Genomic DNA, 70,964 nt, shown 5'->3' with positions numbered 1-70,964 from the left:
AAAGCCGCTGCTGAGCTCCAGCTGGAAGTGTAAAAAGAACCGGGCTGGTTAAAAAAAAGAACCGGGCGACCCGGTAAAATTGCTTAGCCGGGGCTCTGGAAGCCTAACACGGCGTGATCTTGTCCAAAAAGCCGCTGCTGAGCTCCAGCTGGAAGTGTAAAAAGAACCGGGCTGGTTAAAAAAAAGAACCGGGCGGCCCGGTAAAATTGCTTAGCCGGGGCTCTGGAAGCCTAACCCGGCGTGATACTGTGCAAAAAGCCGCTGCTGAGCTCCAGCTGGAAGTGTAAAAAAAACCGGGCTGGTTAAAAAAAAGAACCGGGCGACCCTGTAAAATTGCTTAGCCGGGGCTCTGGAAGCCTAACACGGCGTGATCTTGTCCAAAAACCCGCTGCTGAGCTCCAGCTGGAAGTGTAAAAAGAACCGGGCTGGTTAAAAAAAAGAACCGGGCGGGCCGGTAAAATTGCTTAGCCGGGGCTCTGGAAGCCTAACACGGCGTGATCTTGTCCAAAAAGCCGCTCGTGAGCTCCAGCTGGAAGTGTAAAAAGAACCGGGCTGGTTCAAAAAAAGAACCGGGCGGCCCGGTAGAATTTCTTAGCCGAGGTCCTGGAAGCCTAACCCGGCGTGATCTTGCGCAAAAAGCCGCTGCTGAGCTCCAGCTGGAAGTGTAAAAAGAACCGGGCTGGTTCAAAAAAAGAACCGGGCGGCCCGGTAAAATTGCTTAGCCGGGGTCCTGGAAGCCTAACGCGGCGTGATCTTGCCCGAAAGTCGGCCTCTATACTTCCATATTAGGTACCAGGCGCTCAAAGCCAACTTGGCAAAAATGTTCTAAGTGCCCACGGCTCTGCGGGGATTGTGCGTCCGACCCGCGCCGGTTCTCCAGCCTGCCTAAAATAACGCAAAACCAGCCTCTCCCCCTGGAGCTCACAGCCAAAGGCGAAACTTTTCTAAGTGCCTACGGCTCTGCGGGCTTTTGAGTCCGCCCCGCGCCGGTTCGTCGGTCGGCCTCAAAAAGCGAAAAATCAGCCTCTCTCCCTGGAGCTCGACTCGAGTTGATCATTATACATGAAGAAATAACCAATTTCATCGTTTGGTTTATGTTTTACACGCGTTTTAAATTTTATTGCCGAAATCGCTTTTTCTCGCCGAGATAAGCACGTTTTCTGAAATGCCGCTCTCCCGTCACTCTGGTTAAAGTGTTATGAAAAAAAAGGCTGTTGGGGGCTAGGGAGTATCGAGTTGATCATTATACATGAAGAAATAACCAATTTCATCGTTTGGTTTATGTTTTACACGCGTTTTAAATTTTATTGCCGAAATCTCTTTTTCTCGCCGAGATAAGCACGTTTTCTGAAATGCCGCTCTCCCGTCACTCTGGTTAAAGTGTTATGAAAAAAAAGGCTGTTGGGGGCTAGGGAGTATCGAGTTGATCATTATACATGAAGAAATAACCAATTTCATCGTTTGATTTATGTTTTACACGCGTTTTAAATTTTATTGCCGAAATCGCTTTTTCTCGCCGAGATAAGCACGTTTTCTGAAATGCCGCTCTCCCGTCACTCTGGTTAAAGTGTTATGAAAAAAAAGTCTGTTGGGGGCTAGGGAGTATCGAGTTGATCATTATACATGAAGAAATAACCAATTTCATCGTTTGGTTTATGTTTTACACGATGCTGAGCTCCAGCTGGAAGTGTAAAAAGAACCGGGCTGGTTAAAAAAAGAACCGGGCGACCCGGTAAAATTGCTTAGCCGGGGCTCTGCTAGCCTAACACGGCGTGATCTTGTCCAAAAAGCCGCTGCTGAGCTCCAGCTGGAAGTGTAAAAAGAACCGGGCTGGTTAAAAAAAAGAACCGGGCGGCCCGGTAAAATTGCTTAGCCGGGGCTCTGGAAGCCTAACCCGGCGTGATACTGTGCAAAAAGCCGCTGCTGAGCTCCAGCTGGAAGTGTAAAAAAAACCGGGCTGGTTAAAAAAAAGAACCGGGCGACCCTGTAAAATTGCTTAGCCGGGGCTCTGGAAGCCTAACACGGCGTGATCTTGTCCAAAAACCCGCTGCTGAGCTCCAGCTGGAAGTGTAAAAAGAACCGGGCTGGTTAAAAAAAAGAACCGGGCGGGCCGGTAAAATTGCTTAGCCGGGGCTCTGGAAGCCTAACACGGCGTGATCTTGTCCAAAAATCCGCTCTTGAGCTCCAGCTGGAAGTGTAAAAAGAACCGGGCTGGTTCAAAAAAAGAACCGGGCGGCCCGGTAGAATTTCTTAGCCGAGGTCCTGGAAGCCTAACCCGGCGTGATCTTGCGCAAAAAGCCGCTGCTGAGCTCCAGCTGGAAGTGTAAAAAGAACCGGGCTGGTTCAAAAAAAGAACCGGGCGGCCCGGTAAAATTGCTTAGCCGGGGTCCTGGAAGCCTAACGCGGCGTGATCTTGCCCGAAAGTCGGCCTCTATACTTCCATATTAGGTACCAGGCGCTCAGAGCCAACTTGGCAAAAATTTTCTAAGTGCCCACGGCTCTGCGGGGATTGTGCGTCCGACCCGCGCCGGTTCTCCAGCCGGCCTAAAATAACGCAAAACCAGCCTCTCCCCCTGGAGCTCACAGCCAAAGGCGAAACTTTTCTAAGTGCCTACGGCTCTGCGGGCTTTTGAGTCCGCCCCGCGCCGGTTCGTCGGTCGGCCTCAAAAAGCGAAAAATCAGCCTCTCTCCCTGGAGCTCGACTCGAGTTGATCATTATACATGAAGAAATAACCAATTTCATCGTTTGGTTTATGTTTTACACGCGTTTTAAATTTTATTGCCGAAATCGCTTTTTCTCGCCGAGATAAGCACGTTTTCTGAAATGCCGCTCTCCCGTCACTCTGGTTAAAGTGTTATGAAAAAAAAGGCTGTTGGGGGCTAGGGAGTATCGAGTTGATCATTATACATGAAGAAATAACCAATTTCATCGTTTGGTTTATGTTTTACACGCGTTTTAAATTTTATTGCCGAAATCGCTTTTTCTCGCCGAGATAAGCACGTTTTCTGAAATGCCGCTCTCCCGTCACTCTGGTTAAAGTGTTATGAAAAAAAAGGCTGTTGGGGGCTAGGGAGTATCGAGTTGATCATTATACATGAAGAAATAACCAATTTCATCGTTTGGTTTATGTTTTACACGCGTTTTAAATTTTATTGCCGAAATCGCTTTTTCTCGCCGAGATAAGCACGTTTTCTGAAATGCCGCTCTCCCGTCACTCTGGTTAAAGTGTTATGAAAAAAAAGGCTGTTGGGGGCTAGGGAGTATCGAGTTGATCATTATACATGAAGAAATAACCAATTTCATCGTTTGGTTTATGTTTTACACGCGTTTTAAATTTTATTGCCGAAATCGCTTTTTCTCGCCGAGATAAGCACGTTTTCTGAAATGCCGCTCTCCCGTCACTCTGGTTAAAGTGTTATGAAAAAAAAGGCTGTTGGGGGCTAGGGAGTATCGAGTTGATCATTATACATGAAGAAATAAGCAATTTCATCGTTTGGTTTATGTTTTACACGCGTTTTAAATTTTATTGCCGAAATCGCTTTTTCTCGCCGAGATAAGCACGTTTTCTGAAATGCCGCTCTCCCGTCACTCTGGTTAAAGTGTTATGAAAAAAAAGGCTGTTGGGGGCTAGGGAGTATCGAGTTGATCATTATACATGAAGAAATAACCAATTTCATCGTTTGGTTTATGTTTTACACGCGTTTTAAATTTTATTGCCGAAATCGCTTTTTCTCGCCGAGATAAGCACGTTTTCTGAAATGCCGCTCTCCCGTCACTCTGGTTAAAGTGTTATGAAAAAAAAGGCTGTTGGGGGCTAGGGAGTATCGAGTTGATCATTATACATGAAGAAATAATCAATTTCATCGTTTGGTTTATGTTTTACACGCGTTTTAAATTTTATTGCCGAAATCGCTTTTTCTCGCCGAGATAAGCACGTTTTCTGAAATGCCGCTCTCCCGTCACTCTGGTTAAAGTGTTATGAAAAAAAAGGCTGTTGGGGGCTAGGGAGTATCGAGTTGATCATTATACATGAAGAAATAACCAATTTCATCGTTTGGTTTATGTTTTACACGCGTTTTAAATTTTATTGCCGAAATCGCTTTTTCTCGCCGAGATAAGCACGTTTTCTGAAATGCCGCTCTCCCGTCACTCTGGTTAAAGTGTTATGAAAAAAAAGGCTGTTGGGGGCTAGGGAGTATCGAGTTGATCATTATACATGAAGAAATAACCAATTTCATCGTTTGGTTTATGTTTTACACGCGTTTTAAATTTTATTGCCGAAATCGCTTTTTCTCGCCGAGATAAGCACGTTTTCTGAAATGCCGCTCTCCCGTCACTCTGGTTAAAGTGTTATGAAAAAAAAGGCTGTTGGGGGCTAGGGAGTATCGAGTTGATCATTATACATGAAGAAATAACCAATTTCCTCGTTTGGTTTATGTTTTACACGCGTTTTAAATTTTATTGCCGAAATCGCTTTTTCTCGCCGAGATAAGCACGTTTTCTGAAATGCCGCTCTCCCGTCACTCTGGTTAAAGTGTTATGAAAAAAAAGGCTGTTGGGGGCTAGGGAGTATCGAGTTGATCATTATACATGAAGAAATAACCAATTTCCTCGTTTGGTTTATGTTTTACACGCGTTTTAAATTTTATTGCCGAAATCGCTTTTTCTCGCCGAGATAAGCACGTTTTCTGAAATGCCGCTCTCCCGTCACTCTGGTTAAAGTGTTATGAAAAAAAAGGCTGTTGGGGGCTAGGGAGTATCGAGTTGATCATTATACATGAAGAAATAACCAATTTCATCGTTTGGTTTATGTTTTACACGATGCTGAGCTCCAGCTGGAAGTGTAAAAAGAACCGGGCTGGTTAAAAAAAGAACCGGGAGACCCGGTAAAATTGCTTAGCCGGGGCTCTGGAAGCCTAACACGGCGTGATCTTGTCCAAAAAGCCGCTGCTGAGCTCCAGCTGGAAGTGTAAAAAGAACCGGGCTGGTTAAAAAAAAGAACCGGGCGACCCGGTAAAATTGCTTAGCCGGGGCTCTGGAAGCCTAACACGGCGTGATCTTGTCCAAAAAGCCGCTGCTGAGCTCCAGCTGGAAGTGTAAAAAGAACCGGGCTGGTTAAAAAAAAGAACCGGGCGGCCCGGTAAAATTGCTTAGCCGGGGCTCTGGAAGCCTAACCCGGCGTGATACTGTGCAAAAAGCCGCTGCTGAGCTCCAGCTGGAAGTGTAAAAAAAACCGGGCTGGTTAAAAAAAAGAACCGGGCGACCCTGTAAAATTGCTTAGCCGGGGCTCTGGAAGCCTAACACGGCGTGATCTTGTCCAAAAACCCGCTGCTGAGCTCCAGCTGGAAGTGTAAAAAGAACCGGGCTGGTTAAAAAAAAGAACCGGGCGGGCCGGTAAAATTGCTTAGCCGGGGCTCTGGAAGCCTAACACGGCGTGATCTTGTCCAAAAAGCCGCTCGTGAGCTCCAGCTGGAAGTGTAAAAAGAACCGGGCTGGTTCAAAAAAAGAACCGGGCGGCCCGGTAGAATTTCTTAGCCGAGGTCCTGGAAGCCTAACCCGGCGTGATCTTGCGCAAAAAGCCGCTGCTGAGCTCCAGCTGGAAGTGTAAAAAGAACCGGGCTGGTTCAAAAAAAGAACCGGGCGGCCCGGTAAAATTGCTTAGCCGGGGTCCTGGAAGCCTAACGCGGCGTGATCTTGCCCGAAAGTCGGCCTCTATACTTCCATATTAGGTACCAGGCGCTCAAAGCCAACTTGGCAAAAATTTTCTAAGTGCCCACGGCTCTGCGGGGATTGTGCGTCCGACCCGCGCCGGTTCTCCAGCCGGCCTAAAATAACGCAAAACCAGCCTCTCCCCCTGGAGCTCACAGCCAAAGGCGAAACTTTTCTAAGTGCCTACGGCTCTGCGGGCTTTTGAGTCCGCCCCGCGCCGGTTCGTCGGTCGGCCTCAAAAAGCGAAAAATCAGCCTCTCTCCCTGGAGCTCGACTCGAGTTGATCATTATACATGAAGAAATAACCAATTTCATCGTTTGGTTTATGTTTTACACGCGTTTTAAATTTTATTGCCGAAATCGCTTTTTCTCGCCGAGATAAGCACGTTTTCTGAAATGCCGCTCTCCCGTCACTCTGGTTAAAGTGTTATGAAAAAAAAGGCTGTTGGGGGCTAGGGAGTATCGAGTTGATCATTATACATGAAGAAATAACCAATTTCATCGTTTGGTTTATGTTTTACACGCGTTTTAAATTTTATTGCCGAAATCTCTTTTTCTCGCCGAGATAAGCACGTTTTCTGAAATGCCGCTCTCCCGTCACTCTGGTTAAAGTGTTATGAAAAAAAAGGCTGTTGGGGGCTAGGGAGTATCGAGTTGATCATTATACATGAAGAAATAACCAATTTCATCGTTTGATTTATGTTTTACACGCGTTTTAAATTTTATTGCCGAAATCGCTTTTTCTCGCCGAGATAAGCACGTTTTCTGAAATGCCGCTCTCCCGTCACTCTGGTTAAAGTGTTATGAAAAAAAAGTCTGTTGGGGGCTAGGGAGTATCGAGTTGATCATTATACATGAAGAAATAACCAATTTCATCGTTTGGTTTATGTTTTACACGATGCTGAGCTCCAGCTGGAAGTGTAAAAAGAACCGGGCTGGTTAAAAAAAGAACCGGGCGACCCGGTAAAATTGCTTAGCCGGGGCTCTGCTAGCCTAACACGGCGTGATCTTGTCCAAAAAGCCGCTGCTGAGCTCCAGCTGGAAGTGTAAAAAGAACCGGGCTGGTTAAAAAAAAGAACCGGGCGGCCCGGTAAAATTGCTTAGCCGGGGCTCTGGAAGCCTAACCCGGCGTGATACTGTGCAAAAAGCCGCTGCTGAGCTCCAGCTGGAAGTGTAAAAAAAACCGGGCTGGTTAAAAAAAAGAACCGGGCGACCCTGTAAAATTGCTTAGCCGGGGCTCTGGAAGCCTAACACGGCGTGATCTTGTCCAAAAACCCGCTGCTGAGCTCCAGCTGGAAGTGTAAAAAGAACCGGGCTGGTTAAAAAAAAGAACCGGGCGGGCCGGTAAAATTGCTTAGCCGGGGCTCTGGAAGCCTAACACGGCGTGATCTTGTCCAAAAATCCGCTCTTGAGCTCCAGCTGGAAGTGTAAAAAGAACCGGGCTGGTTCAAAAAAAGAACCGGGCGGCCCGGTAGAATTTCTTAGCCGAGGTCCTGGAAGCCTAACCCGGCGTGATCTTGCGCAAAAAGCCGCTGCTGAGCTCCAGCTGGAAGTGTAAAAAGAACCGGGCTGGTTCAAAAAAAGAACCGGGCGGCCCGGTAAAATTGCTTAGCCGGGGTCCTGGAAGCCTAACGCGGCGTGATCTTGCCCGAAAGTCGGCCTCTATACTTCCATATTAGGTACCAGGCGCTCAGAGCCAACTTGGCAAAAATTTTCTAAGTGCCCACGGCTCTGCGGGGATTGTGCGTCCGACCCGCGCCGGTTCTCCAGCCGGCCTAAAATAACGCAAAACCAGCCTCTCCCCCTGGAGCTCACAGCCAAAGGCGAAACTTTTCTAAGTGCCTACGGCTCTGCGGGCTTTTGAGTCCGCCCCGCGCCGGTTCGTCGGTCGGCCTCAAAAAGCGAAAAATCAGCCTCTCTCCCTGGAGCTCGACTCGAGTTGATCATTATACATGAAGAAATAACCAATTTCATCGTTTGGTTTATGTTTTACACGCGTTTTAAATTTTATTGCCGAAATCGCTTTTTCTCGCCGAGATAAGCACGTTTTCTGAAATGCCGCTCTCCCGTCACTCTGGTTAAAGTGTTATGAAAAAAAAGGCTGTTGGGGGCTAGGGAGTATCGAGTTGATCATTATACATGAAGAAATAACCAATTTCATCGTTTGGTTTATGTTTTACACGCGTTTTAAATTTTATTGCCGAAATCGCTTTTTCTCGCCGAGATAAGCACGTTTTCTGAAATGCCGCTCTCCCGTCACTCTGGTTAAAGTGTTATGAAAAAAAAGGCTGTTGGGGGCTAGGGAGTATCGAGTTGATCATTATACATGAAGAAATAACCAATTTCATCGTTTGGTTTATGTTTTACACGCGTTTTAAATTTTATTGCCGAAATCGCTTTTTCTCGCCGAGATAAGCACGTTTTCTGAAATGCCGCTCTCCCGTCACTCTGGTTAAAGTGTTATGAAAAAAAAGGCTGTTGGGGGCTAGGGCGTATCGAGTTGATCATTATACATGAAGAAATAACCAATTTCATCGTTTGGTTTATGTTTTACACGCGTTTTAAATTTTATTGCCGAAATCGCTTTTTCTCGCCGAGATAAGCACGTTTTCTGAAATGCCGCTCTCCCGTCACTCTGGTTAAAGTGTTATGAAAAAAAAGGCTGTTGGGGGCTAGGGAGTATCGAGTTGATCATTATACATGAAGAAATAACCAATTTCATCGTTTGGTTTATGTTTTACACGCGTTTTAAATTTTATTGCCGAAATCGCTTTTTCTCGCCGAGATAAGCACGTTTTCTGAAATGCCGCTCTCCCGTCACTCTGGTTAAAGTGTTATGAAAAAAAGGCTGTTGGGGGCTAGGGAGTATCGAGTTGATCATTATACATGAAGAAATAACCAATTTCATCGTTTGGTTTATGTTTTACACGCGTTTTAAATTTTATTGCCGAAATCGCTTTTTCTCGCCGAGATAAGCACGTTTTCTGAAATGCCGCTCTCCCGTCACTCTGGTTAAAGTGTTATGAAAAAAAAGGCTGTTGGGGGCTAGGGAGTATCGAGTTGATCATTATACATGAAGAAATAACCAATTTCATCGTTTGGTTTATGTTTTACACGCGTTTTAAATTTTATTGCCGAAATCGCTTTTTCTCGCCGAGATAAGCACGTTTTCTGAAATGCCGCTCTCCCGTCACTCTGGTTAAAGTGTTATGAAAAAAAAGGCTGTTGGGGGCTAGGGAGTATCGAGTTGATCATTATACATGAAGAAATAACCAATTTCATCGTTTGGTTTATGTTTTACACGCGTTTTAAATGTTATTGCCGAAATCGCTTTTTCTCGCCGAGATAAGCACGTTTTCTGAAATGCCGCTCTCCCGTCACTCTGGTTAAAGTGTTATGAAAAAAAAGGCTGTTGGGGGCTAGGGAGTATCGAGTTGATCATTATACATGAAGAAATAACCAATTTCCTCGTTTGGTTTATGTTTTACACGCGTTTTAAATTTTATTGCCGAAATCGCTTTTTCTCGCCGAGATAAGCACGTTTTCTGAAATGCCGCTCTCCCGTCACTCTGGTTAAAGTGTTATGAAAAAAAAGGCTGTTGGGGGCTAGGGAGTATCGAGTTGATCATTATACATGAAGAAATAACCAATTTCATCGTTTGGTTTATGTTTTACACGCGTTTTAAATTTTATTGCCGAAATCGCTTTTTCTCGCCGAGATAAGCACGTTTTCTGAAATGCCGCTCTCCCGTCACTCTGGTTAAAGTGTTATGAAAAAAAAGGCTGTTGGGGGCTAGGGAGTATCGAGTTGATCATTATACATGAAGAAATAACCAATTTCATCGTTTGGTTTATGTTTTACACGCGTTTTAAATTTTATTGCCGAAATCGCTTTTTCTCGCCGAGATAAGCACGTTTTCTGAAATGCCGCTCTCCCGTCACTCTGGTTAAAGTGTTATGAAAAAAAAGGCTGTTGGGGGCTAGGGAGTATCGAGTTGATCATTATACATGAAGAAATAACCAATTTCATCGTTTGGTTTATGTTTTACACGCGTTTTAAATTTTATTGCCGAAATCGCTTTTTCTCGCCGAGATAAGCACGTTTCCTGAAATGCCGCTCTCCCGTCACTCTGGTTAAAGTGTTATGAAAAAAAAGGCTGTTGGGGGCTAGGGAGTATCGAGTTGATCATTATACATGAAGAAATAACCAATTTCATCGTTTGGTTTATGTTTTACACGCGTTTTAAATTTTATTGCCGAAATCGCTTTTTCTCGCCGAGATAAGCACGTTTTCTGAAATGCCGCTCTCCCGTCACTCTGGTTAAAGTGTTATGAAAAAAAAGGCTGTTGGGGGCTAGGGAGTATCGAGTTGATCATTATACATGAAGAAATAAGCAATTTCATCGTTTGGTTTATGTTTTACACGCGTTTTAAATTTTATTGCCGAAATCGCTTTTTCTCGCCGAGATAAGCACGTTTTCTGAAATGCCGCTCTCCCGTCACTCTGGTTAAAGTGTTATGAAAAAAAAGGCTGTTGGGGGCTAGGGAGTATCGAGTTGATCATTATACATGAAGAAATAACCAATTTCATCGTTTGGTTTATGTTTTACACGCGTTTTAAATTTTATTGCCGAAATCGCTTTTTCTCGCCGAGATAAGCACGTTTTCTGAAATGCCGCTCTCCCGTCACTCTGGTTAAAGTGTTATGAAAAAAAAGGCTGTTGGGGGCTAGGGAGTATCGAGTTGATCATTATACATGAAGAAATAACCAATTTCATCGTTTGGTTTATGTTTTACACGCGTTTTAAATTTTATTGCCGAAATCGCTTTTTCTCGCCGAGATAAGCACGTTTTCTGAAATGCCGCTCTCCCGTCACTCTGGTTAAAGTGTTATGAAAAAAAAGGCTGTTGGGGGCTAGGGAGTATCGAGTTGATCATTATACATGAAGAAATAACCAATTTCATCGTTTGGTTTATGTTTTACACGCGTTTTAAATTTTATTGCCGAAATCGCTTTTTCTCGCCGAGATAAGCACGTTTTCTGAAATGCCGCTCTCCCGTCACTCTGGTTAAAGTGTTATGAAAAAAAAGGCTGTTGGGGGCTAGGGAGTATCGAGTTGATCATTATACATGAAGAAATAACCAATTTCATCGTTTGGTTTATGTTTTACACGCGTTTTAAATTTTATTGCCGAAATCGCTTTTTCTCGCCGAGATAAGCACGTTTTCTGAAATGCCGCTCTCCCGTCACTCTGGTTAAAGTGTTATGAAAAAAAAGGCTGTTGGGGGCTAGGGAGTATCGAGTTGATCATTATACATGAAGAAATAACCAATTTCATCGTTTGGTTTATGTTTTACACGCGTTTTAAATTTTATTGCCGAAATCGCTTTTTCTCGCCGAGATAAGCACGTTTTCTGAAATGCCGCTCTCCCGTCACTCTGGTTAAAGTGTTATGAAAAAAAAGGCTGTTGGGGGCTAGGGAGTATCGAGTTGATCATTATACATGAAGAAATAAGCAATTTCATCGTTTGGTTTATGTTTTACACGCGTTTTAAATTTTATTGCCGAAATCGCTTTTTCTCGCCGAGATAAGCACGTTTTCTGAAATGCCGCTCTCCCGTCACTCTGGTTAAAGTGTTATGAAAAAAAAGGCTGTTGGGGGCTAGGGAGTATCGAGTTGATCATTATACATGAAGAAATAACCAATTTCATCGTTTGGTTTATGTTTTACACGCGTTTTAAATTTTATTGCCGAAATCGCTTTTTCTCGCCGAGATAAGCACGTTTTCTGAAATGCCGCTCTCCCGTCACTCTGGTTAAAGTGTTATGAAAAAAAAGGCTGTTGGGGGCTAGGGAGTATCGAGTTGATCATTATACATGAAGAAATAATCAATTTCATCGTTTGGTTTATGTTTTACACGCGTTTTAAATTTTATTGCCGAAATCGCTTTTTCTCGCCGAGATAAGCACGTTTTCTGAAATGCCGCTCTCCCGTCACTCTGGTTAAAGTGTTATGAAAAAAAAGGCTGTTGGGGGCTAGGGAGTATCGAGTTGATCATTATACATGAAGAAATAACCAATTTCATCGTTTGGTTTATGTTTTACACGCGTTTTAAATTTTATTGCCGAAATCGCTTTTTCTCGCCGAGATAAGCACGTTTTCTGAAATGCCGCTCTCCCGTCACTCTGGTTAAAGTGTTATGAAAAAAAAGGCTGTTGGGGGCTAGGGAGTATCGAGTTGATCATTATACATGAAGAAATAACCAATTTCATCGTTTGGTTTATGTTTTACACGCGTTTTAAATTTTATTGCCGAAATCGCTTTTTCTCGCCGAGATAAGCACGTTTTCTGAAATGCCGCTCTCCCGTCACTCTGGTTAAAGTGTTATGAAAAAAAAGGCTGTTGGGGGCTAGGGAGTATCGAGTTGATCATTATACATGAAGAAATAACCAATTTCCTCGTTTGGTTTATGTTTTACACGCGTTTTAAATTTTATTGCCGAAATCGCTTTTTCTCGCCGAGATAAGCACGTTTTCTGAAATGCCGCTCTCCCGTCACTCTGGTTAAAGTGTTATGAAAAAAAAGGCTGTTGGGGGCTAGGGAGTATCGAGTTGATCATTATACATGAAGAAATAACCAATTTCCTCGTTTGGTTTATGTTTTACACGCGTTTTAAATTTTATTGCCGAAATCGCTTTTTCTCGCCGAGATAAGCACGTTTTCTGAAATGCCGCTCTCCCGTCACTCTGGTTAAAGTGTTATGAAAAAAAAGGCTGTTGGGGGCTAGGGAGTATCGAGTTGATCATTATACATGAAGAAATAACCAATTTCATCGTTTGGTTTATGTTTTACACGATGCTGAGCTCCAGCTGGAAGTGTAAAAAGAACCGGGCTGGTTAAAAAAAGAACCGGGAGACCCGGTAAAATTGCTTAGCCGGGGCTCTGGAAGCCTAACACGGCGTGATCTTGTCCAAAAAGCCGCTGCTGAGCTCCAGCTGGAAGTGTAAAAAGAACCGGGCTGGTTAAAAAAAAGAACCGGGCGACCCGGTAAAATTGCTTAGCCGGGGCTCTGGAAGCCTAACACGGCGTGATCTTGTCCAAAAAGCCGCTGCTGAGCTCCAGCTGGAAGTGTAAAAAGAACCGGGCTGGTTAAAAAAAAGAACCGGGCGGCCCGGTAAAATTGCTTAGCCGGGGCTCTGGAAGCCTAACCCGGCGTGATACTGTGCAAAAAGCCGCTGCTGAGCTCCAGCTGGAAGTGTAAAAAAAACCGGGCTGGTTAAAAAAAAGAACCGGGCGACCCTGTAAAATTGCTTAGCCGGGGCTCTGGAAGCCTAACACGGCGTGATCTTGTCCAAAAACCCGCTGCTGAGCTCCAGCTGGAAGTGTAAAAAGAACCGGGCTGGTTAAAAAAAAGAACCGGGCGGGCCGGTAAAATTGCTTAGCCGGGGCTCTGGAAGCCTAACACGGCGTGATCTTGTCCAAAAAGCCGCTCGTGAGCTCCAGCTGGAAGTGTAAAAAGAACCGGGCTGGTTCAAAAAAAGAACCGGGCGGCCCGGTAGAATTTCTTAGCCGAGGTCCTGGAAGCCTAACCCGGCGTGATCTTGCGCAAAAAGCCGCTGCTGAGCTCCAGCTGGAAGTGTAAAAAGAACCGGGCTGGTTCAAAAAAAGAACCGGGCGGCCCGGTAAAATTGCTTAGCCGGGGTCCTGGAAGCCTAACGCGGCGTGATCTTGCCCGAAAGTCGGCCTCTATACTTCCATATTAGGTACCAGGCGCTCAAAGCCAACTTGGCAAAAATTTTCTAAGTGCCCACGGCTCTGCGGGGATTGTGCGTCCGACCCGCGCCGGTTCTCCAGCCGGCCTAAAATAACGCAAAACCAGCCTCTCCCCCTGGAGCTCACAGCCAAAGGCGAAACTTTTCTAAGTGCCTACGGCTCTGCGGGCTTTTGAGTCCGCCCCGCGCCGGTTCGTCGGTCGGCCTCAAAAAGCGAAAAATCAGCCTCTCTCCCTGGAGCTCGACTCGAGTTGATCATTATACATGAAGAAATAACCAATTTCATCGTTTGGTTTATGTTTTACACGCGTTTTAAATTTTATTGCCGAAATCGCTTTTTCTCGCCGAGATAAGCACGTTTTCTGAAATGCCGCTCTCCCGTCACTCTGGTTAAAGTGTTATGAAAAAAAAGGCTGTTGGGGGCTAGGGAGTATCGAGTTGATCATTATACATGAAGAAATAACCAATTTCATCGTTTGGTTTATGTTTTACACGCGTTTTAAATTTTATTGCCGAAATCGCTTTTTCTCGCCGAGATAAGCACGTTTTCTGAAATGCCGCTCTCCCGTCACTCTGGTTAAAGTGTTATGAAAAAAAAGGCTGTTGGGGGCTAGGGAGTATCGAGTTGATCATTATACATGAAGAAATAACCAATTTCCTCGTTTGGTTTATGTTTTACACGCGTTTTAAATTTTATTGCCGAAATCGCTTTTTCTCGCCGAGATAAGCACGTTTTCTGAAATGCCGCTCTCCCGTCACTCTGGTTAAAGTGTTATGAAAAAAAAGGCTGTTGGGGGCTAGGGAGTATCGAGTTGATCATTATACATGAAGAAATAACCAATTTCCTCGTTTGGTTTATGTTTTACACGCGTTTTAAATTTTATTGCCGAAATCGCTTTTTCTCGCCGAGATAAGCACGTTTTCTGAAATGCCGCTCTCCCGTCACTCTGGTTAAAGTGTTATGAAAAAAAAGGCTGTTGGGGGCTAGGGAGTATCGAGTTGATCATTATACATGAAGAAATAACCAATTTCATCGTTTGGTTTATGTTTTACACGATGCTGAGCTCCAGCTGGAAGTGTAAAAAGAACCGGGCTGGTTAAAAAAAGAACCGGGAGACCCGGTAAAATTGCTTAGCCGGGGCTCTGGAAGCCTAACACGGCGTGATCTTGTCCAAAAAGCCGCTGCTGAGCTCCAGCTGGAAGTGTAAAAAGAACCGGGCTGGTTAAAAAAAAGAACCGGGCGACCCGGTAAAATTGCTTAGCCGGGGCTCTGGAAGCCTAACACGGCGTGATCTTGTCCAAAAAGCCGCTGCTGAGCTCCAGCTGGAAGTGTAAAAAGAACCGGGCTGGTTAAAAAAAAGAACCGGGCGGCCCGGTAAAATTGCTTAGCCGGGGCTCTGGAAGCCTAACCCGGCGTGATACTGTGCAAAAAGCCGCTGCTGAGCTCCAGCTGGAAGTGTAAAAAAAACCGGGCTGGTTAAAAAAAAGAACCGGGCGACCCTGTAAAATTGCTTAGCCGGGGCTCTGGAAGCCTAACACGGCGTGATCTTGTCCAAAAACCCGCTGCTGAGCTCCAGCTGGAAGTGTAAAAAGAACCGGGCTGGTTAAAAAAAAGAACCGGGCGGGCCGGTAAAATTGCTTAGCCGGGGCTCTGGAAGCCTAACACGGCGTGATCTTGTCCAAAAAGCCGCTCGTGAGCTCCAGCTGGAAGTGTAAAAAGAACCGGGCTGGTTCAAAAAAAGAACCGGGCGGCCCGGTAGAATTTCTTAGCCGAGGTCCTGGAAGCCTAACCCGGCGTGATCTTGCGCAAAAAGCCGCTGCTGAGCTCCAGCTGGAAGTGTAAAAAGAACCGGGCTGGTTCAAAAAAAGAACCGGGCGGCCCGGTAAAATTGCTTAGCCGGGGTCCTGGAAGCCTAACGCGGCGTGATCTTGCCCGAAAGTCGGCCTCTATACTTCCATATTAGGTACCAGGCGCTCAAAGCCAACTTGGCAAAAATTTTCTAAGTGCCCACGGCTCTGCGGGGATTGTGCGTCCGACCCGCGCCGGTTCTCCAGCCGGCCTAAAATAACGCAAAACCAGCCTCTCCCCCTGGAGCTCACAGCCAAAGGCGAAACTTTTCTAAGTGCCTACGGCTCTGCGGGCTTTTGAGTCCGCCCCGCGCCGGTTCGTCGGTCGGCCTCAAAAAGCGAAAAATCAGCCTCTCTCCCTGGAGCTCGACTCGAGTTGATCATTATACATGAAGAAATAACCAATTTCATCGTTTGGTTTATGTTTTACACGCGTTTTAAATTTTATTGCCGAAATCGCTTTTTCTCGCCGAGATAAGCACGTTTTCTGAAATGCCGCTCTCCCGTCACTCTGGTTAAAGTGTTATGAAAAAAAAGGCTGTTGGGGGCTAGGGAGTATCGAGTTGATCATTATACATGAAGAAATAACCAATTTCATCGTTTGGTTTATGTTTTACACGCGTTTTAAATTTTATTGCCGAAATCGCTTTTTCTCGCCGAGATAAGCACGTTTTCTGAAATGCCGCTCTCCCGTCACTCTGGTTAAAGTGTTATGAAAAAAAAGGCTGTTGGGGGCTAGGGAGTATCGAGTTGATCATTATACATGAAGAAATAACCAATTTCATCGTTTGGTTTATGTTTTACACGCGTTTTAAATTTTATTGCCGAAATCGCTTTTTCTCGCCGAGATAAGCACGTTTTCTGAAATGCCGCTCTCCCGTCACTCTGGTTAAAGTGTTATGAAAAAAAAGGCTGTTGGGGGCTAGGGAGTATCGAGTTGATCATTATACATGAAGAAATAACCAATTTCATCGTTTGGTTTATGTTTTACACGCGTTTTAAATTTTATTGCCGAAATCGCTTTTTCTCGCCGAGATAAGCACGTTTTCTGAAATGCCGCTCTCCCGTCACTCTGGTTAAAGTGTTATGAAAAAAAAGGCTGTTGGGGGCTAGGGAGTATCGAGTTGATCATTATACATGAAGAAATAACCAATTTCATCGTTTGGTTTATGTTTTACACGCGTTTTAAATTTTATTGCCGAAATCGCTTTTTCTCGCCGAGATAAGCACGTTTTCTGAAATGCCGCTCTCCCGTCACTCTGGTTAAAGTGTTATGAAAAAAAAGGCTGTTGGGGGCTAGGGAGTATCGAGTTGATCATTATACATGAAGAAATAAGCAATTTCATCGTTTGGTTTATGTTTTACACGCGTTTTAAATTTTATTGCCGAAATCGCTTTTTCTCGCCGAGATAAGCACGTTTTCTGAAATGCCGCTCTCCCGTCACTCTGGTTAAAGTGTTATGAAAAAAAAGGCTGTTGGGGGCTAGGGAGTATCGAGTTGATCATTATACATGAAGAAATAACCAATTTCATCGTTTGGTTTATGTTTTACACGCGTTTTAAATTTTATTGCCGAAATCGCTTTTTCTCGCCGAGATAAGCACGTTTTCTGAAATGCCGCTCTCCCGTCACTCTGGTTAAAGTGTTATGAAAAAAAAGGCTGTTGGGGGCTAGGGAGTATCGAGTTGATCATTATACATGAAGAAATAATCAATTTCATCGTTTGGTTTATGTTTTACACGCGTTTTAAATTTTATTGCCGAAATCGCTTTTTCTCGCCGAGATAAGCACGTTTTCTGAAATGCCGCTCTCCCGTCACTCTGGTTAAAGTGTTATGAAAAAAAAGGCTGTTGGGGGCTAGGGAGTATCGAGTTGATCATTATACATGAAGAAATAACCAATTTCCTCGTTTGGTTTATGTTTTACACGCGTTTTAAATTTTATTGCCGAAATCGCTTTTTCTCGCCGAGATAAGCACGTTTTCTGAAATGCCGCTCTCCCGTCACTCTGGTTAAAGTGTTATGAAAAAAAAGGCTGTTGGGGGCTAGGGAGTATCGAGTTGATCATTATACATGAAGAAATAACCAATTTCCTCGTTTGGTTTATGTTTTACACGCGTTTTAAATTTTATTGCCGAAATCGCTTTTTCTCGCCGAGATAAGCACGTTTTCTGAAATGCCGCTCTCCCGTCACTCTGGTTAAAGTGTTATGAAAAAAAAGGCTGTTGGGGGCTAGGGAGTATCGAGTTGATCATTATACATGAAGAAATAACCAATTTCATCGTTTGGTTTATGTTTTACACGATGCTGAGCTCCAGCTGGAAGTGTAAAAAGAACCGGGCTGGTTAAAAAAAGAACCGGGAGACCCGGTAAAATTGCTTAGCCGGGGCTCTGGAAGCCTAACACGGCGTGATCTTGTCCAAAAAGCCGCTGCTGAGCTCCAGCTGGAAGTGTAAAAAGAACCGGGCTGGTTAAAAAAAAGAACCGGGCGACCCGGTAAAATTGCTTAGCCGGGGCTCTGGAAGCCTAACACGGCGTGATCTTGTCCAAAAAGCCGCTGCTGAGCTCCAGCTGGAAGTGTAAAAAGAACCGGGCTGGTTAAAAAAAAGAACCGGGCGGCCCGGTAAAATTGCTTAGCCGGGGCTCTGGAAGCCTAACCCGGCGTGATACTGTGCAAAAAGCCGCTGCTGAGCTCCAGCTGGAAGTGTAAAAAAAACCGGGCTGGTTAAAAAAAAGAACCGGGCGACCCTGTAAAATTGCTTAGCCGGGGCTCTGGAAGCCTAACACGGCGTGATCTTGTCCAAAAACCCGCTGCTGAGCTCCAGCTGGAAGTGTAAAAAGAACCGGGCTGGTTAAAAAAAAGAACCGGGCGGGCCGGTAAAATTGCTTAGCCGGGGCTCTGGAAGCCTAACACGGCGTGATCTTGTCCAAAAAGCCGCTCGTGAGCTCCAGCTGGAAGTGTAAAAAGAACCGGGCTGGTTCAAAAAAAGAACCGGGCGGCCCGGTAGAATTTCTTAGCCGAGGTCCTGGAAGCCTAACCCGGCGTGATCTTGCGCAAAAAGCCGCTGCTGAGCTCCAGCTGGAAGTGTAAAAAGAACCGGGCTGGTTCAAAAAAAGAACCGGGCGGCCCGGTAAAATTGCTTAGCCGGGGTCCTGGAAGCCTAACGCGGCGTGATCTTGCCCGAAAGTCGGCCTCTATACTTCCATATTAGGTACCAGGCGCTCAAAGCCAACTTGGCAAAAATTTTCTAAGTGCCCACGGCTCTGCGGGGATTGTGCGTCCGACCCGCGCCGGTTCTCCAGCCTGCCTAAAATAACGCAAAACCAGCCTCTCCCCCTGGAGCTCACAGCCAAAGGCGAAACTTTTCTAAGTGCCTACGGCTCTGCGGGCTTTTGAGTCCGCCCCGCGCCGGTTCGTCGGTCGGCCTCAAAAAGCGAAAAATCAGCCTCTCTCCCTGGAGCTCGACTCGAGTTGATCATTATACATGAAGAAATAACCAATTTCATCGTTTGGTTTATGTTTTACACGCGTTTTAAATTTTATTGCCGAAATCGCTTTTTCTCGCCGAGATAAGCACGTTTTCTGAAATGCCGCTCTCCCGTCACTCTGGTTAAAGTGTTATGAAAAAAAAGGCTGTTGGGGGCTAGGGAGTATCGAGTTGATCATTATACATGAAGAAATAACCAATTTCATCGTTTGGTTTATGTTTTACACGCGTTTTAAATTTTATTGCCGAAATCTCTTTTTCTCGCCGAGATAAGCACGTTTTCTGAAATGCCGCTCTCCCGTCACTCTGGTTAAAGTGTTATGAAAAAAAAGGCTGTTGGGGGCTAGGGAGTATCGAGTTGATCATTATACATGAAGAAATAACCAATTTCATCGTTTGATTTATGTTTTACACGCGTTTTAAATTTTATTGCCGAAATCGCTTTTTCTCGCCGAGATAAGCACGTTTTCTGAAATGCCGCTCTCCCGTCACTCTGGTTAAAGTGTTATGAAAAAAAAGTCTGTTGGGGGCTAGGGAGTATCGAGTTGATCATTATACATGAAGAAATAACCAATTTCATCGTTTGGTTTATGTTTTACACGATGCTGAGCTCCAGCTGGAAGTGTAAAAAGAACCGGGCTGGTTAAAAAAAGAACCGGGCGACCCGGTAAAATTGCTTAGCCGGGGCTCTGCTAGCCTAACACGGCGTGATCTTGTCCAAAAAGCCGCTGCTGAGCTCCAGCTGGAAGTGTAAAAAGAACCGGGCTGGTTAAAAAAAAGAACCGGGCGGCCCGGTAAAATTGCTTAGCCGGGGCTCTGGAAGCCTAACCCGGCGTGATACTGTGCAAAAAGCCGCTGCTGAGCTCCAGCTGGAAGTGTAAAAAAAACCGGGCTGGTTAAAAAAAAGAACCGGGCGACCCTGTAAAATTGCTTAGCCGGGGCTCTGGAAGCCTAACACGGCGTGATCTTGTCCAAAAACCCGCTGCTGAGCTCCAGCTGGAAGTGTAAAAAGAACCGGGCTGGTTAAAAAAAAGAACCGGGCGGGCCGGTAAAATTGCTTAGCCGGGGCTCTGGAAGCCTAACACGGCGTGATCTTGTCCAAAAAGCCGCTCGTGAGCTCCAGCTGGAAGTGTAAAAAGAACCGGGCTGGTTCAAAAAAAGAACCGGGCGGCCCGGTAGAATTTCTTAGCCGAGGTCCTGGAAGCCTAACCCGGCGTGATCTTGCGCAAAAAGCCGCTGCTGAGCTCCAGCTGGAAGTGTAAAAAGAACCGGGCTGGTTCAAAAAAAGAACCGGGCGGCCCGGTAAAATTGCTTAGCCGGGGTCCTGGAAGCCTAACGCGGCGTGATCTTGCCCGAAAGTCGGCCTCTATACTTCCATATTAGGTACCAGGCGCTCAAAGCCAACTTGGCAAAAATTTTCTAAGTGCCCACGGCTCTGCGGGGATTGTGCGTCCGACCCGCGCCGGTTCTCCAGCCGGCCTAAAATAACGCAAAACCAGCCTCTCCCCCTGGAGCTCACAGCCAAAGGCGAAACTTTTCTAAGTGCCTACGGCTCTGCGGGCTTTTGAGTCCGCCCCGCGCCGGTTCGTCGGTCGGCCTCAAAAAGCGAAAAATCAGCCTCTCTCCCTGGAGCTCGACTCGAGTTGATCATTATACATGAAGAAATAACCAATTTCATCGTTTGGTTTATGTTTTACACGCGTTTTAAATTTTATTGCCGAAATCGCTTTTTCTCGCCGAGATAAGCACGTTTTCTGAAATGCCGCTCTCCCGTCACTCTGGTTAAAGTGTTATGAAAAAAAAGGCTGTTGGGGGCTAGGGAGTATCGAGTTGATCATTATACATGAAGAAATAACCAATTTCATCGTTTGGTTTATGTTTTACACGCGTTTTAAATTTTATTGCCGAAATCGCTTTTTCTCGCCGAGATAAGCACGTTTTCTGAAATGCCGCTCTCCCGTCACTCTGGTTAAAGTGTTATGAAAAAAAAGGCTGTTGGGGGCTAGGGAGTATCGAGTTGATCATTATACATGAAGAAATAACCAATTTCATCGTTTGGTTTATGTTTTACACGCGTTTTAAATTTTATTGCCGAAATCGCTTTTTCTCGCCGAGATAAGCACGTTTTCTGAAATGCCGCTCTCCCGTCACTCTGGTTAAAGTGTTATGAAAAAAAAGGCTGTTGGGGGCTAGGGAGTATCGAGTTGATCATTATACATGAAGAAATAACCAATTTCATCGTTTGGTTTATGTTTTACACGCGTTTTAAATTTTATTGCCGAAATCGCTTTTTCTCGCCGAGATAAGCACGTTTTCTGAAATGCCGCTCTCCCGTCACTCTGGTTAAAGTGTTATGAAAAAAAAGGCTGTTGGGGGCTAGGGAGTATCGAGTTGATCATTATACATGAAGAAATAACCAATTTCATCGTTTGGTTTATGTTTTACACGCGTTTTAAATTTTATTGCCGAAATCGCTTTTTCTCGCCGAGATAAGCACGTTTTCTGAAATGCCGCTCTCCCGTCACTCTGGTTAAAGTGTTATGAAAAAAAAGGCTGTTGGGGGCTAGGGAGTATCGAGTTGATCATTATACATGAAGAAATAAGCAATTTCATCGTTTGGTTTATGTTTTACACGCGTTTTAAATTTTATTGCCGAAATCGCTTTTTCTCGCCGAGATAAGCACGTTTTCTGAAATGCCGCTCTCCCGTCACTCTGGTTAAAGTGTTATGAAAAAAAAGGCTGTTGGGGGCTAGGGAGTATCGAGTTGATCATTATACATGAAGAAATAACCAATTTCATCGTTTGGTTTATGTTTTACACGCGTTTTAAATTTTATTGCCGAAATCGCTTTTTCTCGCCGAGATAAGCACGTTTTCTGAAATGCCGCTCTCCCGTCACTCTGGTTAAAGTGTTATGAAAAAAAAGGCTGTTGGGGGCTAGGGAGTATCGAGTTGATCATTATACATGAAGAAATAATCAATTTCATCGTTTGGTTTATGTTTTACACGCGTTTTAAATTTTATTGCCGAAATCGCTTTTTCTCTCCGAGATAAGCACGTTTTCTGAAATGCCGCTCTCCCGTCACTCTGGTTAAAGTGTTATGAAAAAAAAGGCTGTTGGGGGCTAGGGAGTATCGAGTTGATCATTATACATGAAGAAATAACCAATTTCCTCGTTTGGTTTATGTTTTACACGCGTTTTAAATTTTATTGCCGAAATCGCTTTTTCTCGCCGAGATAAGCACGTTTTCTGAAATGCCGCTCTCCCGTCACTCTGGTTAAAGTGTTATGAAAAAAAAGGCTGTTGGGGGCTAGGGAGTATCGAGTTGATCATTATACATGAAGAAATAACCAATTTCCTCGTTTGGTTTATGTTTTACACGCGTTTTAAATTTTATTGCCGAAATCGCTTTTTCTCGCCGAGATAAGCACGTTTTCTGAAATGCCGCTCTCCCGTCACTCTGGTTAAAGTGTTATGAAAAAAAAGGCTGTTGGGGGCTAGGGAGTATCGAGTTGATCATTATACATGAAGAAATAACCAATTTCATCGTTTGGTTTATGTTTTACACGATGCTGAGCTCCAGCTGGAAGTGTAAAAAGAACCGGGCTGGTTAAAAAAAGAACCGGGAGACCCGGTAAAATTGCTTAGCCGGGGCTCTGGAAGCCTAACACGGCGTGATCTTGTCCAAAAAGCCGCTGCTGAGCTCCAGCTGGAAGTGTAAAAAGAACCGGGCTGGTTAAAAAAAAGAACCGGGCGACCCGGTAAAATTGCTTAGCCGGGGCTCTGGAAGCCTAACACGGCGTGATCTTGTCCAAAAAGCCGCTGCTGAGCTCCAGCTGGAAGTGTAAAAAGAACCGGGCTGGTTAAAAAAAAGAACCGGGCGGCCCGGTAAAATTGCTTAGCCGGGGCTCTGGAAGCCTAACCCGGCGTGATACTGTGCAAAAAGCCGCTGCTGAGCTCCAGCTGGAAGTGTAAAAAAAACCGGGCTGGTTAAAAAAAAGAACCGGGCGACCCTGTAAAATTGCTTAGCCGGGGCTCTGGAAGCCTAACACGGCGTGATCTTGTCCAAAAACCCGCTGCTGAGCTCCAGCTGGAAGTGTAAAAAGAACCGGGCTGGTTAAAAAAAAGAACCGGGCGGGCCGGTAAAATTGCTTAGCCGGGGCTCTGGAAGCCTAACACGGCGTGATCTTGTCCAAAAAGCCGCTCGTGAGCTCCAGCTGGAAGTGTAAAAAGAACCGGGCTGGTTCAAAAAAAGAACCGGGCGGCCCGGTAGAATTTCTTAGCCGAGGTCCTGGAAGCCTAACCCGGCGTGATCTTGCGCAAAAAGCCGCTGCTGAGCTCCAGCTGGAAGTGTAAAAAGAACCGGGCTGGTTCAAAAAAAGAACCGGGCGGCCCGGTAAAATTGCTTAGCCGGGGTCCTGGAAGCCTAACGCGGCGTGATCTTGCCCGAAAGTCGGCCTCTATACTTCCATATTAGGTACCAGGCGCTCAAAGCCAACTTGGCAAAAATGTTCTAAGTGCCCACGGCTCTGCGGGGATTGTGCGTCCGACCCGCGCCGGTTCTCCAGCCTGCCTAAAATAACGCAAAACCAGCCTCTCCCCCTGGAGCTCACAGCCAAAGGCGAAACTTTTCTAAGTGCCTACGGCTCTGCGGGAGAGAATGGTAGGTGGATATTATGACAAAGTTTGATGGAGTATTGATTTATGACCTTAATAAAAAAGTATTAAATATTTTTTTTTTTTTTTTTTTTTTTTTTTAAAAAGAGTTATTGAGGTCATAGAGTTTATGGAGGTCATAGGGAGGTCATAGGTTATAGGGTTAGGTTGTTATTTATTTAAATGTTGAATTATGGGTTGGGTTAGGGTTTGGTGTGGGATGTGTGTGTGGTGTGTGTGTGGTTGAAAGTCAAAAATGTTATGAGCTGCTGCTTCCTCCCTCGTCCTGTAGGGGGTGTTTAAGTGTTTCATTCACTTTCATCCTGAGATAAGAGTGCTAAGGTGTGTAAGTGTATTTATCTCAGGATGAGTGTAAATCTTGTTTTGTTTTGTTTTTTGGATGGTGGTAAGTCTGAACATATGTGTTAGATCATCTGTAAATCTTGTTTTGTTTATTTTTTGGTGGTGTGAATATGTCTGTAGATGTTTAGGGTCTTAAGATTGTTGGGGGTGTCTGACCTTCTCACCTTGCGCGGCTCTTTACGGCGTGTGTCTGTATCTGGGTTGTATGTGTGTGTATGTGGCTGAGTTAAATTATTTGATGGTGGGAATATGTCTGTACATGTTTTGGGGTCTTAAGATTGTTGGGGGGTGTATGACCCTGCTTTATGACCTCGCCGCGTGTATCTGTGGGATGTGTGTGTATGTGGCTGAGTTAAATTATTTTTGGTGCTATGTTTCAGTTTAAAAAAGCTTTTAATAATAGTATGAGGTGAAAAAAAATGAATCTTACCTTCCGAGGGATGAAATTAGCTGGTCCTCAGTCCAATTTTGTGTATGGAGGAGAAAATGGAGTTTAAAAATGTTCAAACAAGATCTTTGAAAATATAACACAAATATAACACGTGACGATGAAAGGCAAAAAGTGGGTGGGATCGGCAATGTTGGGTATATAGAGTCTGAGGAGTGGAGGTTGTGTATCTTGATTTTTGAACCTTCTACTGAGAAGTATGATTTGCGAAACACCTGTGACGGTCCACATCTCACCCTTGGGTGCAGATGGTCTTTTACAGGCCCCTAGGAAGAAGCATATGTTTGTCAGAAGATTGCAACAGAGTCCTCTAAATATGACGGAGCTTGAGAATAAATGGCCTTTAACTCCTACTTTTTCCTGGGGTTATCATTATTTTCACGGAATCGGCGAGCTGGTCTTTTTCATGCAAGAGGATGGCAAATATACTATGCCCCACGGATTTGGATCCCTCAACTCGAATGACTGGGCCATCGTCAGTCAATTGTTTCCAAAGCTCCTTCCCCAATTTGTTGGAGAAACGGGGCTGAAGGGGGAGCTCACACTAACTTGGATTTCGAGACTAGGACCGAATGGCCGTTGGTTTTTCCGCCTCAAAGTTTCACCTCAGCTATCCGAGGAGGAGGAGGAGGAAGACGGGGAAATATGTGATGCTTTACTTAGCCTTCAGGTTTTCAACAGTGAGTGTGGTGTACTTCAGACGATTCTACAAGTCCCTTTATCAGAGTGGCAGAGGAGAATTAACCCCTTAACTGCCATGATAACGGAGCAGTATTTGTGTAGTAGAATGTGGATCACGATTGCGGGGGTCAGAAAAAAATTAATATTTGAATAACATTTCAATACGTTCTAATTTTTACATCCCCCTACAATCAAAGTACCGCCTACTCCAGACTCCAAGCACACCCCTAAATCTCCTACCGCCTACTCCAGACTCCAAGCACACCCCTAAATCTCCAGGAGGAGGAGGAGGGCGTGGACCGTTTACAACTGCTCTGTATAAGAAAAAAAGCTCCCCCCAAACCTTCAAACCTCAAAGAATCTCGCCAAGAAACATCTCACTGCTCAAGACAAAAAAAATGTCTGACAAACGATGCGCCAAAAATCTTCTGCCTACCTTCCAAGATGCAGACAAGGAACCGAAACAAAAGATTCTGAAAGGCCTACAACATCACCACGAAGAGGTAATTAATTTGTGTTCACCTGCATCCTCAACGCCGTTACCCCACGGCTGTGCTTCTGACGAAGCTGACATCGACATGCAGACTTCCACACCGATTTGCCCTGAACGCACCGTCACGTATCCGGGGACCCGGCATCCTGATTCTGCAAAAGATGACTGCGGTCGAGAATGTTTGAAAGAATTCACACCGTTGCTATACGCCGAATCGATCATCATAATTTCATCGGATGAAGAAGACGAAGAGGGAAAAACAGATCGGCGATTCACACGTCTGTTGAAGGAACCGGCTACCTGGCACGCAAAGGAGGCCAGACGACAGTCTTTCACCACGCTGGACAACCCGGTGGAATCGGAGCTATGGTATCCCGAGCTGGCAATTCCACCATTTGAAGCAGATAATGTCTCCCTGTCTGCAAAACAGCCTTCACCTCCAGATCTCGCCTCAACAGAAGGACCAGTAATGAACAGCGACTGCGAGAATTCACCAAAGGGGGCAGTATTGAACAGCGACCCCGACAAATCAACATCCAGGTCGATGACGAGCAAGAAATCATCATCATCCGCGGCTTCAACGTTGCCATCCACCTCGTCATCAACCAGCGTCAGTTTTGAAATCGAAAACGCGCTACCCTGGATGTCGCCAATTGAATATGTAAGAATCAAATTGTTCGTAGTTCTCTTACTACACAAAGATCTGCTTAAACATACCGCAAGTGATTGTTTGGCTTGTGAATTGGATGATCTTTCTCAGATGAGACATACATGTCTGTACATAAAACATGAAAATTATTATATGTTCGAAAATTTCCATAAGATCATGAAATCAGTATGTAATAGACAGTTCTTTTCTGCTATTTACAGAATGCTGACGCACCTCGATATTCAGTTACCACAAATAGATGTTAAAAAAATCATCAATGTCATTTTGTTAGATCTGTCCTATGAAGAAGACATCTTCGGGAAACTAGAAAGCTGTATTATTGATTACAAACAGTTTGCCCATATTTCTGATTCTGCGATTGAATTTGTGTTTCATAGACACGAGGTTGAGAGAAATGGGTAATTCTTTGAGAAGAAACGATCTGCAAAATTGGACTGAGGATTTGGAACGAGTAATTGTACAGCGTGACACTAATAACGACGCTTCTGTCCAGAAATTGGTGGATATTATGGAAAAAATAAGACATATATCCCAAAATGTTTTAGAAATTACTTGGACTAATCTAGTGTGTATTTTATCAAATTTAGAAGAAGTCTTTAACAAATTGAAACTCGTTATCAACGAATGGAGTGAAATATCTGTCGCACACCTGTTTACTCTGATGACATTGTTCCATGATTTGATTATTGTACATATACGCAATAATATTCCAATTGATGTTAAAGCCGAATTGAACAAATTCAAAATTCTTATCGAATCAAATGTACCGAAACATGTGATACGGTCTATGATAGCGTATGTACGTTCTTAAAATGTAATACAAAACTATGTGCCTTTTTTTAAAATGTACTTTTTTATTTTTATAATGTACCTTTTTTTTAAATGTACTTTTTTATTTTTATAATATACCTTTTTTTTAAATGTACCTTGTTTCTCCTATACCGCATTGTTTGATTATATTCTAACCAGAACAAACATTATACGTTTAACACCTGGTTTGTTTTATATATTGTAACCAAAAAAAAAAAAGAATTTTACCTGTTTTTCTCCTTTCAATAAACATTTTAAAACCACGAACGGGTTCCATATTTGTCACAACGGTTGCAACAATGGCTGAGGAAAGATGTCTGAAAAAATTGTATTATAATGTTAAAAATCCAGCAAGTTTCGGTGGTGCTCAACGTCTCCACAAGGCGGCTCTCTTGAGCTGTAAAAAAAACCAACCCACTTTGAAGAAAGTGAAATCATTCCTTGCGGGAGAAAATGCATATACATTACACAAACCTGCAAGACTGACTTTCTCTAGAAACAAAGTATATGCACGAAGAGCTCAAAGACAACTACAAGCCGATTTATGTGATATGCAAATTTTGTCATCACATAATGATGGGATGAAATATATTCTCACCGTGATTGACATTTTCTCAAAGAAGGCTTTTGCTCGCGTTCTGAAGGATAAATCAGCCGCCAGTGTGAGCCAAGCATTTGAATCAATTCTGTCAGACAGCGGAATCCCGCTACGTTTGCAGACGGACGCTGGCACAGAATTCTTCAACAAGCAATTCCAGAAATTAATAAAACGTCATAAAATCATCCATTTTTCCACAGCGTCGGATTTGAAAGCACAAACAGTCGAGCGTTTTAATCGGACTCTTAAGACCAGGATGTGGCGGTTTTTCACTGCGCATAATACAAGACGTTATGTCGACAAAATTCAAGATTTTCTATCCTCTTATAATAATTCATTTCATCGTAGTATTAAGATGTCGCCTAATGAGGTGACTATGGAAAATACAGACATCGTTTTCCGTAACCTGTACGGCAACGTATCTCTACAGAAGAGTGATAAAAAAAGATTCGCCGTAGGAGACAACGTTAGAATTTCCAAAATAAAGGGTGTCTTTGACAAATCGTACGAACAATCTTTCTCAGATGAGTTTTTCACTGTAGTAGAAATTCTCAATCGTTTTCCAAAGGTTTACAAACTCAGCGATTACGACGGAGAGCCGCTAGATGGCGTATTCTATGCAGATGAGCTCCAAAAAGTGAAAATTAAGAAAAATACATTTTTCAGCATTCAGAAAATTCTTAAATCCCGAACGGTCTCAGGGAGGCGTGAACTTTTGATACGCTGGGTCGGATGGCCTCCGAAATTTGATTCTTGGGTGGCAGCCAGCAGTGTTAAAGATATCTGAAATGACAAAACCAATCATTACTCATAAAATTTCAAGATGGGTGAAGTCAGGGATGGATTTTATGTAACCCTGACCTCCAACGCAAGTATGCATTTGTATCCGAATAATACAAATACGGACTTTAGAGTCGAATTGGTCCAGAATATCGATTTAAAGGGGCCCTGGGAAGTCGCTATTTGTGAAATTACATATGTGAACACGTGTGTAGATGTACCGGAGAAAAAAAGGGGCTTCTACTTTAGAGAGATGACAAAACCAGCAACCGAGCCTCACGAGGCACCCCTACCCACCCTGGTGAAACTGCAGGGGGAGATATATGGCGATCTCAACTCCTTGGCTGAAGATATTAAAACGCAGTTATTGAAAGCTTCCAACAAAAAAATAAACGTGGAATACGACCAGCATACCCATAGATTTAAATTTCACACCAAAGAACCCTACGAACTAAAATTTAACGAACCGTTAGCTTATTTAGTAGGCCTGCCGGCTGAGCAATGGTTTCCATTAAAAACAGATTGGACAAAGGCCCCGCGGACAGCTGATCGAAGGGGAGGGCGGTACCATCTTTTCATTTACGCCGATGTAATACACTATCAGACTGTTGGCGACGCCCACGCCCCTTTACTAAGGAGCCTGCCTTTAGAAGGGGAATTTGGATCGCTCATAAATAGAAGTTTCACCACGTTATATTATTTAGATGTAAACAAACGCCACATTGAGCACATCCATATTAGCATTCGCACAGACCAGAATCAACCAATCAATTTCAAATACGGGAAGATCGTTCTAGTTCTACATTTTAGACCGAAACATTAGAAAAATATGAGACTCGAGACACATCCCGATCTATATCGATTCGTCAAATATTATGAAAGTCAAATAGGTGGTTCCTATCCTGGTTTCCACGGTGCCCCAGTTCAGTACGGACGTGGGATAGGGTCTATATTCGCGAAGCTATTTCGTTTTGTTGCTCCAATGTTGAAATCAGGTTTCAACCTAGCCAGACCGCATCTGCAAAGTGCCGCGCGGAACATTGCTACGGATGTGGCGGGCCGCGTCATTGAAAAAATAAAACGTAAACCGGAAGCCGCTCAAGGAGGTGCCGGGCTTGTAGTTCTTTCACGTCGTGGGCGAAGACCCTCAGGCCTCAGATTGAGAATAAATAAAAAGACACGCAGTATCAAAAACTTCAAACCAGTCATCAAAAGGCGACCAAGACGTAGGACGGACATATTCTCTTAAAAAATAAAAATAAAATAAATAAAATGTCGCTTTTACATTTTAATTCCCAAGAATGCAGTCTTAGTGAGCTGGATATTTTTGCTCCACCTCTTACACAATTATCAATAGATCAAACACAGTATGTGGAGATTCCTCCTTTATCGGCAATTACAGATTCGGGCCCGATTGAATTTTTTATCCCCGGAGATGGCTCTAAATATCTCGATCTATCTGATACATTGCTGCATTTACGTTTAAAAGTATTACACAAAGACGGAAGCAATCTAGCAGCGAATGAAGCTGTGGGGATTATTAATTATCCTCTTAATACCATATTTTCACAAGTTGACGTCGTTCTAGGGGACCGTCTTATATCACAATCTAGTGCGACTCACCCCTATAGGGCAATAATTGAGACTTTGTTAAATTTTTCAAGAGATACCCTCCATTCACAATTCTCAGCTGGGATGTTTGTTAAAGATACTAGGGGACGTATGGACTCTATTGCTTTTGAAGGCCCCAATATCAACGATGGACTATGGAAGCGCGCTTTACGACTGGCAGAATCACAAGAGTTCCAAATTATGGGGCCCATACACAGCGATATATTTTTCTGCGAGCGTCATCTACTGAATCACGTGGATCTACGTTTGAAATTATCCAGAGCCAACGATGATTTCTGTCTCATGAGCGCTTCTAACAACGACGTCTGTCTCAAGATTTTAGGGGCAACATTATTTGTGAAAAAAGTAACTGTGTCACCAGCCGTCGCTATTGGCCACGAAGCAGCGTTACACAAGGGCAATGCCATTTATCCTTTAACGAGAATTTGTCTTAAAACGTTTTCCATTGCTCAGAATTCCAGAATATGTCATCAGGATAATCTGTTTCTCGGGCATATGCCAAAACAAATAGTGTTAGCCCTCGTAAATCATTTGAGTTTTGCTGGGAGAAAAGATTTAAATCCATTTAATTTTATCAACGCCGACATTGAATATCTGAGTCTCTCGCAAGAAGGCCGACAGATTCCGTCCAAAGCTTTTCAGCCTTATTTTGGCGGGGGGCTTTCTACACGCGAATACCTTAATCTTTTCACAGCGACGGGGCGTTTTTTGAAGGATTTACCACTCTGTATCGATCAAGATGATTTTAATCAAGGTTACTCGCTTTTTGTCTTCAATCTGAACCCCGGAGATGATTCAGGAGCCATTGCCCCAGTAAACAACGGCGTGCTCAGACTGGATCTACGATTTCGTAATCCGCTTCCCCACACAACAACGTTAATTGTTTACGCCGCTTATGATTCAATTGTCGAAATCAACGCCAAGAGAGAGGTGCTGATGGATTATTATTAATATTAAGATGAACGGGCGTGAATTGACCAGTTTCATGAGGCTTCAACATGGGCCTCTCTTTGGAGGCGTTTTTGCAGCAGACGAGTTGCATGACGTCACAGACACACCCCCCAGACACTACATTGTAAACACGCACCCGAGGCATCTGCCGGGGGAACACTGGCTGGGGTTAACGTTAGAAAAAGACGGTTCGGCCACATTCTTTGACCCTTTTGGTTTAGAACCCGACCATATATTTTACCCTAAGAGTATATTGGATTTTCTGAAAAAACATTCTAACCGTATAATTTACCATAACATTCAACTACAACACGAACTGACGAGCACCTGCGGTCATCACTGTGTTTATTATTTAAGTCAACGAAGATGCGGGTTAACTTATCTGGATGTTTTGGATAGCTACACGACAGACCCCCTACACAATGATGCAATGGTTACCTCCTTTGTTCGAAAATCACGTGGGGCTCGGCGAGTGTGCGGGGGTCAGACATCGTGTTCTTTGCATAAGTTTAAAAAATGTCATTGTACGTAGTCACGTTAATGTTTTTTATAAAACTCTTTTTATTCAATAAAACATCTTTAAAAAGAGAGTTACAGAGTCAAGTGTGTTTTTATGCTAACATATACAATATACGTTTTTTTTTATTTCACCATACATCAAATTTCTCATATTTAATAACTAACCCATTTTTGAGCCATTGCGGCTTGCTTTCTTTTTTTTTTCTTAATGTTTTTTGCGTTTGCATTTTTAGCTTGGGAAACGTCTTCATCTTCAGCTCTAGCGTATTTTAAACGTTTAAAGTCAGAACGTGCCAAAGGGTTGGAAATGCTTGATTCCGGTAAATTAAGACGGGTTAATGTTTCCAAAAATTCACTCCAGCCTATAGGAGGACCGCCTACTTTCTTACCGCTCACGACGAGCTTTTTTATCAAATCGGTCATATGAGATCCTCTGATAAGATTTCCATTAAATATAAATTCGCCCCGAGGCGTCCATCCTATATCGTTCGATGCTAATTTTCTCAACACGTATGCGGCGTTTCGATGATGTCGTGATCCTATAGCGTCGAGAATCCCTGTCCATTCCTCCGTTTGCACCTGTTGCGTAGTTTTCATCCCCGGCGGGTCCTCGTGCACCTGTTCTCTCGTCTCCATCTCCGTCAGCTCCGTGGCGTTGTTGTTGTTGTTCTGATTGGGAGGGGTGGCGCGTTCTATCTGATCTTGCGATACGTTCAGTGTGATGGGGGCACTCTCCTCATTCTTTTGTTTTAATAATCCTCTGTAACGTTGCATTAGGCTTTGATACATTTTGATTTTTTCGTATTGATTTAAATTTTTATTTTCCAACACCTGTTTCATCTGCCGATCTAAATCCCGTTCAGCTGTATCGAGGATGTTTGGCTGCGCTCGAGTCATCCTGTCTAGTTGGTATGGGGAGACGAGGTACAATTTATTCGCCGTTTTCAAACTCATTTTTTTTTAATTTATTTATTTATGAGGCCTCCGATGACGCTTCCGAGTACAGGAGCAAAAGCAGCCAGCAACGGGAAAATGAAACCACCTTTTTGAACCAATACAGCTCTTTTCTTCTTTAAAGTATTTTTTTTATCGGCTAGAAATCGAATATTCCTTTTTTGTTTTTTAAGTTTTTTGTATTGTTTCGAATTTAGAGGTATGTGGCCTTTTAGGAGATTTAAAGCAATCTCACATAGCGCTTTTAGTAAACTGGCAGGAGCTCTGAGGAGTAAATGTTTGCGTTCGCCCGGCTTGCAGGTAAAGAGAGTCTTAAGTAACGCCGCATTTCTTTTTAACAGTTTAGACATTGTTTTTATTGCTTAGGAATATAAACAGTAGGCCATTGATTGTGTAGTATGCCTGTGCGCAGTCTGTATTGTTCTGGACACGTAGGCGTCAAATCAACCAGTAAATAGCCGTACGGATCCCTCGTCGCATCTTCAAAACATTCCAGAAAGAACTTCCGGTTGTTGGGGCAGATTTGATTAGCCAGAACAGTTACCTGCAATTTATCGCGTGGATTTTTGAACAAAACTAGATAATTACTGTTTAGGCTTATAGTACGGCTAAATTTACCCTGGTGGAAGATGTTCTGCGTTAACATGATGACGCTTAGATTCATATGATGCCTATATTGTGTAAAAATTCGAACCACTTCCTGATTGTCTGAGGCTTGAAAGATGACATCGTCCAATATCAGCAGATGGTTTTGCTGCGGGGGGAACAACTTTTCATCGTCAAAAGATTCAGGCAATCCTTTGATAAATACAATATTTTTATTCATACTTTTGACTTCATCATACAAAGGTTGGGCCGAAGTATAAACCCATACAATATTATGAGGCTTTTGTCTCATGACATGATCTGTGTGTTCTAAAACATTTTTCACCAGAAAAGTCTTGCCACATCCACTAGGGCCACTAATTATACAGGCAAAAGGTAGTTCTAATCTAGGATCAAATTCAATTTGGTTCAAAGACATTTTTACACATGGAAAACAAAAAAAAATGTTAAAACCCAAAAGGCAACGTCTGACCTCGCCCGACTAGGCGTCTCTTATCGTACACGACCCTCAGTCTCTTATTGAATGAGGCATTCTTTAATCGGAAGCCTTTTTTATCACGTACAATGACGTGTTGCGGGGTAGAGAGCACGTCCGAGCACGCGCCTTGGTTGTTGATGTACCCCTGAACCAGATCAAGCATGCTATCGAAATTGATGTTTTGCCCGCTTTCATGTGTTTGGGTGATACCTTTGACCTTCATCACGACACGTCCACTGTTTCTCAGTTTGTATGCGTAGGTCTTGGGGCCTGCGGAGACAAAATCTACAATGCTGTCGTTGGAAAGCTCGTCTGTCAAATCACCCAGATAGTCTCCCAGAGGCAGAACGCTTTCACCGGGCAAAGCTGTATAGATAATACTGTCCGTATCAGTGTACAAAACCCGGTTCTGTAGCATTTCCAAATAGCCGTACATTTTCAAACGAGCGTACGCCGTTGTAAAACACGCCGCAGCCACATTTGTAGTTTTCGTCAATGGTTTCTCAGTGTTTGTTCGAAAACAATACTGCACCATCGCTCGTTTTTTGTTGAGAAAGTGGATAAATGTCACGTCATACAGACCTGAAAAAAGCAGTTCGAGAAAATCCTTAGTTTTTGTCACAATCTTTGTGCTTGGCATGTTCTCACGCTGCGCCAACTTACCCCAGAGATTGTTCAGACATAGTTTTGAAACTTGCCTTTTTCCAGGATTCACTCTAATTTTGGAAGGATCTAGTTGAATATTTTGATGCGTCTTATAATCCTCGATATACTGGTTTCTATCAGCCTGATTGATGACATGTGCGGGGTACCCTGAAGATTCCTGTTTACCTTTCAAAAAAGTCCTCATATAGTCGGTAAAAATGGCGTCACTCTTTCGACTGTAATGCCATACCTCGGAAATATTCACAACGGTGTAACCGAGGTCGAGAGCCTTGGCGAATTCAGGGGTTGTCCAGACACCCGTTAATGACCTTTGCTCATCAGTGTGCGCACAGGCTGTATTTTGATTGTTGGCATCGCCACAGGTGCGACATAATGTGAATAGCAGTTTACCTTTAGGTGATTTGTAGGGCAAAACAGGAAAATATAACCCCCTCGGTGGGTTAACTGTAGCGCTGATGAAGCCGAAATACATCCTGGGGTCCTTGAAGTCATTGTGGAAGATTTCAGGATGATCAATGGGGTAGAGACAGGTGCTATTGATAAATGGATACAGCGACGTGACATCAACATAAAGCACACGTTCGTTAGGTTTTGGGGTATATCTTAAAACAAACGCGTTTGTCCGCCCCCCGAACAAAGCTTGTCTAGGCTTTAGCGGTGATGGGAATTTAGCTTTTTTGATGAATTCGCCCGTCGCCGCGTCTAACTTTTTCATTCGCAACCATTCGTGCTCCCACATAATTACAAGTTGCAAATTCGGTTTAAGACGTAGTTCTCGAATTTTCTTTTGGGTGGCATCGAACCTTTCCTGAAAGGGGCGTTTTGTCGTCGGACATATTTTAGCAAGATCGAAGCATTCTGAACAACCGTGGTGATAGCATCCAAAATATTCATACACTATACGCACACCTCCAACCTCTCTATAACCGTCTACAAAGAAGTTGTCTATTTTGACTTCCCCGCCGTTTAAAGCGTGTCTGATGTGAACATTTTGACTGTGCATGACCCACAGCAAATATTGGATAGCGTCTTGCGAGAAAGCTTTATATTGGTTCGTGTAGTTGTCTGCAGGTGTAATGGCCAGTGTTTGAGGCTTCAGGAATCTTGTGCGGAACACACTCATGCAGGCTGAGGCGATTGTCACAGCGTTGAAGGGGTCACAACCTGTAGCTTCGAAAAACTCACCCCTAAATGTCTCACCACCCTGGAATAACAAGTTCACGTCATTCTTACAGTAGGCTACAGCCTGCTGGGCAAAATCAAACGACCCCATACTGTTTTTGTCATACCATTCGTAGAACTTTGCACGCTCTGAGGGGGCCAGGCGTTCAACATCGTAAGACGAAGGCTCGGGATAAGACCCTACATAATTCAGATGAGCCAACGAGCTGAATTTGTGTGGAAAGTACCCCTTTGATTTGTCTTCAAACCCTAGGGCCTTTGGGATCGCACTTAGCGCCATGGTCAGAAATGAGAGCGAGTCTATGTATCGCGATTTCAAATCAACATCCACAAAAGAGAGAACCTTACTCCCTTGCATTATAATGTCAAATTTGACACCCAGATCGATCATTCTGTTGAGTAAAATGTAGGAATCAAAACCTCTAGCATTATGTGCTACAAAAGTCGAACCTTTGAAACGAGGGTTTCTGAAAAAACTAACAAAACCGTCGACACAATCGGTACCAAACCAATGCTTCTCCATACTATTCGATTTACAACAAACAAGAAAGGGTTTGAGTGACCCGTCTTCATCTACATAGGTTTCAAAATCGTAGTATATTACATTTCTACAAGGAGGCTGTGCTTTTAGAGGTTGGATGTAACACAGATGAGGATCAAGCATTGTATCTCCCCTCAAGTCGTCACCGCACACAGCACATTTTTTAGCGAGGCAGTGATGCTTGACACGACTAGCACCTGGTTTCACATAATATTGCAAGCCGCATTGCATGCATTTTTTATATGTGTCACAGTTAGTTTTGAGGATGTCTGACCTTCTCGCCTTGCGCGGCTCTTTATGTTTGATAAAACACTCGTCATTATAACAAGTCTTATTACAATCAGGACAGATTACACGTTTAAAGGGTAGCTGTTTACATCTCGCATCAAGACACACGTGACAGTGCCCCGGGCACCGATGCTGCTCCCAATTCTCGTGACCTTTGAAGCAGTGTCTACAGAAATATGTATGACCTACAAACCCCTCAATGGATTTAACGCCGTAGAAATGATTCTCTAGTAAAAGGATAAACAAAATATCATCGGCTGATTTGGGGTAGCGAGTCTCAAAAAAAGTCATAGGACGGCAGTCGGCTTTTCTGTACATTACAACTATCTTTCTTTTGAGGGCTTTCTCGAATTTGTGTACATCAGCCAGACTTACAGCTGTGTGACAGTTCAAACCTACACTCTCTTGTAAGAGCCGAGCCTGCTGTGTGGCCTGCTTTGTTGTTAGCGAGCTGTTTAGCAGATGTGCTAACGCGAGAGCAAAGCATAGATTGTTGTCTTTGTTAAGAGTCATGTACAAATGTCGTTTTTTTCTCTTTAATATTTCTACATTAGTGGATTGTATCAGTTTGCGACGCATACCTCCACGCAAAGGCTTGAATATTTGTACCACTAATTCTAAACCTTCATCGAGCATAAGTTCTGTGTTAGACTGTGCTAAACGCTCTAGCATACTTTGTACATGCTCCCTCATAGAGTCTATATCAGTCATTTGTTGGTAGGTATGTTCTCTTTCGTCACCACCCCCCACAATCTCAATCTGAATTGCATCCCCCGTTTGTGCAATGTCATCTACCTCCTCCAAAACACCTTCGATGTTATTTTCGATATGCATGTAAAAAGAAGCAAAATCCCTGCTACCCGATTGCATGGGGGGATTTATACGTCTCCGCACTTCAACATTATTGAAATGGGGTCTGTTAACTACAGCCGAGCCACCTTGTTGAACACGGCTTAGAGGCTGAGAGGTAGCGACAGGTTCCGAGCCTGCGGGTTGAACACGACTCAGCGGCTGAGAGGTAGCGTCAGGTTGCTGAAACGCCGTATGTTGAGACGGCGCTATGTCGCCCTCAATTTGATGATCAATTATTACAGCGCAGTTGTTAGGCTGTTGGCGAGTTTGTAGGCACGGCGCTATGTCGCTACCATCAATACACACCAAGGGTTCAACGCACATGTCATCAATTATTTCATCATTCAACACAGACTGATTATCGTGAGTCGGGTCAGGCGGCTGTACATTTAACTCGTTGATAATGTCAATCAGTTGAGCCGGTATGTTAGGACTGAGACAACGTACACTCTCATACGTGTGGTTATTTAATTCAGTTATCAAGTTTAACAATTGTGAAGAAATGTGTGTAGGACTTTGGCTACCTTCATTGACACTTTGATTATTAAGACCCTCTACCACACTTTGTAAATGATTAGGCACATCGGGGCTGAGGGCACTCTGCTCACCCGATACCACCGCATTTACACCCTCTAGAGCAGATAGCAGGTGTGATGTTAATTCTGATATTTGACTCCTATACGCACCATCCGATAACATTTCAATATCGTTGTTAATTGTCAAGATTTGTTGATCTAGTTCAGGGGTATCACAAAATCTCTGCCTTGTACCTGATTCATGATTTGTTTCATCGGTTTCAAAATCTATTTCAACAATGCTTGCTATGACGTCTGCCTCAGTTGGCGTGAGTTTAGGGTCAGACATTGCCTTTTTATTTTAAACTATCGATGTTTCAATTGCAGATGTCAATGTCTGTATTACTTTGAGACAAGAGCGAAGTTGCTGTCTGTAAATACATTCACCGTCACACGCATGAGACCTTGAATCTTTCAGACGCCTCTCTCTCACACGGAAGGATGGGTGGGGGTTGTGTGTGAGCCTGCTCCTTCTTCGACCCCTCCTACTCCGAGTCATCTGACGCCTCGAAGGTTGAGCAGCCTGTGGTTGGCTGTCAATAGCGCCTGAAGTATACAGAAGAAACAATGTTATAACATAAATATATGATAGAAAAAATAATATATATATATATATATAAAACAAAATTCGACATACCTTCAATTTCTTTTAACGATTCGCGAGTTTGGTTCAACTCCTCGTACTTAATATTCGCAAGCTCTGCGTCCGTCACGTGACCCGCTGACACGTCATCCGCTTTTTGAGCAAAGAGCCGATTCTGTCGGTCTTCAAATGCTCTTAAAAGATGCGGAGCTGAGCCCTCGTCAGACGATTCTCCCAACACATCCGACACGTTTGAAGCAGGCTCTTTGTAACCTTCGCGACCTGTGTCACCCAGACCGTTTTTCTGGATGTCTTGCTCCGCTGCACCTACCAGATCTAACATACATACATAAGTTAAACATTTTAAGATCAACGTATTAATATTAACTAACATAAATGAATGTGTGATTCACCGTAATCCGTCTGCGTTAAGTAGACTCCACTGAAGTCATCATTTAACCGCGCTTTTTTTTGTTGAGAAAAACAATAACATCACATTTCTGATGGAGAAAATAACAGAATAATGTAAACACATAATAAAACTCACGAGCATTGTGGACGTCCGCATAGACGATAATATCTATGTACAAAAAAAAACATACGTCATAAATACAATCGCATTATAACAGAATAGTTTATTTTTAGGAAAAAAAAACAACCTACCTTTCACCATTGCTTTTAAAAGATCCGCAGAGCGTAGAGACCGACTTGAGGTGGTTTGAGCTTTGTAAAGGCCTTTTCTGACTGTTTAAACACTTGCACATCTATATATCCAGATACTTTCCCGCCCTAAAGAACATTCTGACCTGAAGACCCCTAACCCTAACCCCCACCCCATTTTTAAACTCCATTTTCTCCTCCATACACAAAATTGGACTGAGGACCAGCTAATTTCATCCCTCGGAAGGTAAGATTCATTTTTTTTCACCTCATACTATTATTAAAAGCTTTTTTAAACTGAAACATAGCACCAAAAATAATTTAACTCAGCCACATACACACACATCCCACAGATACACGCGGCGAGGTCATAAAGCAGGGTCATACACCCCCCAACAATCTTAAGACCCCAAAACATGTACAGACATATTCCCACCATCAAATAATTTAACTCAGCCACATACACACACATACAACCCAGATACAGACACACGCCGTAAAGAGCCGCGCAAGGTGAGAAGGTCAGACACCCCCAACAATCTTAAGACCCTAAACATCTACAGACATATTCACACCACCAAAAAATAAACAAAACAAGATTTACAGATGATCTAACACATATGTTCAGACTTACCACCATCCAAAAAACAAAACAAAACAAGATTTACACTCATCCTGAGATAAATACACTTACACACCTTAGCACTCTTATCTCAGGATGAAAGTGAATGAAACACTTAAACACCCCCTACAGGACGAGGGAGGAAGCAGCAGCTCATAACATTTTTGACTTTCAACCACACACACACCACACACACATCCCACACCAAACCCTAACCCAACCCATAATTCAACATTTAAATAAATAACAACCTAACCCTATAACCTATGACCTCCCTATGACCTCCATAAACTCTATGACCTCAATAACTCTTTTTAAAAAAAAAAAAAAAAAAAAAAAAAAATATTTAATACTTTTTTATTAAGGTCATAAATCAATACTCCATCAAACTTTGTCATAATATCCACCTACCATTCTCTTGCGGGCTTTTGAGTCCGCCCCGCGCCGGTTCGTCGGTCGGCCTCAAAAAGCGAAAAATCAGCCTCTCTCCCTGGAGCTCGACTCGAGTTGATCATTATACATGAAGAAATAACCAATTTCATCGTTTGGTTTATGTTTTACACGCGTTTTAAATTTTATTGCCGAAATCGCTTTTTCTCGCCGAGATAAGCACGTTTTCTGAAATGCCGCTCTCCCGTCACTCTGGTTAAAGTGTTATGAAAAAAAAGGCTGTTGGGGGCTAGGGAGTATCGAGTTGATCATTATACATGAAGAAATAACCAATTTCATCGTTTGGTTTATGTTTTACACGCGTTTTAAATTTTATTGCCGAAATCTCTTTTTCTCGCCGAGATAAGCACGTTTTCTGAAATGCCGCTCTCCCGTCACTCTGGTTAAAGTGTTATGAAAAAAAAGGCTGTTGGGGGCTAGGGAGTATCGAGTTGATCATTATACATGAAGAAATAACCAATTTCATCGTTTGATTTATGTTTTACACGCGTTTTAAATTTTATTGCCGAAATCGCTTTTTCTCGCCGAGATAAGCACGTTTTCTGAAATGCCGCTCTCCCGTCACTCTGGTTAAAGTGTTATGAAAAAAAAGTCTGTTGGGGGCTAGGGAGTATCGAGTTGATCATTATACATGAAGAAATAACCAATTTCATCGTTTGGTTTATGTTTTACACGATGCTGAGCTCCAGCTGGAAGTGTAAAAAGAACCGGGCTGGTTAAAAAAAGAACCGGGCGACCCGGTAAAATTGCTTAGCCGGGGCTCTGCTAGCCTAACACGGCGTGATCTTGTCCAAAAAGCCGCTGCTGAGCTCCAGCTGGAAGTGTAAAAAGAACCGGGCTGGTTAAAAAAAAGAACCGGGCGGCCCGGTAAAATTGCTTAGCCGGGGCTCTGGAAGCCTAACCCGGCGTGATACTGTGCAAAAAGCCGCTGCTGAGCTCCAGCTGGAAGTGTAAAAAAAACCGGGCTGGTTAAAAAAAAGAACCGGGCGACCCTGTAAAATTGCTTAGCCGGGGCTCTGGAAGCCTAACACGGCGTGATCTTGTCCAAAAACCCGCTGCTGAGCTCCAGCTGGAAGTGTAAAAAGAACCGGGCTGGTTAAAAAAAAGAACCGGGCGGGCCGGTAAAATTGCTTAGCCGGGGCTCTGGAAGCCTAACACGGCGTGATCTTGTCCAAAAATCCGCTCTTGAGCTCCAGCTGGAAGTGTAAAAAGAACCGGGCTGGTTCAAAAAAAGAACCGGGCGGCCCGGTAGAATTTCTTAGCCGAGGTCCTGGAAGCCTAACCCGGCGTGATCTTGCGCAAAAAGCCGCTGCTGAGCTCCAGCTGGAAGTGTAAAAAGAACCGGGCTGGTTCAAAAAAAGAACCGGGCGGCCCGGTAAAATTGCTTAGCCGGGGTCCTGGAAGCCTAACGCGGCGTGATCTTGCCCGAAAGTCGGCCTCTATACTTCCATATTAGGTACCAGGCGCTCAGAGCCAACTTGGCAAAAATTTTCTAAGTGCCCACGGCTCTGCGGGGATTGTGCGTCCGACCCGCGCCGGTTCTCCAGCCGGCCTAAAATAACGCAAAACCAGCCTCTCCCCCTGGAGCTCACAGCCAAAGGCGAAACTTTTCTAAGTGCCTACGGCTCTGCGGGCTTTTGAGTCCGCCCCGCGCCGGTTCGTCGGTCGGCCTCAAAAAGCGAAAAATCAGCCTCTCTCCCTGGAGCTCGACTCGAGTTGATCATTATACATGAAGAAATAACCAATTTCATCGTTTGGTTTATGTTTTACACGCGTTTTAAATTTTATTGCCGAAATCGCTTTTTCTCGCCGAGATAAGCACGTTTTCTGAAATGCCGCTCTCCCGTCACTCTGGTTAAAGTGTTATGAAAAAAAAGGCTGTTGGGGGCTAGGGAGTATCGAGTTGATCATTATACATGAAGAAATAACCAATTTCATCGTTTGGTTTATGTTTTACACGCGTTTTAAATTTTATTGCCGAAATCGCTTTTTCTCGCCGAGATAAGCACGTTTTCTGAAATGCCGCTCTCCCGTCACTCTGGTTAAAGTGTTATGAAAAAAAAGGCTGTTGGGGGCTAGGGAGTATCGAGTTGATCATTATACATGAAGAAATAACCAATTTCATCGTTTGGTTTATGTTTTACACGCGTTTTAAATTTTATTGCCGAAATCGCTTTTTCTCGCCGAGATAAGCACGTTTTCTGAAATGCCGCTCTCCCGTCACTCTGGTTAAAGTGTTATGAAAAAAAAGGCTGTTGGGGGCTAGGGAGTATCGAGTTGATCATTATACATGAAGAAATAACCAATTTCATCGTTTGGTTTATGTTTTACACGCGTTTTAAATTTTATTGCCGAAATCGCTTTTTCTCGCCGAGATAAGCACGTTTTCTGAAATGCCGCTCTCCCGTCACTCTGGTTAAAGTGTTATGAAAAAAAAGGCTGTTGGGGGCTAGGGAGTATCGAGTTGATCATTATACATGAAGAAATAACCAATTTCATCGTTTGGTTTATGTTTTACACGCGTTTTAAATTTTATTGCCGAAATCGCTTTTTCTCGCCGAGATAAGCACGTTTTCTGAAATGCCGCTCTCCCGTCACTCTGGTTAAAGTGTTATGAAAAAAAAGGCTGTTGGGGGCTAGGGAGTATCGAGTTGATCATTATACATGAAGAAATAACCAATTTCCTCGTTTGGTTTATGTTTTACACGCGTTTTAAATTTTATTGCCGAAATCGCTTTTTCTCGCCGAGATAAGCACGTTTTCTGAAATGCCGCTCTCCCGTCACTCTGGTTAAAGTGTTATGAAAAAAAAGGCTGTTGGGGGCTAGGGAGTATCGAGTTGATCATTATACATGAAGAAATAACCAATTTCCTCGTTTGGTTTATGTTTTACACGCGTTTTAAATTTTATTGCCGAAATCGCTTTTTCTCGCCGAGATAAGCACGTTTTCTGAAATGCCGCTCTCCCGTCACTCTGGTTAAAGTGTTATGAAAAAAAAGGCTGTTGGGGGCTAGGGAGTATCGAGTTGATCATTATACATGAAGAAATAACCAATTTCATCGTTTGGTTTATGTTTTACACGATGCTGAGCTCCAGCTGGAAGTGTAAAAAGAACCGGGCTGGTTAAAAAAAGAACCGGGAGACCCGGTAAAATTGCTTAGCCGGGGCTCTGGAAGCCTAACACGGCGTGATCTTGTCCAAAAAGCCGCTGCTGAGCTCCAGCTGGAAGTGTAAAAAGAACCGGGCTGGTTAAAAAAAAGAACCGGGCGACCCGGTAAAATTGCTTAGCCGGGGCTCTGGAAGCCTAACACGGCGTGATCTTGTCCAAAAAGCCGCTGCTGAGCTCCAGCTGGAAGTGTAAAAAGAACCGGGCTGGTTAAAAAAAAGAACCGGGCGGCCCGGTAAAATTGCTTAGCCGGGGCTCTGGAAGCCTAACCCGGCGTGATACTGTGCAAAAAGCCGCTGCTGAGCTCCAGCTGGAAGTGTAAAAAAAACCGGGCTGGTTAAAAAAAAGAACCGGGCGACCCTGTAAAATTGCTTAGCCGGGGCTCTGGAAGCCTAACACGGCGTGATCTTGTCCAAAAACCCGCTGCTGAGCTCCAGCTGGAAGTGTAAAAAGAACCGGGCTGGTTAAAAAAAAGAACCGGGCGGGCCGGTAAAATTGCTTAGCCGGGGCTCTGGAAGCCTAACACGGCGTGATCTTGTCCAAAAAGCCGCTCGTGAGCTCCAGCTGGAAGTGTAAAAAGAACCGGGCTGGTTCAAAAAAAGAACCGGGCGGCCCGGTAGAATTTCTTAGCCGAGGTCCTGGAAGCCTAACCCGGCGTGATCTTGCGCAAAAAGCCGCTGCTGAGCTCCAGCTGGAAGTGTAAAAAGAACCGGGCTGGTTCAAAAAAAGAACCGGGCGGCCCGGTAAAATTGCTTAGCCGGGGTCCTGGAAGCCTAACGCGGCGTGATCTTGCCCGAAAGTCGGCCTCTATACTTCCATATTAGGTACCAGGCGCTCAAAGCCAACTTGGCAAAAATTTTCTAAGTGCCCACGGCTCTGCGGGGATTGTGCGTCCGACCCGCGCCGGTTCTCCAGCCGGCCTAAAATAACGCAAAACCAGCCTCTCCCCCTGGAGCTCACAGCCAAAGGCGAAACTTTTCTAAGTGCCTACGGCTCTGCGGGCTTTTGAGTCCGCCCCGCGCCGGTTCGTCGGTCGGCCTCAAAAAGCGAAAAATCAGCCTCTCTCCCTGGAGCTCGACTCGAGTTGATCATTATACATGAAGAAATAACCAATTTCATCGTTTGGTTTATGTTTTACACGCGTTTTAAATTTTATTGCCGAAATCGCTTTTTCTCGCCGAGATAAGCACGTTTTCTGAAATGCCGCTCTCCCGTCACTCTGGTTAAAGTGTTATGAAAAAAAAGGCTGTTGGGGGCTAGGGAGTATCGAGTTGATCATTATACATGAAGAAATAACCAATTTCATCGTTTGGTTTATGTTTTACACGCGTTTTAAATTTTATTGCCGAAATCTCTTTTTCTCGCCGAGATAAGCACGTTTTCTGAAATGCCGCTCTCCCGTCACTCTGGTTAAAGTGTTATGAAAAAAAAGGCTGTTGGGGGCTAGGGAGTATCGAGTTGATCATTATACATGAAGAAATAACCAATTTCATCGTTTGATTTATGTTTTACACGCGTTTTAAATTTTATTGCCGAAATCGCTTTTTCTCGCCGAGATAAGCACGTTTTCTGAAATGCCGCTCTCCCGTCACTCTGGTTAAAGTGTTATGAAAAAAAAGTCTGTTGGGGGCTAGGGAGTATCGAGTTGATCATTATACATGAAGAAATAACCAATTTCATCGTTTGGTTTATGTTTTACACGATGCTGAGCTCCAGCTGGAAGTGTAAAAAGAACCGGGCTGGTTAAAAAAAGAACCGGGCGACCCGGTAAAATTGCTTAGCCGGGGCTCTGCTAGCCTAACACGGCGTGATCTTGTCCAAAAAGCCGCTGCTGAGCTCCAGCTGGAAGTGTAAAAAGAACCGGGCTGGTTAAAAAAAAGAACCGGGCGGCCCGGTAAAATTGCTTAGCCGGGGCTCTGGAAGCCTAACCCGGCGTGATACTGTGCAAAAAGCCGCTGCTGAGCTCCAGCTGGAAGTGTAAAAAAAACCGGGCTGGTTAAAAAAAAGAACCGGGCGACCCTGTAAAATTGCTTAGCCGGGGCTCTGGAAGCCTAACACGGCGTGATCTTGTCCAAAAACCCGCTGCTGAGCTCCAGCTGGAAGTGTAAAAAGAACCGGGCTGGTTAAAAAAAAGAACCGGGCGGGCCGGTAAAATTGCTTAGCCGGGGCTCTGGAAGCCTAACACGGCGTGATCTTGTCCAAAAATCCGCTCTTGAGCTCCAGCTGGAAGTGTAAAAAGAACCGGGCTGGTTCAAAAAAAGAACCGGGCGGCCCGGTAGAATTTCTTAGCCGAGGTCCTGGAAGCCTAACCCGGCGTGATCTTGCGCAAAAAGCCGCTGCTGAGCTCCAGCTGGAAGTGTAAAAAGAACCGGGCTGGTTCAAAAAAAGAACCGGGCGGCCCGGTAAAATTGCTTAGCCGGGGTCCTGGAAGCCTAACGCGGCGTGATCTTGCCCGAAAGTCGGCCTCTATACTTCCATATTAGGTACCAGGCGCTCAGAGCCAACTTGGCAAAAATTTTCTAAGTGCCCACGGCTCTGCGGGGATTGTGCGTCCGACCCGCGCCGGTTCTCCAGCCGGCCTAAAATAACGCAAAACCAGCCTCTCCCCCTGGAGCTCACAGCCAAAGGCGAAACTTTTCTAAGTGCCTACGGCTCTGCGGGCTTTTGAGTCCGCCCCGCGCCGGTTCGTCGGTCGGCCTCAAAAAGCGAAAAATCAGCCTCTCTCCCTGGAGCTCGACTCGAGTTGATCATTATACATGAAGAAATAACCAATTTCATCGTTTGGTTTATGTTTTACACGCGTTTTAAATTTTATTGCCGAAATCGCTTTTTCTCGCCGAGATAAGCACGTTTTCTGAAATGCCGCTCTCCCGTCACTCTGGTTAAAGTGTTATGAAAAAAAAGGCTGTTGGGGGCTAGGGAGTATCGAGTTGATCATTATACATGAAGAAATAACCAATTTCATCGTTTGGTTTATGTTTTACACGCGTTTTAAATTTTATTGCCGAAATCGCTTTTTCTCGCCGAGATAAGCACGTTTTCTGAAATGCCGCTCTCCCGTCACTCTGGTTAAAGTGTTATGAAAAAAAAGGCTGTTGGGGGCTAGGGAGTATCGAGTTGATCATTATACATGAAGAAATAACCAATTTCATCGTTTGGTTTATGTTTTACACGCGTTTTAAATTTTATTGCCGAAATCGCTTTTTCTCGCCGAGATAAGCACGTTTTCTGAAATGCCGCTCTCCCGTCACTCTGGTTAAAGTGTTATGAAAAAAAAGGCTGTTGGGGGCTAGGGCGTATCGAGTTGATCATTATACATGAAGAAATAACCAATTTCATCGTTTGGTTTATGTTTTACACGCGTTTTAAATTTTATTGCCGAAATCGCTTTTTCTCGCCGAGATAAGCACGTTTTCTGAAATGCCGCTCTCCCGTCACTCTGGTTAAAGTGTTATGAAAAAAAAGGCTGTTGGGGGCTAGGGAGTATCGAGTTGATCATTATACATGAAGAAATAACCAATTTCATCGTTTGGTTTATGTTTTACACGCGTTTTAAATTTTATTGCCGAAATCGCTTTTTCTCGCCGAGATAAGCACGTTTTCTGAAATGCCGCTCTCCCGTCACTCTGGTTAAAGTGTTATGAAAAAAAGGCTGTTGGGGGCTAGGGAGTATCGAGTTGATCATTATACATGAAGAAATAACCAATTTCATCGTTTGGTTTATGTTTTACACGCGTTTTAAATTTTATTGCCGAAATCGCTTTTTCTCGCCGAGATAAGCACGTTTTCTGAAATGCCGCTCTCCCGTCACTCTGGTTAAAGTGTTATGAAAAAAAAGGCTGTTGGGGGCTAGGGAGTATCGAGTTGATCATTATACATGAAGAAATAACCAATTTCATCGTTTGGTTTATGTTTTACACGCGTTTTAAATTTTATTGCCGAAATCGCTTTTTCTCGCCGAGATAAGCACGTTTTCTGAAATGCCGCTCTCCCGTCACTCTGGTTAAAGTGTTATGAAAAAAAAGGCTGTTGGGGGCTAGGGAGTATCGAGTTGATCATTATACATGAAGAAATAACCAATTTCATCGTTTGGTTTATGTTTTACACGCGTTTTAAATGTTATTGCCGAAATCGCTTTTTCTCGCCGAGATAAGCACGTTTTCTGAAATGCCGCTCTCCCGTCACTCTGGTTAAAGTGTTATGAAAAAAAAGGCTGTTGGGGGCTAGGGAGTATCGAGTTGATCATTATACATGAAGAAATAACCAATTTCCTCGTTTGGTTTATGTTTTACACGCGTTTTAAATTTTATTGCCGAAATCGCTTTTTCTCGCCGAGATAAGCACGTTTTCTGAAATGCCGCTCTCCCGTCACTCTGGTTAAAGTGTTATGAAAAAAAAGGCTGTTGGGGGCTAGGGAGTATCGAGTTGATCATTATACATGAAGAAATAACCAATTTCATCGTTTGGTTTATGTTTTACACGCGTTTTAAATTTTATTGCCGAAATCGCTTTTTCTCGCCGAGATAAGCACGTTTTCTGAAATGCCGCTCTCCCGTCACTCTGGTTAAAGTGTTATGAAAAAAAAGGCTGTTGGGGGCTAGGGAGTATCGAGTTGATCATTATACATGAAGAAATAACCAATTTCATCGTTTGGTTTATGTTTTACACGCGTTTTAAATTTTATTGCCGAAATCGCTTTTTCTCGCCGAGATAAGCACGTTTTCTGAAATGCCGCTCTCCCGTCACTCTGGTTAAAGTGTTATGAAAAAAAAGGCTGTTGGGGGCTAGGGAGTATCGAGTTGATCATTATACATGAAGAAATAACCAATTTCATCGTTTGGTTTATGTTTTACACGCGTTTTAAATTTTATTGCCGAAATCGCTTTTTCTCGCCGAGATAAGCACGTTTCCTGAAATGCCGCTCTCCCGTCACTCTGGTTAAAGTGTTATGAAAAAAAAGGCTGTTGGGGGCTAGGGAGTATCGAGTTGATCATTATACATGAAGAAATAACCAATTTCATCGTTTGGTTTATGTTTTACACGCGTTTTAAATTTTATTGCCGAAATCGCTTTTTCTCGCCGAGATAAGCACGTTTTCTGAAATGCCGCTCTCCCGTCACTCTGGTTAAAGTGTTATGAAAAAAAAGGCTGTTGGGGGCTAGGGAGTATCGAGTTGATCATTATACATGAAGAAATAAGCAATTTCATCGTTTGGTTTATGTTTTACACGCGTTTTAAATTTTATTGCCGAAATCGCTTTTTCTCGCCGAGATAAGCACGTTTTCTGAAATGCCGCTCTCCCGTCACTCTGGTTAAAGTGTTATGAAAAAAAAGGCTGTTGGGGGCTAGGGAGTATCGAGTTGATCATTATACATGAAGAAATAACCAATTTCATCGTTTGGTTTATGTTTTACACGCGTTTTAAATTTTATTGCCGAAATCGCTTTTTCTCGCCGAGATAAGCACGTTTTCTGAAATGCCGCTCTCCCGTCACTCTGGTTAAAGTGTTATGAAAAAAAAGGCTGTTGGGGGCTAGGGAGTATCGAGTTGATCATTATACATGAAGAAATAACCAATTTCATCGTTTGGTTTATGTTTTACACGCGTTTTAAATTTTATTGCCGAAATCGCTTTTTCTCGCCGAGATAAGCACGTTTTCTGAAATGCCGCTCTCCCGTCACTCTGGTTAAAGTGTTATGAAAAAAAAGGCTGTTGGGGGCTAGGGAGTATCGAGTTGATCATTATACATGAAGAAATAACCAATTTCATCGTTTGGTTTATGTTTTACACGCGTTTTAAATTTTATTGCCGAAATCGCTTTTTCTCGCCGAGATAAGCACGTTTTCTGAAATGCCGCTCTCCCGTCACTCTGGTTAAAGTGTTATGAAAAAAAAGGCTGTTGGGGGCTAGGGAGTATCGAGTTGATCATTATACATGAAGAAATAACCAATTTCATCGTTTGGTTTATGTTTTACACGCGTTTTAAATTTTATTGCCGAAATCGCTTTTTCTCGCCGAGATAAGCACGTTTTCTGAAATGCCGCTCTCCCGTCACTCTGGTTAAAGTGTTATGAAAAAAAAGGCTGTTGGGGGCTAGGGAGTATCGAGTTGATCATTATACATGAAGAAATAACCAATTTCATCGTTTGGTTTATGTTTTACACGCGTTTTAAATTTTATTGCCGAAATCGCTTTTTCTCGCCGAGATAAGCACGTTTTCTGAAATGCCGCTCTCCCGTCACTCTGGTTAAAGTGTTATGAAAAAAAAGGCTGTTGGGGGCTAGGGAGTATCGAGTTGATCATTATACATGAAGAAATAACCAATTTCATCGTTTGGTTTATGTTTTACACGCGTTTTAAATTTTATTGCCGAAATCGCTTTTTCTCGCCGAGATAAGCACGTTTTCTGAAATGCCGCTCTCCCGTCACTCTGGTTAAAGTGTTATGAAAAAAAAGGCTGTTGGGGGCTAGGGAGTATCGAGTTGATCATTATACATGAAGAAATAACCAATTTCATCGTTTGGTTTATGTTTTACACGCGTTTTAAATTTTATTGCCGAAATCGCTTTTTCTCGCCGAGATAAGCACGTTTTCTGAAATGCCGCTCTCCCGTCACTCTGGTTAAAGTGTTATGAAAAAAAAGGCTGTTGGGGGCTAGGGAGTATCGAGTTGATCATTATACATGAAGAAATAACCAATTTCATCGTTTGGTTTATGTTTTACACGCGTTTTAAATTTTATTGCCGAAATCGCTTTTTCTCGCCGAGATAAGCACGTTTTCTGAAATGCCGCTCTCCCGTCACTCTGGTTAAAGTGTTATGAAAAAAAAGGCTGTTGGGGGCTAGGGAGTATCGAGTTGATCATTATACATGAAGAAATAACCAATTTCATCGTTTGGTTTATGTTTTACACGCGTTTTAAATTTTATTGCCGAAATCGCTTTTTCTCGCCGAGATAAGCACGTTTTCTGAAATGCCGCTCTCCCGTCACTCTGGTTAAAGTGTTATGAAAAAAAAGGCTGTTGGGGGCTAGGGAGTATCGAGTTGATCATTATACATGAAGAAATAACCAATTTCATCGTTTGGTTTATGTTTTACACGCGTTTTAAATTTTATTGCCGAAATCGCTTTTTCTCGCCGAGATAAGCACGTTTTCTGAAATGCCGCTCTCCCGTCACTCTGGTTAAAGTGTTATGAAAAAAAAGGCTGTTGGGGGCTAGGGAGTATCGAGTTGATCATTATACATGAAGAAATAACCAATTTCCTCGGTTTGGTTTATGTTTTACACGCGTTTTAAATTTTATTGCCGAAATCGCTTTTTCTCGCCGAGATAAGCACGTTTTCTGAAATGCCGCTCTCCCGTCACTCTGGTTAAAGTGTTATGAAAAAAAAGGCTGTTGGGGGCTAGGGAGTATCGAGTTGATCATTATACATGAAGAAATAACCAATTTCATCGTTTGGTTTATGTTTTACACGCGTTTTAAATTTTATTGCCGAAATCGCTTTTTCTCGCCGAGATAAGCACGTTTTCTGAAATGCCGCTCTCCCGTCACTCTGGTTAAAGTGTTATGAAAAAAAAGGCTGTTGGGGGCTAGGGAGTATCGAGTTGATCATTATACATGAAGAAATAACCAATTTCATCGTTTGGTTTATGTTTTACACGCGTTTTAAATTTTATTGCCGAAATCGCTTTTTCTCGCCGAGATAAGCACGTTTTCTGAAATGCCGCTCTCCCGTCACTCTGGTTAAAGTGTTATGAAAAAAAAGGCTGTTGGGGGCTAGGGAGTATCGAGTTGATCATTATACATGAAGAAATAACCAATTTCATCGTTTGGTTTATGTTTTACACGCGTTTTAAATTTTATTGCCGAAATCGCTTTTTCTCGCCGAGATAAGCACGTTTTCTGAAATGCCGCTCTCCCGTCACTCTGGTTAAAGTGTTATGAAAAAAAAGGCTGTTGGGGGCTAGGGAGTATCGAGTTGATCATTATACATGAAGAAATAACCAATTTCATCGTTTGGTTTATGTTTTACACGCGTTTTAAATTTTATTGCCGAAATCGCTTTTTCTCGCCGAGATAAGCACGTTTTCTGAAATGCCGCTCTCCCGTCACTCTGGTTAAAGTGTTATGAAAAAAAAGGCTGTTGGGGGCTAGGGAGTATCGAGTTGATCATTATACATGAAGAAATAACCAATTTCATCGTTTGGTTTATGTTTTACACGCGTTTTAAATTTTATTGCCGAAATCGCTTTTTCTCGCCGAGATAAGCACGTTTTCTGAAATGCCGCTCTCCCGTCACTCTGGTTAAAGTGTTATGAAAAAAAAAGGCTGTTGGGGGCTAGGGAGTATCGAGTTGATCATTATACATGAAGAAATAACCAATTTCATCGTTTGGTTTATGTTTTACACGCGTTTTAAATTTTATTGCCGAAATCGCTTTTTCTCGCCGAGATAAGCACGTTTTCTGAAATGCCGCTCTCCCGTCACTCTGGTTAAAGTGTTATGAAAAAAAAGGCTGTTGGGGGCTAGGGAGTATCGAGTTGATCATTATACATGAAGAAATAACCAATTTCATCGTTTGGTTTATGTTTTACACGCGTTTTAAATTTTATTGCCGAAATCGCTTTTTCTCGCCGAGATAAGCACGTTTTCTGAAATGCCGCTCTCCCGTCACTCTGGTTAAAGTGTTATGAAAAAAAAGGCTGTTGGGGGCTAGGGAGTATCGAGTTGATCATTATACATGAAGAAATAACCAATTTCATCGTTTGGTTTATGTTTTACACGCGTTTTAAATTTTATTGCCGAAATCACTTTTTCTCGCCGAGATAAGCACGTTTTCTGAAATGCCGCTCTCCCGTCACTCTGGTTAAAGTGTTATGAAAAAAAAGGCTGTTGGGGGCTAGGGAGTATCAAGTTGATCATTATACATGAAGAAATAAGCAATTTCATCGTTTGGTTTATGTTTTACACGCGTTTTAAATTTTATTGCCGAAATCGCTTTTTCTCGCCGAGATAAGCACGTTTTCTGAAATGCCGCTCTCCCGTCACTCTGGTTAAAGTGTTATGAAAAAAAAGGCTGTTGGGGGCTAGGGAGTATCGAGTTGATCATTATACATGAAGAAATAAGCAATTTCATCTTTTGGTTTATGTTTTACACGCGTTTTAAATTTTATTGCCGAAATCGCTTTTTCTCGCCGAGATAAGCACGTTTTCTGAAATGCCGCTCTCCCGTCACTCTGGTTAAAGTGTTATGAAAAAAAAGGCTGTTGGGGGCTAGGGAGTATCGAGTTGATCATTATACATGAAGAAATAACCAATTTCATCGTTTGGTTTATGTTTTACACGCGTTTTAAATTTTATTGCCGAAATCGCTTTTTCTCGCCGAGATAAACACGTTTTCTGAAATGCCGCTCTCCCGTCACTCTGGTTAAAGTGTTATGAAAAAAAAGGCTGTTGGGGGCTAGGGAGTATCGAGTTGATCATTATACATGAAGAAATAACCAATTTCATCGTTTGGTTTATGTTTTACACGCGTTTTAAATTTTATTGCCGAAATCGCTTTTTCTCGCCGAGATAAGCACGTTTTCTGAAATGCCGCTCTCCCGTCACTCTGGTTAAAGTGTTATGAAAAAAAAGGCTGTTGGGGGCTAGGGAGTATCGAGTTGATCATTATACATGAAGAAATAACCAATTTCATCGTTTGGTTTATGTTTTACACGCGTTTTAAATTTTATTGCCGAAATCGCTTTTTCTCGCCGAGATAAGCACGTTTTCTGAAATGCCGCTCTCCCGTCACTCTGGTTAAAGTGTTATGAAAAAAAAGGCTGTTGGGGGCTAGGGAGTATCGAGTTGATCATTATACATGAAGAAATAACCAATTTCATCGTTTGGTTTATGTTTTACACGCGTTTTAAATTTTATTGCCGAAATTGCTTTTTCTCGCCGAGATAAGCACGTTTTCTGAAATGCCGCTCTCCCGTCACTCTGGTTAAAGTGTTATGAAAAAAAAGGCTGTTGGGGGCTAGGGAGTATCGAGTTGATCATTATACATGAAGAAATAACCAATTTCATCGTTTGGTTTATGTTTTACACGCGTTTTAAATTTTATTGCCGAAATCGCTTTTTCTCGCCGAGATAAGCACGTTTTCTGAAATGCCGCTCTCCCGTCACTCTGGTTAAAGTGTTATGAAAAAAAAGGCTGTTGGGGGCTAGGGAGTATCGAGTTGATCATTATACATGAAGAAATAACCAATTTCATCGTTTGGTTTATGTTTTACACGCGTTTTAAATTTTATTGCCGAAATCGCTTTTTCTCGCCGAGATAAGCACGTTTTCTGAAATGCCGCTCTCCCGTCACTCTGGTTAAAGTGTTATGAAAAAAAAGGCTGTTGGGGGCTAGGGCGTATCGAGTTGATCATTATACATGAAGAAATAACCAATTTCATCGTTTGGTTTATGTTTTACACGCGTTTTAAATTTTATTGCCGAAATCGCTTTTTCTCGCCGAGATAAGCACGTTTTCTGAAATGCCGCTCTCCCGTCACTCTGGTTAAAGTGTTATGAAAAAAAAGGCTGTTGGGGGCTAGGGAGTATCGAGTTGATCATTATACATGAAGAAATAACCAATTTCATCGTTTGGTTTATGTTTTACACGCGTTTTAAATTTTATTGCCGAAATCGCTTTTTCTCGCCGAGATAAGCACGTTTTCTGAAATGCCGCTCTCCCGTCACTCTGGTTAAAGTGTTATGAAAAAAAGGCTGTTGGGGGCTAGGGAGTATCGAGTTGATCATTATACATGAAGAAATAACCAATTTCATCGTTTGGTTTATGTTTTACACGCGTTTTAAATTTTATTGCCGAAATCGCTTTTTCTCGCCGAGATAAGCACGTTTTCTGAAATGCCGCTCTCCCGTCACTCTGGTTAAAGTGTTATGAAAAAAAAGGCTGTTGGGGGCTAGGGAGTATCGAGTTGATCATTATACATGAAGAAATAACCAATTTCATCGTTTGGTTTATGTTTTACACGCGTTTTAAATTTTATTGCCGAAATCGCTTTTTCTCGCCGAGATAAGCACGTTTTCTGAAATGCCGCTCTCCCGTCACTCTGGTTAAAGTGTTATGAAAAAAAAGGCTGTTGGGGGCTAGGGAGTATCGAGTTGATCATTATACATGAAGAAATAACCAATTTCATCGTTTGGTTTATGTTTTACACGCGTTTTAAATTTTATTGCCGAAATCGCTTTTTCTCGCCGAGATAAGCACGTTTTCTGAAATGCCGCTCTCCCGTCACTCTGGTTAAAGTGTTATGAAAAAAAAGGCTGTTGGGGGCTAGGGAGTATCGAGTTGATCATTATACATGAAGAAATAACCAATTTCATCGTTTGGTTTATGTTTTACACGCGTTTTAAATTTTATTGCCGAAATCGCTTTTTCTCGCCGAGATAAGCACGTTTTCTGAAATGCCGCTCTCCCGTCACTCTGGTTAAAGTGTTATGAAAAAAAAGGCTGTTGGGGGCTAGGGAGTATCGAGTTGATCATTATACATGAAGAAATAACCAATTTCATCGTTTGGTTTATGTTTTACACGCGTTTTAAATTTTATTGCCGAAATCGCTTTTTCTCGCCGAGATAAGCACGTTTTCTGAAATGCCGCTCTCCCGTCACTCTGGTTAAAGTGTTATGAAAAAAAAGGCTGTTGGGGGCTAGGGAGTATCGAGTTGATCATTATACATGAAGAAATAACCAATTTCATCGTTTGGTTTATGTTTTACACGCGTTTTAAATTTTATTGCCGAAATCGCTTTTTCTCGCCGAGATAAGCACGTTTTCTGAAATGCCGCTCTCCCGTCACTCTGGTTAAAGTGTTATGAAAAAAAAGGCTGTTGGGGGCTAGGGAGTATCGAGTTGATCATTATACATGAAGAAATAAGCAATTTCATCGTTTGGTTTATGTTTTACACGCGTTTTAAATTTTATTGCCGAAATCGCTTTTTCTCGCCGAGATAAGCACGTTTTCTGAAATGCCGCTCTCCCGTCACTCTGGTTAAAGTGTTATGAAAAAAAAGGCTGTTGGGGGCTAGGGAGTATCGAGTTGATCATTATACATGAAGAAATAACCAATTTCATCGTTTGGTTTATGTTTTACACGCGTTTTAAATTTTATTGCCGAAATCGCTTTTTCTCGCCGAGATAAGCACGTTTTCTGAAATGCCGCTCTCCCGTCACTCTGGTTAAAGTGTTATGAAAAAAAAGGCTGTTGGGGGCTAGGGAGTATCGAGTTGATCATTATACATGAAGAAATAATCAATTTCATCGTTTGGTTTATGTTTTACACGCGTTTTAAATTTTATTGCCGAAATCGCTTTTTCTCGCCGAGATAAGCACGTTTTCTGAAATGCCGCTCTCCCGTCACTCTGGTTAAAGTGTTATGAAAAAAAAGGCTGTTGGGGGCTAGGGAGTATCGAGTTGATCATTATACATGAAGAAATAACCAATTTCATCGTTTGGTTTATGTTTTACACGCGTTTTAAATTTTATTGCCGAAATCGCTTTTTCTCGCCGAGATAAGCACGTTTTCTGAAATGCCGCTCTCCCGTCACTCTGGTTAAAGTGTTATGAAAAAAAAGGCTGTTGGGGGCTAGGGAGTATCGAGTTGATCATTATACATGAAGAAATAACCAATTTCATCGTTTGGTTTATGTTTTACACGCGTTTTAAATTTTATTGCCGAAATCGCTTTTTCTCGCCGAGATAAGCACGTTTTCTGAAATGCCGCTCTCCCGTCACTCTGGTTAAAGTGTTATGAAAAAAAAGGCTGTTGGGGGCTAGGGAGTATCGAGTTGATCATTATACATGAAGAAATAACCAATTTCCTCGTTTGGTTTATGTTTTACACGCGTTTTAAATTTTATTGCCAAAATCGCTTTTTCTCGCCGAGATAAGCACGTTTTCTGAAATGCCGCTCTCCCGTCACTCTGGTTAAAGTGTTATGAAAAAAAAGGCTGTTGGGGGCTAGGGAGTATCGAGTTGATCATTATACATGAAGAAATAACCAATTTCCTCGTTTGGTTTATGTTTTACACGCGTTTTAAATTTTATTGCCGAAATCGCTTTTTCTCGCCGAGATAAGCACGTTTTCTGAAATGCCGCTCTCCCGTCACTCTGGTTAAAGTGTTATGAAAAAAAAGGCTGTTGGGGGCTAGGGAGTATCGAGTTGATCATTATACATGAAGAAATAACCAATTTCATCGTTTGGTTTATGTTTTACACGATGCTGAGCTCCAGCTGGAAGTGTAAAAAGAACCGGGCTGGTTAAAAAAAGAACCGGGAGACCCGGTAAAATTGCTTAGCCGGGGCTCTGGAAGCCTAACACGGCGTGATCTTGTCCAAAAAGCCGCTGCTGAGCTCCAGCTGGAAGTGTAAAAAGAACCGGGCTGGTTAAAAAAAAGAACCGGGCGACCCGGTAAAATTGCTTAGCCGGGGCTCTGGAAGCCTAACACGGCGTGATCTTGTCCAAAAAGCCGCTGCTGAGCTCCAGCTGGAAGTGTAAAAAGAACCGGGCTGGTTAAAAAAAAGAACCGGGCGGCCCGGTAAAATTGCTTAGCCGGGGCTCTGGAAGCCTAACCCGGCGTGATACTGTGCAAAAAGCCGCTGCTGAGCTCCAGCTGGAAGTGTAAAAAAAACCGGGCTGGTTAAAAAAAAGAACCGGGCGACCCTGTAAAATTGCTTAGCCGGGGCTCTGGAAGCCTAACACGGCGTGATCTTGTCCAAAAACCCGCTGCTGAGCTCCAGCTGGAAGTGTAAAAAGAACCGGGCTGGTTAAAAAAAAGAACCGGGCGGGCCGGTAAAATTGCTTAGCCGGGGCTCTGGAAGCCTAACACGGCGTGATCTTGTCCAAAAAGCCGCTCGTGAGCTCCAGCTGGAAGTGTAAAAAGAACCGGGCTGGTTCAAAAAAAGAACCGGGCGGCCCGGTAGAATTTCTTAGCCGAGGTCCTGGAAGCCTAACCCGGCGTGATCTTGCGCAAAAAGCCGCTGCTGAGCTCCAGCTGGAAGTGTAAAAAGAACCGGGCTGGTTCAAAAAAAGAACCGGGCGGCCCGGTAAAATTGCTTAGCCGGGGTCCTGGAAGCCTAACGCGGCGTGATCTTGCCCGAAAGTCGGCCTCTATACTTCCATATTAGGTACCAGGCGCTCAAAGCCAACTTGGCAAAAATTTTCTAAGTGCCCACGGCTCTGCGGGGATTGTGCGTCCGACCCGCGCCGGTTCTCCAGCCGGCCTAAAATAACGCAAAACCAGCCTCTCCCCCTGGAGCTCACAGCCAAAGGCGAAACTTTTCTAAGTGCCTACGGCTCTGCGGGCTTTTGAGTCCGCCCCGCGCCGGTTCGTCGGTCGGCCTCAAAAAGCGAAAAATCAGCCTCTCTCCCTGGAGCTCGACTCGAGTTGATCATTATACATGAAGAAATAACCAATTTCATCGTTTGGTTTATGTTTTACACGCGTTTTAAATTTTATTGCCGAAATCGCTTTTTCTCGCCGAGATAAGCACGTTTTCTGAAATGCCGCTCTCCCGTCACTCTGGTTAAAGTGTTATGAAAAAAAAGGCTGTTGGGGGCTAGGGAGTATCGAGTTGATCATTATACATGAAGAAATAACCAATTTCATCGTTTGGTTTATGTTTTACACGCGTTTTAAATTTTATTGCCGAAATCGCTTTTTCTCGCCGAGATAAGCACGTTTTCTGAAATGCCGCTCTCCCGTCACTCTGGTTAAAGTGTTATGAAAAAAAAGGCTGTTGGGGGCTAGGGAGTATCGAGTTGATCATTATACATGAAGAAATAACCAATTTCATCGTTTGGTTTATGTTTTACACGCGTTTTAAATTTTATTGCCGAAATCGCTTTTTCTCGCCGAGATAAGCACGTTTTCTGAAATGCCGCTCTCCCGTCACTCTGGTTAAAGTGTTATGAAAAAAAAGGCTGTTGGGGGCTAGGGAGTATCGAGTTGATCATTATACATGAAGAAATAACCAATTTCATCGTTTGGTTTATGTTTTACACGCGTTTTAAATTTTATTGCCGAAATCGCTTTTTCTCGCCGAGATAAGCACGTTTTCTGAAATGCCGCTCTCCCGTCACTCTGGTTAAAGTGTTATGAAAAAAAAGGCTGTTGGGGGCTAGGGAGTATCGAGTTGATCATTATACATGAAGAAATAACCAATTTCATCGTTTGGTTTATGTTTTACACGCGTTTTAAATTTTATTGCCGAAATCGCTTTTTCTCGCCGAGATAAGCACGTTTTCTGAAATGCCGCTCTCCCGTCACTCTGGTTAAAGTGTTATGAAAAAAAAGGCTGTTGGGGGCTAGGGAGTATCGAGTTGATCATTATACATGAAGAAATAAGCAATTTCATCGTTTGGTTTATGTTTTACACGCGTTTTAAATTTTATTGCCGAAATCGCTTTTTCTCGCCGAGATAAGCACGTTTTCTGAAATGCCGCTCTCCCGTCACTCTGGTTAAAGTGTTATGAAAAAAAAGGCTGTTGGGGGCTAGGGAGTATCGAGTTGATCATTATACATGAAGAAATAACCAATTTCATCGTTTGGTTTATGTTTTACACGCGTTTTAAATTTTATTGCCGAAATCGCTTTTTCTCGCCGAGATAAGCACGTTTTCTGAAATGCCGCTCTCCCGTCACTCTGGTTAAAGTGTTATGAAAAAAAAGGCTGTTGGGGGCTAGGGAGTATCGAGTTGATCATTATACATGAAGAAATAATCAATTTCATCGTTTGGTTTATGTTTTACACGCGTTTTAAATTTTATTGCCGAAATCGCTTTTTCTCGCCGAGATAAGCACGTTTTCTGAAATGCCGCTCTCCCGTCACTCTGGTTAAAGTGTTATGAAAAAAAAGGCTGTTGGGGGCTAGGGAGTATCGAGTTGATCATTATACATGAAGAAATAACCAATTTCCTCGTTTGGTTTATGTTTTACACGCGTTTTAAATTTTATTGCCGAAATCGCTTTTTCTCGCCGAGATAAGCACGTTTTCTGAAATGCCGCTCTCCCGTCACTCTGGTTAAAGTGTTATGAAAAAAAAGGCTGTTGGGGGCTAGGGAGTATCGAGTTGATCATTATACATGAAGAAATAACCAATTTCCTCGTTTGGTTTATGTTTTACACGCGTTTTAAATTTTATTGCCGAAATCGCTTTTTCTCGCCGAGATAAGCACGTTTTCTGAAATGCCGCTCTCCCGTCACTCTGGTTAAAGTGTTATGAAAAAAAAGGCTGTTGGGGGCTAGGGAGTATCGAGTTGATCATTATACATGAAGAAATAACCAATTTCATCGTTTGGTTTATGTTTTACACGATGCTGAGCTCCAGCTGGAAGTGTAAAAAGAACCGGGCTGGTTAAAAAAAGAACCGGGAGACCCGGTAAAATTGCTTAGCCGGGGCTCTGGAAGCCTAACACGGCGTGATCTTGTCCAAAAAGCCGCTGCTGAGCTCCAGCTGGAAGTGTAAAAAGAACCGGGCTGGTTAAAAAAAAGAACCGGGCGACCCGGTAAAATTGCTTAGCCGGGGCTCTGGAAGCCTAACACGGCGTGATCTTGTCCAAAAAGCCGCTGCTGAGCTCCAGCTGGAAGTGTAAAAAGAACCGGGCTGGTTAAAAAAAAGAACCGGGCGGCCCGGTAAAATTGCTTAGCCGGGGCTCTGGAAGCCTAACCCGGCGTGATACTGTGCAAAAAGCCGCTGCTGAGCTCCAGCTGGAAGTGTAAAAAAAACCGGGCTGGTTAAAAAAAAGAACCGGGCGACCCTGTAAAATTGCTTAGCCGGGGCTCTGGAAGCCTAACACGGCGTGATCTTGTCCAAAAACCCGCTGCTGAGCTCCAGCTGGAAGTGTAAAAAGAACCGGGCTGGTTAAAAAAAAGAACCGGGCGGGCCGGTAAAATTGCTTAGCCGGGGCTCTGGAAGCCTAACACGGCGTGATCTTGTCCAAAAAGCCGCTCGTGAGCTCCAGCTGGAAGTGTAAAAAGAACCGGGCTGGTTCAAAAAAAGAACCGGGCGGCCCGGTAGAATTTCTTAGCCGAGGTCCTGGAAGCCTAACCCGGCGTGATCTTGCGCAAAAAGCCGCTGCTGAGCTCCAGCTGGAAGTGTAAAAAGAACCGGGCTGGTTCAAAAAAAGAACCGGGCGGCCCGGTAAAATTGCTTAGCCGGGGTCCTGGAAGCCTAACGCGGCGTGATCTTGCCCGAAAGTCGGCCTCTATACTTCCATATTAGGTACCAGGCGCTCAAAGCCAACTTGGCAAAAATTTTCTAAGTGCCCACGGCTCTGCGGGGATTGTGCGTCCGACCCGCGCCGGTTCTCCAGCCTGCCTAAAATAACGCAAAACCAGCCTCTCCCCCTGGAGCTCACAGCCAAAGGCGAAACTTTTCTAAGTGCCTACGGCTCTGCGGGCTTTTGAGTCCGCCCCGCGCCGGTTCGTCGGTCGGCCTCAAAAAGCGAAAAATCAGCCTCTCTCCCTGGAGCTCGACTCGAGTTGATCATTATACATGAAGAAATAACCAATTTCATCGTTTGGTTTATGTTTTACACGCGTTTTAAATTTTATTGCCGAAATCGCTTTTTCTCGCCGAGATAAGCACGTTTTCTGAAATGCCGCTCTCCCGTCACTCTGGTTAAAGTGTTATGAAAAAAAAGGCTGTTGGGGGCTAGGGAGTATCGAGTTGATCATTATACATGAAGAAATAACCAATTTCATCGTTTGGTTTATGTTTTACACGCGTTTTAAATTTTATTGCCGAAATCTCTTTTTCTCGCCGAGATAAGCACGTTTTCTGAAATGCCGCTCTCCCGTCACTCTGGTTAAAGTGTTATGAAAAAAAAGGCTGTTGGGGGCTAGGGAGTATCGAGTTGATCATTATACATGAAGAAATAACCAATTTCATCGTTTGATTTATGTTTTACACGCGTTTTAAATTTTATTGCCGAAATCGCTTTTTCTCGCCGAGATAAGCACGTTTTCTGAAATGCCGCTCTCCCGTCACTCTGGTTAAAGTGTTATGAAAAAAAAGTCTGTTGGGGGCTAGGGAGTATCGAGTTGATCATTATACATGAAGAAATAACCAATTTCATCGTTTGGTTTATGTTTTACACGATGCTGAGCTCCAGCTGGAAGTGTAAAAAGAACCGGGCTGGTTAAAAAAAGAACCGGGCGACCCGGTAAAATTGCTTAGCCGGGGCTCTGCTAGCCTAACACGGCGTGATCTTGTCCAAAAAGCCGCTGCTGAGCTCCAGCTGGAAGTGTAAAAAGAACCGGGCTGGTTAAAAAAAAGAACCGGGCGGCCCGGTAAAATTGCTTAGCCGGGGCTCTGGAAGCCTAACCCGGCGTGATACTGTGCAAAAAGCCGCTGCTGAGCTCCAGCTGGAAGTGTAAAAAAAACCGGGCTGGTTAAAAAAAAGAACCGGGCGACCCTGTAAAATTGCTTAGCCGGGGCTCTGGAAGCCTAACACGGCGTGATCTTGTCCAAAAACCCGCTGCTGAGCTCCAGCTGGAAGTGTAAAAAGAACCGGGCTGGTTAAAAAAAAGAACCGGGCGGGCCGGTAAAATTGCTTAGCCGGGGCTCTGGAAGCCTAACACGGCGTGATCTTGTCCAAAAAGCCGCTCGTGAGCTCCAGCTGGAAGTGTAAAAAGAACCGGGCTGGTTCAAAAAAAGAACCGGGCGGCCCGGTAGAATTTCTTAGCCGAGGTCCTGGAAGCCTAACCCGGCGTGATCTTGCGCAAAAAGCCGCTGCTGAGCTCCAGCTGGAAGTGTAAAAAGAACCGGGCTGGTTCAAAAAAAGAACCGGGCGGCCCGGTAAAATTGCTTAGCCGGGGTCCTGGAAGCCTAACGCGGCGTGATCTTGCCCGAAAGTCGGCCTCTATACTTCCATATTAGGTACCAGGCGCTCAAAGCCAACTTGGCAAAAATTTTCTAAGTGCCCACGGCTCTGCGGGGATTGTGCGTCCGACCCGCGCCGGTTCTCCAGCCGGCCTAAAATAACGCAAAACCAGCCTCTCCCCCTGGAGCTCACAGCCAAAGGCGAAACTTTTCTAAGTGCCTACGGCTCTGCGGGCTTTTGAGTCCGCCCCGCGCCGGTTCGTCGGTCGGCCTCAAAAAGCGAAAAATCAGCCTCTCTCCCTGGAGCTCGACTCGAGTTGATCATTATACATGAAGAAATAACCAATTTCATCGTTTGGTTTATGTTTTACACGCGTTTTAAATTTTATTGCCGAAATCGCTTTTTCTCGCCGAGATAAGCACGTTTTCTGAAATGCCGCTCTCCCGTCACTCTGGTTAAAGTGTTATGAAAAAAAAGGCTGTTGGGGGCTAGGGAGTATCGAGTTGATCATTATACATGAAGAAATAACCAATTTCATCGTTTGGTTTATGTTTTACACGCGTTTTAAATTTTATTGCCGAAATCGCTTTTTCTCGCCGAGATAAGCACGTTTTCTGAAATGCCGCTCTCCCGTCACTCTGGTTAAAGTGTTATGAAAAAAAAGGCTGTTGGGGGCTAGGGAGTATCGAGTTGATCATTATACATGAAGAAATAACCAATTTCATCGTTTGGTTTATGTTTTACACGCGTTTTAAATTTTATTGCCGAAATCGCTTTTTCTCGCCGAGATAAGCACGTTTTCTGAAATGCCGCTCTCCCGTCACTCTGGTTAAAGTGTTATGAAAAAAAAGGCTGTTGGGGGCTAGGGAGTATCGAGTTGATCATTATACATGAAGAAATAACCAATTTCATCGTTTGGTTTATGTTTTACACGCGTTTTAAATTTTATTGCCGAAATCGCTTTTTCTCGCCGAGATAAGCACGTTTTCTGAAATGCCGCTCTCCCGTCACTCTGGTTAAAGTGTTATGAAAAAAAAGGCTGTTGGGGGCTAGGGAGTATCGAGTTGATCATTATACATGAAGAAATAACCAATTTCATCGTTTGGTTTATGTTTTACACGCGTTTTAAATTTTATTGCCGAAATCGCTTTTTCTCGCCGAGATAAGCACGTTTTCTGAAATGCCGCTCTCCCGTCACTCTGGTTAAAGTGTTATGAAAAAAAAGGCTGTTGGGGGCTAGGGAGTATCGAGTTGATCATTATACATGAAGAAATAAGCAATTTCATCGTTTGGTTTATGTTTTACACGCGTTTTAAATTTTATTGCCGAAATCGCTTTTTCTCGCCGAGATAAGCACGTTTTCTGAAATGCCGCTCTCCCGTCACTCTGGTTAAAGTGTTATGAAAAAAAAGGCTGTTGGGGGCTAGGGAGTATCGAGTTGATCATTATACATGAAGAAATAACCAATTTCATCGTTTGGTTTATGTTTTACACGCGTTTTAAATTTTATTGCCGAAATCGCTTTTTCTCGCCGAGATAAGCACGTTTTCTGAAATGCCGCTCTCCCGTCACTCTGGTTAAAGTGTTATGAAAAAAAAGGCTGTTGGGGGCTAGGGAGTATCGAGTTGATCATTATACATGAAGAAATAATCAATTTCATCGTTTGGTTTATGTTTTACACGCGTTTTAAATTTTATTGCCGAAATCGCTTTTTCTCTCCGAGATAAGCACGTTTTCTGAAATGCCGCTCTCCCGTCACTCTGGTTAAAGTGTTATGAAAAAAAAGGCTGTTGGGGGCTAGGGAGTATCGAGTTGATCATTATACATGAAGAAATAACCAATTTCCTCGTTTGGTTTATGTTTTACACGCGTTTTAAATTTTATTGCCGAAATCGCTTTTTCTCGCCGAGATAAGCACGTTTTCTGAAATGCCGCTCTCCCGTCACTCTGGTTAAAGTGTTATGAAAAAAAAGGCTGTTGGGGGCTAGGGAGTATCGAGTTGATCATTATACATGAAGAAATAACCAATTTCCTCGTTTGGTTTATGTTTTACACGCGTTTTAAATTTTATTGCCGAAATCGCTTTTTCTCGCCGAGATAAGCACGTTTTCTGAAATGCCGCTCTCCCGTCACTCTGGTTAAAGTGTTATGAAAAAAAAGGCTGTTGGGGGCTAGGGAGTATCGAGTTGATCATTATACATGAAGAAATAACCAATTTCATCGTTTGGTTTATGTTTTACACGATGCTGAGCTCCAGCTGGAAGTGTAAAAAGAACCGGGCTGGTTAAAAAAAGAACCGGGAGACCCGGTAAAATTGCTTAGCCGGGGCTCTGGAAGCCTAACACGGCGTGATCTTGTCCAAAAAGCCGCTGCTGAGCTCCAGCTGGAAGTGTAAAAAGAACCGGGCTGGTTAAAAAAAAGAACCGGGCGACCCGGTAAAATTGCTTAGCCGGGGCTCTGGAAGCCTAACACGGCGTGATCTTGTCCAAAAAGCCGCTGCTGAGCTCCAGCTGGAAGTGTAAAAAGAACCGGGCTGGTTAAAAAAAAGAACCGGGCGGCCCGGTAAAATTGCTTAGCCGGGGCTCTGGAAGCCTAACCCGGCGTGATACTGTGCAAAAAGCCGCTGCTGAGCTCCAGCTGGAAGTGTAAAAAAAACCGGGCTGGTTAAAAAAAAGAACCGGGCGACCCTGTAAAATTGCTTAGCCGGGGCTCTGGAAGCCTAACACGGCGTGATCTTGTCCAAAAACCCGCTGCTGAGCTCCAGCTGGAAGTGTAAAAAGAACCGGGCTGGTTAAAAAAAAGAACCGGGCGGGCCGGTAAAATTGCTTAGCCGGGGCTCTGGAAGCCTAACACGGCGTGATCTTGTCCAAAAAGCCGCTCGTGAGCTCCAGCTGGAAGTGTAAAAAGAACCGGGCTGGTTCAAAAAAAGAACCGGGCGGCCCGGTAGAATTTCTTAGCCGAGGTCCTGGAAGCCTAACCCGGCGTGATCTTGCGCAAAAAGCCGCTGCTGAGCTCCAGCTGGAAGTGTAAAAAGAACCGGGCTGGTTCAAAAAAAGAACCGGGCGGCCCGGTAAAATTGCTTAGCCGGGGTCCTGGAAGCCTAACGCGGCGTGATCTTGCCCGAAAGTCGGCCTCTATACTTCCATATTAGGTACCAGGCGCTCAAAGCCAACTTGGCAAAAATGTTCTAAGTGCCCACGGCTCTGCGGGGATTGTGCGTCCGACCCGCGCCGGTTCTCCAGCCTGCCTAAAATAACGCAAAACCAGCCTCTCCCCCTGGAGCTCACAGCCAAAGGCGAAACTTTTCTAAGTGCCTACGGCTCTGCGGGCTTTTGAGTCCGCCCCGCGCCGGTTCGTCGGTCGGCCTCAAAAAGCGAAAAATCAGCCTCTCTCCCTGGAGCTCGACTCGAGTTGATCATTATACATGAAGAAATAACCAATTTCATCGTTTGGTTTATGTTTTACACGCGTTTTAAATTTTATTGCCGAAATCGCTTTTTCTCGCCGAGATAAGCACGTTTTCTGAAATGCCGCTCTCCCGTCACTCTGGTTAAAGTGTTATGAAAAAAAAGGCTGTTGGGGGCTAGGGAGTATCGAGTTGATCATTATACATGAAGAAATAACCAATTTCATCGTTTGGTTTATGTTTTACACGCGTTTTAAATTTTATTGCCGAAATCTCTTTTTCTCGCCGAGATAAGCACGTTTTCTGAAATGCCGCTCTCCCGTCACTCTGGTTAAAGTGTTATGAAAAAAAAGGCTGTTGGGGGCTAGGGAGTATCGAGTTGATCATTATACATGAAGAAATAACCAATTTCATCGTTTGATTTATGTTTTACACGCGTTTTAAATTTTATTGCCGAAATCGCTTTTTCTCGCCGAGATAAGCACGTTTTCTGAAATGCCGCTCTCCCGTCACTCTGGTTAAAGTGTTATGAAAAAAAAGTCTGTTGGGGGCTAGGGAGTATCGAGTTGATCATTATACATGAAGAAATAACCAATTTCATCGTTTGGTTTATGTTTTACACGATGCTGAGCTCCAGCTGGAAGTGTAAAAAGAACCGGGCTGGTTAAAAAAAGAACCGGGCGACCCGGTAAAATTGCTTAGCCGGGGCTCTGCTAGCCTAACACGGCGTGATCTTGTCCAAAAAGCCGCTGCTGAGCTCCAGCTGGAAGTGTAAAAAGAACCGGGCTGGTTAAAAAAAAGAACCGGGCGGCCCGGTAAAATTGCTTAGCCGGGGCTCTGGAAGCCTAACCCGGCGTGATACTGTGCAAAAAGCCGCTGCTGAGCTCCAGCTGGAAGTGTAAAAAAAACCGGGCTGGTTAAAAAAAAGAACCGGGCGACCCTGTAAAATTGCTTAGCCGGGGCTCTGGAAGCCTAACACGGCGTGATCTTGTCCAAAAACCCGCTGCTGAGCTCCAGCTGGAAGTGTAAAAAGAACCGGGCTGGTTAAAAAAAAGAACCGGGCGGGCCGGTAAAATTGCTTAGCCGGGGCTCTGGAAGCCTAACACGGCGTGATCTTGTCCAAAAATCCGCTCTTGAGCTCCAGCTGGAAGTGTAAAAAGAACCGGGCTGGTTCAAAAAAAGAACCGGGCGGCCCGGTAGAATTTCTTAGCCGAGGTCCTGGAAGCCTAACCCGGCGTGATCTTGCGCAAAAAGCCGCTGCTGAGCTCCAGCTGGAAGTGTAAAAAGAACCGGGCTGGTTCAAAAAAAGAACCGGGCGGCCCGGTAAAATTGCTTAGCCGGGGTCCTGGAAGCCTAACGCGGCGTGATCTTGCCCGAAAGTCGGCCTCTATACTTCCATATTAGGTACCAGGCGCTCAGAGCCAACTTGGCAAAAATTTTCTAAGTGCCCACGGCTCTGCGGGGATTGTGCGTCCGACCCGCGCCGGTTCTCCAGCCGGCCTAAAATAACGCAAAACCAGCCTCTCCCCCTGGAGCTCACAGCCAAAGGCGAAACTTTTCTAAGTGCCTACGGCTCTGCGGGCTTTTGAGTCCGCCCCGCGCCGGTTCGTCGGTCGGCCTCAAAAAGCGAAAAATCAGCCTCTCTCCCTGGAGCTCGACTCGAGTTGATCATTATACATGAAGAAATAACCAATTTCATCGTTTGGTTTATGTTTTACACGCGTTTTAAATTTTATTGCCGAAATCGCTTTTTCTCGCCGAGATAAGCACGTTTTCTGAAATGCCGCTCTCCCGTCACTCTGGTTAAAGTGTTATGAAAAAAAAGGCTGTTGGGGGCTAGGGAGTATCGAGTTGATCATTATACATGAAGAAATAACCAATTTCATCGTTTGGTTTATGTTTTACACGCGTTTTAAATTTTATTGCCGAAATCGCTTTTTCTCGCCGAGATAAGCACGTTTTCTGAAATGCCGCTCTCCCGTCACTCTGGTTAAAGTGTTATGAAAAAAAAGGCTGTTGGGGGCTAGGGAGTATCGAGTTGATCATTATACATGAAGAAATAATCAATTTCATCGTTTGGTTTATGTTTTACACGCGTTTTAAATTTTATTGCCGAAATCGCTTTTTCTCGCCGAGATAAGCACGTTTTCTGAAATGCCGCTCTCCCGTCACTCTGGTTAAAGTGTTATGAAAAAAAAGGCTGTTGGGGGCTAGGGAGTATCGAGTTGATCATTATACATGAAGAAATAACCAATTTCATCGTTTGGTTTATGTTTTACACGCGTTTTAAATTTTATTGCCGAAATCGCTTTTTCTCGCCGAGATAAGCACGTTTTCTGAAATGCCGCTCTCCCGTCACTCTGGTTAAAGTGTTATGAAAAAAAAGGCTGTTGGGGGCTAGGGAGTATCGAGTTGATCATTATACATGAAGAAATAACCAATTTCATCGTTTGGTTTATGTTTTACACGCGTTTTAAATTTTATTGCCGAAATCGCTTTTTCTCGCCGAGATAAGCACGTTTTCTGAAATGCCGCTCTCCCGTCACTCTGGTTAAAGTGTTATGAAAAAAAAGGCTGTTGGGGGCTAGGGAGTATCGAGTTGATCATTATACATGAAGAAATAACCAATTTCCTCGTTTGGTTTATGTTTTACACGCGTTTTAAATTTTATTGCCGAAATCGCTTTTTCTCGCCGAGATAAGCACGTTTTCTGAAATGCCGCTCTCCCGTCACTCTGGTTAAAGTGTTATGAAAAAAAAGGCTGTTGGGGGCTAGGGAGTATCGAGTTGATCATTATACATGAAGAAATAACCAATTTCCTCGTTTGGTTTATGTTTTACACGCGTTTTAAATTTTATTGCCGAAATCGCTTTTTCTCGCCGAGATAAGCACGTTTTCTGAAATGCCGCTCTCCCGTCACTCTGGTTAAAGTGTTATGAAAAAAAAAGCTGTTGGGGGCTAGGGAGTATCGAGTTGATCATTATACATGAAGAAATAACCAATTTCATCGTTTGGTTTATGTTTTACACGATGCTGAGCTCCAGCTGGAAGTGTAAAAAGAACCGGGCTGGTTAAAAAAAGAACCGGGAGACCCGGTAAAATTGCTTAGCCGGGGCTCTGGAAGCCTAACACGGCGTGATCTTGTCCAAAAAGCCGCTGCTGAGCTCCAGCTGGAAGTGTAAAAAGAACCGGGCTGGTTAAAAAAAAGAACCGGGCGACCCGGTAAAATTGCTTAGCCGGGGCTCTGGAAGCCTAACACGGCGTGATCTTGTCCAAAAAGCCGCTGCTGAGCTCCAGCTGGAAGTGTAAAAAGAACCGGGCTGGTTAAAAAAAAGAACCGGGCGGCCCGGTAAAATTGCTTAGCCGGGGCTCTGGAAGCCTAACCCGGCGTGATACTGTGCAAAAAGCCGCTGCTGAGCTCCAGCTGGAAGTGTAAAAAAAACCGGGCTGGTTAAAAAAAAGAACCGGGCGACCCTGTAAAATTGCTTAGCCGGGGCTCTGGAAGCCTAACACGGCGTGATCTTGTCCAAAAACCCGCTGCTGAGCTCCAGCTGGAAGTGTAAAAAGAACCGGGCTGGTTAAAAAAAAGAACCGGGCGGGCCGGTAAAATTGCTTAGCCGGGGCTCTGGAAGCCTAACACGGCGTGATCTTGTCCAAAAAGCCGCTCGTGAGCTCCAGCTGGAAGTGTAAAAAGAACCGGGCTGGTTCAAAAAAAGAACCGGGCGGCCCGGTAGAATTTCTTAGCCGAGGTCCTGGAAGCCTAACCCGGCGTGATCTTGCGCAAAAAGCCGCTGCTGAGCTCCAGCTGGAAGTGTAAAAAGAACCGGGCTGGTTCAAAAAAAGAACCGGGCGGCCCGGTAAAATTGCTTAGCCGGGGTCCTGGAAGCCTAACGCGGCGTGATCTTGCCCGAAAGTCGGCCTCTATACTTCCATATTAGGTACCAGGCGCTCAAAGCCAACTTGGCAAAAATTTTCTAAGTGCCCACGGCTCTGCGGGGATTGTGCGTCCGACCCGCGCCGGTTCTCCAGCCGGCCTAAAATAACGCAAAACCAGCCTCTCCCCCTGGAGCTCACAGCCAAAGGCGAAACTTTTCTAAGTGCCTACGGCTCTGCGGGCTTTTGAGTCCGCCCCGCGCCGGTTCGTCGGTCGGCCTCAAAAAGCGAAAAATCAGCCTCTCTCCCTGGAGCTCGACTCGAGTTGATCATTATACATGAAGAAATAACCAATTTCATCGTTTGGTTTATGTTTTACACGCGTTTTAAATTTTATTGCCGAAATCGCTTTTTCTCGCCGAGATAAGCACGTTTTCTGAAATGCCGCTCTCCCGTCACTCTGGTTAAAGTGTTATGAAAAAAAAGGCTGTTGGGGGCTAGGGAGTATCGAGTTGATCATTATACATGAAGAAATAACCAATTTCATCGTTTGGTTTATGTTTTACACGCGTTTTAAATTTTATTGCCGAAATCTCTTTTTCTCGCCGAGATAAGCACGTTTTCTGAAATGCCGCTCTCCCGTCACTCTGGTTAAAGTGTTATGAAAAAAAAGGCTGTTGGGGGCTAGGGAGTATCGAGTTGATCATTATACATGAAGAAATAACCAATTTCATCGTTTGATTTATGTTTTACACGCGTTTTAAATTTTATTGCCGAAATCGCTTTTTCTCGCCGAGATAAGCACGTTTTCTGAAATGCCGCTCTCCCGTCACTCTGGTTAAAGTGTTATGAAAAAAAAGTCTGTTGGGGGCTAGGGAGTATCGAGTTGATCATTATACATGAAGAAATAACCAATTTCATCGTTTGGTTTATGTTTTACACGATGCTGAGCTCCAGCTGGAAGTGTAAAAAGAACCGGGCTGGTTAAAAAAAGAACCGGGCGACCCGGTAAAATTGCTTAGCCGGGGCTCTGCTAGCCTAACACGGCGTGATCTTGTCCAAAAAGCCGCTGCTGAGCTCCAGCTGGAAGTGTAAAAAGAACCGGGCTGGTTAAAAAAAAGAACCGGGCGGCCCGGTAAAATTGCTTAGCCGGGGCTCTGGAAGCCTAACCCGGCGTGATACTGTGCAAAAAGCCGCTGCTGAGCTCCAGCTGGAAGTGTAAAAAAAACCGGGCTGGTTAAAAAAAAGAACCGGGCGACCCTGTAAAATTGCTTAGCCGGGGCTCTGGAAGCCTAACACGGCGTGATCTTGTCCAAAAACCCGCTGCTGAGCTCCAGCTGGAAGTGTAAAAAGAACCGGGCTGGTTAAAAAAAAGAACCGGGCGGGCCGGTAAAATTGCTTAGCCGGGGCTCTGGAAGCCTAACACGGCGTGATCTTGTCCAAAAATCCGCTCTTGAGCTCCAGCTGGAAGTGTAAAAAGAACCGGGCTGGTTCAAAAAAAGAACCGGGCGGCCCGGTAGAATTTCTTAGCCGAGGTCCTGGAAGCCTAACCCGGCGTGATCTTGCGCAAAAAGCCGCTGCTGAGCTCCAGCTGGAAGTGTAAAAAGAACCGGGCTGGTTCAAAAAAAGAACCGGGCGGCCCGGTAAAATTGCTTAGCCGGGGTCCTGGAAGCCTAACGCGGCGTGATCTTGCCCGAAAGTCGGCCTCTATACTTCCATATTAGGTACCAGGCGCTCAGAGCCAACTTGGCAAAAATTTTCTA

At 43.9% G+C, this 70,964-nt stretch overlaps 1 protein-coding gene and 1 long non-coding RNA gene across 2 annotated transcripts; both read right to left on the bottom strand.

The window, feature by feature from the left end:
- Positions 1 to 23,529: 23,529 nt before the first annotated feature.
- On the bottom strand, positions 23,530 to 29,366 carry LOC147039000 (uncharacterized). The gene is made up of 2 exons (XR_015063508.1): positions 25,762 to 29,366; positions 23,530 to 25,613 (listed from the first exon to the last, which is right to left on the bottom strand). It is a non-coding gene; the product is annotated as an uncharacterized LOC147039000 (long non-coding RNA).
- A 1,187-nt stretch (positions 29,367 to 30,553) lies between these two features.
- LOC147038999 (uncharacterized) lies at positions 30,554 to 39,728 on the bottom strand. The gene is made up of 5 exons (XM_085904854.1): positions 38,810 to 39,728; positions 38,694 to 38,726; positions 38,560 to 38,610; positions 38,201 to 38,482; positions 30,554 to 38,109 (listed from the first exon to the last, which is right to left on the bottom strand). Exons 1-5 carry the CDS (start codon positions 38,817 to 38,819, stop codon positions 37,865 to 37,867), a joined length of 621 nt encoding a protein of 206 aa, XP_085760980.1. The 5' UTR covers positions 38,820 to 39,728; the 3' UTR covers positions 30,554 to 37,864.
- Positions 39,729 to 70,964: the final 31,236 nt, after the last annotated feature.

Source organism: Syngnathus leptorhynchus, unplaced genomic scaffold (genome assembly GCF_054491065.1).
Source record: "Syngnathus leptorhynchus isolate UIUO unplaced genomic scaffold, UIUO_Slep HiC_scaffold_23, whole genome shotgun sequence".
Taxonomy (NCBI): Eukaryota; Metazoa; Chordata; class Actinopteri; order Syngnathiformes; family Syngnathidae; genus Syngnathus; species Syngnathus leptorhynchus.
The sequence above is the reverse complement of the archived record's forward strand: the minus strand, read 5'-3'. Positions and strand labels throughout refer to the sequence as shown.

Excerpts from the sequence above, each read along its gene's own strand:
- LOC147038999 (XM_085904854.1), bottom strand. Across the intron at positions 38,611-38,693 it reads TGCGGACGTCCACAATGCTC|CGCGGTTAAATGATGACTTC; the intron begins GTGAGTTTTATT and ends AACAAAAAAAAG. Across the intron at positions 38,483-38,559 it reads CTTAACGCAGACGGATTACG|ATCTGGTAGGTGCAGCGGAG; the intron begins GTGAATCACACA and ends TATGTATGTTAG.